This window comes from Panthera pardus, unplaced genomic scaffold (assembly GCF_024362965.1).
Source record: "Panthera pardus isolate Hobbes unplaced genomic scaffold, ASM2436296v1 HiC_scaffold_8, whole genome shotgun sequence".
NCBI classification, from domain to species: Eukaryota; Metazoa; Chordata; class Mammalia; order Carnivora; family Felidae; genus Panthera; species Panthera pardus.
Genome location: NW_026527013.1, coordinates 104084681 through 104156769, shown reverse-complemented (window position 1 = coordinate 104156769; position 72089 = coordinate 104084681). Strand labels below are relative to the sequence as shown.

At 38.3% G+C, this 72089-nt stretch overlaps 1 pseudogene; it reads right to left on the bottom strand.

Moving 5' to 3' along the window:
* Positions 1 to 13053: 13053 nt before the first annotated feature.
* LOC109263592 (centromere protein V-like) lies at positions 13054 to 60501 on the bottom strand (annotated as a pseudogene).
* Between the last annotated feature and the right edge of the window lie 11588 nt (positions 60502 to 72089).

Here is a 72089-nt window from a genome sequence, read left to right as displayed (position 1 = left end):
TTGCACTCCCAAAATTCCTAGATCTGTACTGTTAGGGAGACAAGGTATATATCTCTGATCTCCAGTTATCTGTAATTTCTAACACCCCAAGTTCTGCTTCCCCTCCCCCCCAACACAAATTAACATTTGAATGCAGTAACAGAGACCTGTAGCAGGAAGAGTATAAAATTATCATCCCTTAGATTATCTCTGAAGTAATGAAGCTCCACTTAGATATGTAGAGTACTTTATTTAAAGGAGATCAAATCTGTAACCTACCGATAACATTCTAGAGCCCTTAACATGTGTCAGGCTTTCTTCTAAATATGTTAGATGCATAATCTCAGTCAATCCTCACAACCACTCAGTGAAGTAGGTACGGTTATAACCAGTCATGAGAAAAGGGAGGCAACAGCACGAATTTACACACTTGCCCACGGGTAGCAGTAGTGGTGGGTCAGGCACTCAAACCTAGGGGTCTGACCAAGGCTTTTTTTTCCAACCAGCAAATTTCTCCCTTTTATGTATTTGTTTTTAATTGAAGTATAGTTGACATATAATGTTATATTAGTTTCTGATGTATAACATAGCAATTCCACAATTATATGCATTATCAAACGTTCACCACAGTAAGCATAGTTACCATCTGTCACCATACAAAGTTATTACAATCCTCTTGACTATATTCCCTGTGCTGTATTTGTCACCCCCAAGGCTTACTTTATAACTGAAAGTTTGTACCTCTTAATCCCTTTCACCTAATTTACCCATCCCCCCCTAGCAAATACTAGTTTGTTCTATTTATGAGTCTGTTTCTGTTTCATTTGCTTATCCATTTGTTTTTCAGATTCCACATGTAAGTAAAATATAGATGTATTTGTCTTTCTCTGACTTATTTCACTTAGCCTAATACCTTCTTGGTCGGACGATGTTGTCACGAATGGTAAGACTTCATTGTTGTTTATGACTCAGTAATATTACATTGTATATATATATGCCACACCTTCTTTTATCCATCCATCCATCCATCGGAGGATACTTGGATTGCTTCCACATCTTGGCTGCTATAAATAATGTTACAATAAGCATCGGTGCATATATCTTTTTAAATTAGTGTTTCCGGGGTTTTGGGGGTAAATGTCCATTAGTGGAATTTTAAGTTTATATGGTATTTCTATTTTTAATTTTCTGCGGAAACTCCATACTGTTTTCCACAGTGGCTGTGCCAATTTACATTCTTACTAAGGCACTTGTTACTTTTGATACTAGTCATTTTGACTTGTGTGAGGTGATACCTCATGGCGGTTTTGATCTGCATTTCCCTGATAATTAGCAATGTTGAACACCTTTTCATGTCTCTGTTGGCCATCTGTAGGTCTTCTTTGGAAGAATGCCTCTTCAGGTCATCTGCCAATTTTTTAATTTTTTATTTGGTTTTTTGATGTATGAGCTCTATGCACATTTTGGATATTAGCCCCTTATTGGAGGTATCGTTTGCAAATATCTTCTTCCATTCACTAGGTTACTTTTTCATTTTGTTGACAGTTTGCTTTGCTGTGCAGAAGCTTTATAGGTTGGTGTCGTCCCAATGGTTTCTTTCTCCTTTTGTTTTCCTTACCCGAGAAAAATCCAGAAAAATGTTGTTAAGGCTGATATTTAAGAGTTTATTGCCTCTGTTTTCTTTTAGGAGTTTTATGGTTTCAGGTCTCACATTTAGGTCTTGAATCCATTTTGAGTTTATTTTTGTGTATGGTGTAAGAAAAATGATCCAGTTTCATTCTTTTGCAGGTAGCTGTCCAGTTTTCCCAACACCATTTATTTAGATGCTTATAAACTTTAGATTGTGGTGTTATGAGAGAAGCTGGAGGAGGGAAGAAGAAAAGAAAAGAAAAGAAAAGAAAAGAAAAGAAAAGAAAAGAAAAGAAAAGAGAGAAGAGAGAAGAGAAGAGAAGAGAAGAGAAGAAAAGAAAAGAAAAGAAAAGAAAAGAAAAGAAAAGAAAAGAAAAGAAAAGAAAAGAGAAGGAACAAAAAATAACTGATGGGCACTACCTTCATTTGCCTTCATTTTGAATGAGGATATAAAACCACAAAGTGTGCCGTGCCGTAATGCTATTCAAGGTGACTTCCTACCACAAAAGGGCAAAAAAATCAGGTTATCAGATAGACAACAGAGGAAGGGCACACTGTGGCTCAAAATGTCATACTGCTCAGTTTCATTTACTTGTCTCTTTAGTAAGCGGGGGTTGGAGAAAAATGAGATACCCCTGTTCCATAATTGCTGAGCAGAGTGTAGGTGGGAGAAATATTTTAGGATAAAAATACCAGTCATTCATACTGTCTAAATTTCCTCAGAACTCCATATTTTTGATTAAAGGAATTAACCTGACCCACAATCCCAGAAGGGAGGCAAGCATATCTCTGTCATCAGCATCAGACATGAATTTGTCAGTGTCATTTAGGATTACCTTAATTTTCCACGACTCCCAGCCTTCACTCATCTTTCCTTGCCACCTGATCCTTACTCAATAAAAGATATAAAATAGATGTATGATTTATGATGGTAAGGAATTCATGTCCCAGAGTCTCCCAGTGTCCTATTAAAATTTTAATTAAAAAAAAGAAAAAAAATCCTCCTATCAGTACTGAAAATTTAATAATAAAAACTTTTCTATAATTAGGGAGAAATTTTCACTAATTATGACCTATAGAAGGTGGTGCTTCATTAATCCCAAAGACTAAAGGGAAAAAACTATATTGGGAAATGAAAAAAAAAAAAGAGAAAATGATTTTCATTTCTAAAAGATATCTTCAAAAAGATGTAAACAGGCATGGCCTCTATGAAGTGAAAATGGGAAAGCATAAGCAAAAGATAGAAATGAAGGTGGAAAATGAAAGGTACATTTCTGAACATAAAAGCTGAAAATGGAGTGTGAAGGAAAAGACCAGTGAATTTTACTACACGCAAAAAAAGTTAAAACTTCACAAATCAAAAAAGCCACATACAACAAGCTGGGGGAGTGATTGGCAGCATATATGATGAAAAATGATTAATAGCCTAAATTTATAAACAGCTCTAGCAAATCAACAAGAAAAAATGCCACAGGAGGAAAAAAGCACAAATAATTGCGAAAGACATGTGATTTCTGGTAAACATAAAAGAATCCAGTGTGTTTAATAATCAAAGAAATGCAAATTATTCTTCAACGAGATATTCTTTATATCTCTATTTAGTCAAATAAAAATAATGTTGTCAAGGGTGACATGAAATGATCCTCTGATACAGCGTTAGCCTAAACAAAATTATTCAAACTGTGAAAGGTAACTTTGTGATCTAAATCAAAAGCCTTAAAATGTTTTATAATCTTGAACACTTAAACTTCAAGAGAATTTGTCCTCAGGAAATAAATTTTCACTAATATATACACGTTAGATCAAGGTGGCAGTATTTCTAAGAGCAAAATATTTTGAAAAAAAAAAACCTATAATTTTAATAATTAGAATTGGTTAAATAACTTTCACATATAAATATAAAAAATACTTTACAGACATTAGAAGTTGTATTCTTGAATTGCATGAATGAAGATGTTCACCTTGTAATGTTAGTTAAGATAATTGGAACCATATTGATTAAAGTTTCATCAAAGAAAAATTATAAATACATTATAGTATGAAATTACAAAGGCTGAAAGGAAATACATCAAAATTATAAAGGTTATGTCTGGGGGCTCCTGGGTGGCTCAGTTGGTTGAGCAATCACCTCTTGATTCTCATGGTCCGTGGGATCAAGTCCCACGTCAGGATCTGTGCTGACAGCACAGAGCCTGCTTGGGATTCTCTTTCTGCCCCTCCCCTGCTTGTGCTCTCTCTCTCTTTTTCTCAAAATTAAATAAGTAACCATAGTTTTAAAAAGTAGTTATGCCTGGGCCACCTGGGAGGCTCAGTTGGTTGAGCGACCAACTTCGGCTCAGGTCATGATCTCACAGTTTGTGAGTTTGAGTCCCGCGTCAGGCTCTGTGCTGACAGCTCAGAGCCTGAAGCCTGCTTCGGATTTTGTCTCCTTCTCTCTCGCCCCTCCCCCACTTGGGCTCTGTCTGTCTCTCAAAAATAAATAAATGTAAAAAACAAATTTTTTTTAAGTGGTTATGCCTGAAAAGCAAAGTTACAGGTGTCTTTTTTATTCTTTATTTCTTTTATTAATATTTCTGAATTTTAAAAATTAGCTATAATGAAACTGCAGTTTTATAAGGAAAATATTTTTAAAATTACAAATTGATAAAAATAAATACATCTTCACTCATCTATGAAGAAAAATATGAGTGAATGAGGTAAGTAAAGTCATTTGACATGGTATGGTTCCACAGAACAGCTATAAGCTCCCTTTGTCCTTTGAAGTGCATCGGGTACAGCCTAAAATTTCCCATGGCATACAGTTACTATAAGGAGGTTAATGACATATTTTTATAATTTTCTTTCCCTAGGACAAAATGGCTGTGATATTTGATGGTCCCCAGATGCTCTTAAATTTCAGCCTTTCTTCTATAATCGTTTCTGTCATTAGTGTCACCATCCCACTTTTCCCAACAAATACAATGGATCTACCTCTGGTTACTCAACTCTTCAGAGGCTCTGCAAAATTTAATAAAAAATAAACCTAGTAAAATATCCAGCAACCATTTTAGACAATTAAATGCAACTTTCAGTTTCACTACAGAAATTTTATAAATTGGAGTCTAGGCATTGCTTTGAAGTCTGATGAAAGGAGTAATTTCTATTCCAAGCAACACCACCACAGATTCAGACTTTTTCAAGGATCATGATTAAAAGTTGTGTTGACCATTCTATTCCACTAGATGGCAGACGTGGGATGCTACAAGTAACAAATTGAGTCATTTCTGAACAATAACTGAAAGACTAAGAAGAAAAAAGACCATGAGAAGGTAAAATAAGGTTGAAAATGCTAAAATGAAGGAATACAAACAAGCAAGGGGGAAATATTGAATAACCACAGCTGAGACGAATACTGGGAAATAAAAGTGATAAATCTCTATTTTTGTTAAGTGTACAATTTCAGTATATAGTACACTCCCATTCATACTTTGCTTTCTTTGATTATAAAATGTTTTTAAGAAAAACGTATATTCCACAAAGAAAGAGAGGTAACTAAGCAACCTTGAAAAATAATGTTGGAATGTCTTCAAGTATGAATCACAGACATGCTGATGAAAAAATAATTCTTTGCTATCAGTGGTTATCTTAATAACATTATCTTTGTCCCTACTAATAATGATCCATTTACTTTTCTTCCATTCAGCAAACACTGGTGACTGTCTCTGTGCAGGCACTGTGCAATCCAGATTTTCAGTGACAGTAAAATGTATGCATTCCACAATCCTGTTCTACCAGTGATTAACTGTGCCTGCATCCAGCCCCAAAGAGAGCATTACTCATTAGGTCACCCAGTGAGTCAGTAACTGAGTGAAGACTCCACTCCCAAGCTCCTTGTGATCTATACTCACCACCCTGCCGCAGTTTCTCTGTGTGATGTAACAAAGAACACACTACTCCCAGGCTGACATTTTCTAATATCCACCATCACTACACTATAGCTCACCAAGCAGCTATTTAGGGGGTAAACATACTCGTTTGTTAAAAGTTAAGATCTCACAATTACTACTTCATTTCTTTTACAAATATTTCTTGAATCTCTACTATACCCTAGTATAGTAGAGGGTTAAACGCTCAATTGGGTTAAAAGGAAAAAGTCCCAGTAATGCCCTCTAGAACTATTACCTGGTAAAAGGGGAGAGGTGGTGTGAGAAGGGGAAGTGCTGACACGGAGTAATGGAGGGAGGGCTGGGACACCACATACCATGATTTCACAAGTGGAACCCAGGGCCCATAACAAAGGGGTGTGACATACACAAAACCATTTATCACATGTGAAATGGAACAAATACCTAATCCACGGTCGTCTGACTGCAAAGCCTGTGGCTTTAAGCTCTGGTCTACTTTACATATACTATATGCAAAGCAGTATATTCAGTTTCTGATATCACAACATTCTAATAAGGTATATGGGTATATGTCTTCCCAGGTGCTTGGGTGGTTCCGTTGGTTAAGCATCTGACTCTTGATTTCGACTTAGGTCATGGTCTCATGGTCCACGGTTTCAAGCCCCACGTAAAGCCTGCTTGGGATTCTCTCTCCTTCTCTCTCTGCCCTCTCTTTCTCTCTCAAAAATAAATAAACATTAAAAAAAAGAAATATATCTTCCCTTTAAACCACTTATAGTCTAATAATAGGGATAAATAAGTATGTATACCATTTAGAAGGTGCTACTTTCATAAAAGTTCTAGAAGGCCAGACAGGTGGCATTATTTGTAACTGGGAAGAATCAATAGACATTCTATGAATGAGGTGACACTGAGCAAACCTTGAAGGGTGGGTACGACTTGGACTGTGATACTGGGCACAAGTGATGGCTCATAAATCATGAACTGGGCAGAGGGAGCAGGGAGTAGTCTGGGCTGATTAGTGTGTCTACTTCCTAATTCAAAATAAACAATATGGTTTAAAAACCCCTGTTTCTGTGGCATATTATAAATGAGTCAAATATACATATATCAGATGATGGTAAATGAACAAAGAATGTCTAACCAGAGATAGAGCTGTGCTGGAGGGGACCACAGCCATCAAGGAAGAGAAAATGAAGGACAAGTGTTCCAGGAGAGGGAACAGGATGTGCCAAAGTCCTGAGACAGGAGCACACAAAAAGGATAAAAAGAAATAAAATTAGAAAGATAAATTGGAGCATAATAAAGAAAGGCCATCGTATTGGCATAGATCATGATTCTGAGGACAGCTAAGACAGTTCCCAGATTTAACTGTGGCTGGAATCCAGAGATCACTTCTCCTAAAGGCTTTTGGACTCCAAAGCTAAAAAGTAGACTGTATTGTGCGCATTCCATTTGGTGACCCAAAAAGGGCAATTCTCCTCTTAAGGGTTATCTGTTCTGACATCCCACAACCTAGGTGGAAAGCAGTTCAATTCTTGAACACGTTCACTGGAAGGAGAGATATAGCTAATAAAATGTGAATGTAAGGTGGTTTATAGTGCAGCAAAGATGACCCTGGCCTTCCATGCAGACTGTGTGGAGAAGTTCCAGAAGGCTGCCATCACTGTGCTTAGCAACAGGGTATCTGGTCAGAAATAACAAGGATTATCCCTTGGTCAGTTTCCACATCTCAATAGTCTGCACTTGCGCTGTGAAGGTGCCAATGTTTGACCATGCTCGTGTCATGGGTCTGAATTGTGCCAGCAATGTCCCTTCACAGTGTTTATCATTCCATAATCATGTCCTCACTGGACCAGTCCCATCAATGGGTGGACCAGATTCAGTGTGGCCTTCCAGGGACCATCTTTCTCTGGCTTTGGAATCATCCTCACTTGGTGATGGCTCCCACACATGGCAAGTAAAATTAGGGGCACACAAGGACATGAACAAAACACACAAAGACACAAATCTGCAACTCAGAATGGCAGCCTTATCATATACCTTCATCTCTCCTCTCTTCCCAAGATATCACCTTAACTTGTGCTAATTAAATGATTCACCTCTATTCCAAAGATAATTACTTTGAATTTAAATTAGGCCATTTCTGAACCCCCAACAGTTGGAACAATTTCACTGATTCCTTTTGGCTGCAGTCAAAACTAGAAGCAAAGTTTGGCCCTACCAGGCCTTCAAATTGAGTAACTCTTCTTTCTGAGAATAGAGAGGATGTGCAACAGTGCCCCACACTGTCGTCAGCCTTCAGATTGCAGGTCACTTTTACGTGGCTTTCTATGCTTTTCCTCTGGATCCTTACTTTTTTCTCATTTAGGGAATGGGATTAAGTCTCCGGTTATTTCAAGAATGTCACAGATGAACTTACCAACAACACTAAACTACCTGGACAAAGAAATATTTCTGAGGCTCTGATAATTGGTCCTTATCCTTCCACTAAAATCATCATTAATTGAGACCAAATTGCTAGTGCAAAACCTCTGTAGAAATCACCTAATGGCATTCATTTGCTGGGTCAAGAAGGATAGTGACTCTATTTCACTCTTCTACAAAACACTAATCCTTTAGTCTGCCCCTTCCAGAATTTAGCAGCACAATATTTGTCTGCAATTCTTAACACTAAAACAGGGAGATTTCATGAATACATAAAAAAAAAAAAAAAAGAATGTCAGGCAACTGCCAGTTACATCTTCAAGAATGTTGGACTGAATTTCAGGACATGAATTTTAAATTCTAACATAGTCAACCAGAACAATCAAAACTTAGATAAACTTCAACTGCCAAAATTAAAAATAATGCTATCAAGCAATGCAACATTATCAATAACGTGGAATACAATAACATAAGCATAAGTACCTAGCCTATTTCAAAAATGTGGTGACTAGATATCTTTCTATCTAACCAAATATTCTTCATTTGAAAGAAAAATAAAGATGTCCTTTCTCATCCAAATCTTCCTCTATATGTACCCAAGTGTGCACCTGAAAGTCTTCTTTTCAAGCCGTTTTAAAAATTATTTTATTTTTAAGTAACCTCTATACCCAACATGGGGCTGGAACTTACAACCCCGAGATCAAGAGTTATAGACTCCATTGACTGAGCCAGCCAGGTGCCCCTCAACACTTTCCATGCATTATGTTTTAAAATTCACTACAGGGGTGCCTGGGTGGCTCAGTCAGTTAAGCATCCTACTCTTGATTTCAGTTCAGGTCATGATCTCACAGTTTGTGAGTTCAAGCCCCACATCAGGCTCCATGATGACAATGTGAAGCCTGCTTGGAATTCTCCCTCCCTCTCCCTACCTCTCTCTCCCTCTCCCTCTCTCTCCCTCCCTCTCCCTCCTCTCTCTCTCTCTCCCTTGCTTGCATGCAGTCTCTCTCAAAAACAAATTAATACGCTTAAAGAAATTGCTTTAAATAAAATTCACTGTAAAATAAATCTATAGAAACACATGTATTTACTTGAACAAATGTGCCCAGACAAGTTCATACTGAGATAATATCAATAGACTGAATGAAAATGTTGAATTAAGAAGTTTGATATAGAAAACATAAGACAATACATTTTTTTCCTTAGGGACAGGGAAGTCTTTTTAAAACATAGGAAAGGAAATACTAATAATTTTGACAATGTCAAAACTTAAAACTTTGCAAAGGGCATTTTTTTAAGTTGCAAAAGGCACCATAAAAATTAAAACATAAGTAACAAATTGAGTAAAAAAAAAAATGTTCCCGTTATACATAAAAGGCAAAAGACAAGAATCCAGAATATATATAAAGAATAAAAATCATCCCCCCAAAATCAAATCATATATACAGCAACTCACAGATAAGGGGAAAACACATAAATGTACCTCTACTTCATTAAAAACCGGATAATTAGATATTAAAGCTCAATATTTCCTTTTTTGCCCATCAAATTAAAAAAAACTGATAACACCACGGTCTGAGCACGGGGTGAGCAAACAGATCACTGCATATCATGGGCACTACAAGCTGGCATGGCGGCCATTGGAGGGCAGTCTCTCTGACTGTATCTAAGACTCCTTGCATTCCTCCTCTGAATGCCACCTAGAAGAAGACTCGCACACCTCCACAAGAAGAATATTCAAGGATACATCAAGAATTGTTTGTATGATAAAAAATCTGTGCAGAGAAACACTATCTCTCCAGATGCTTAACTGGTATTAAGCAAAAAAAAAAAAAAAAAAAAAAAAAAAAAAGGATTTCTCAGTCAGGTAGGTTGAGGAAACTCAAGTTAAATTAAACTGACCCGACTTTGTTGCCATGGGATTTCTCAGAGCATCAGATGTGCTTCCTGCACTGAGTCTATGAAGACCAATAGCAGGCAGCACTTAAAAAATTACTGAATTACCAAAATCTTTCACGGATACAAGGAACTAGTGGCTTAGAGAAAGAACTTGGAAAGTATGCTGAGCTACTTGGTGGTGAGAAAATGGCTGAGACCTCTTTCCACAGAAGAGCCAATAGCATGGTGGTCTCTGAGAAGGTAGTGGGCAGGCAGATTGAGCAATGAGTGGACAATAAAGAAGTAAGACAGTGTAGCCTCTTCTTTTAGCAAAATTCAAAGAAGTAGGATCAGAGAGAGAGGACAGTATAGGATTGGGGGCAGGTGTGTTTTGTACTGCTTTGTTTGTGGGTGCTCTTTCTGTTTCTGTTTGTAATGTGGAAGACACATGTATATGTTTGTAAGTAGTAACTGGTAATGGGTGAGTAGAGGGGCAGAATTTCAAAATGCAAACACACCTTAGAAGTGTATATTACAAAAGAGGAAAAGATTAGCCATGCCTTGGAACAAAGCTTGCAATGTCCAGATTTCTCTAGTTTACTTCACATAGAAAGCTGCAAAGTTTATTCATGATATGATTGGTGAGGACAGTGAAGATGAGAAAGAGAAGGTGGTTAAAGGAAAAGGATGGATATTCTCTTTCAGGGGAAGGAACATCAATGATTTTATTTATGTATGTATGTATGTATGTATGTATGTATGTATGTATGTATGTATTTATAACAACTGTTAAGCCTAGCCTTTGGGTCTAGATTTGAACTTCTGCATCAGAAGGGTAGGTGAAAGAATAAATATAGTATATGGATGCCACTAGAAATGTTCAAGTATTGTTTTGGGTGATGAATTAAGTGCCACCTTAAAACAATTTCTTCAGGAAAATAAAAAGCACTCAATTCAGGCTGCACATGTTAGCATGACAGTTTTCCACAAGAGGGCAGCATGTCCTCATTTTTGCATAGGGCTTGGCTTACGGTTGGTTTCCATTCTCTTCTCCAGTCAAAATTCTTTTTTTTCCCCCTAGCAGACCACTGCTAAACATAAACGTGTTTGGTTTCATCTGGGAACACTGATGTGAACATAATACATTCCTTCCCGATGCAGACACAGGTGAGATTTTATTGGACACATGTTCGCCATTTTCAGGAACACAGACCTGACATGGCATAAAAAGCATGTTAAATGACAACGGTTGACAGTGGAGAAGCTGTTTGAGATCCTGTAATTTCATTCTACACAAGTTGGCAGAAATTTTCTTTTTCATAAGCATTGTTGACTTTCAGAAAAATCTACCCTTCTCTCTTGGGTGAGTATATATTCACCAAAATCTTATAGCAACATATACTCCTTAGTGTAAAAATATGACGGATAAGGGTACTGTTTCTCAAGCTTCAAAAATATCTATACAATTTCGCCAGGACCTTGGCTCCAATATAAATATTATATTACAATGTTTTAATCTTCTAAGTACCCAAAAGGCACTAGGTACTATAGTTCACATAGTTATAGAAAATAAAGTTAAATGGAGGGTATTAATAATGTAAGAGTCCAGATTTTATTAATTTTTTAATTTTAATTTGTAGGAAGACAATGCTGTAGTAGATGTATTTTCCAAAATGGTAGAAATTATTTTAATCCCACACCATTAATGTGAAAGTCAAGTTAACCACATAAACTACTTGGGCGTTTTGCCATTTAAATAACTGTAACTCAATGAAACATAACAGAATTTAAAATAAAATTCTGGTTTATTTTACCCTCATTAACTATGAAACAGGTTTGTTTGATTGGGTTTTGTTTTTGTTTTAAAGTCTCTGAAGCTTGAGTTGCTTTCCCAGAGTGAATTCTTTACTAATACATATCACCCTTCAAATAGAAGATTTCCCATCAAACTATTGGCATCCACTAAACACTAATAACCTAAGAATTCAGCCGGGCAGAAAAGCAATCTGAAGTGTCCAGGAATGAATTATTTGTTCCGCAGATAATCCTGCCTTTGCACAAAAGAAACAGGGGGAAGAGGAGTGCATTGTTCTTTTGATAACAAATAACAGAGACCCTCCCTGAATTTCACCTTTGCCTACTCCAGGAATGAAGATGGAAATGTTACCCAAAGCATCCCGGTCCTTGCTCATTATGATTCTGCAAAGTCCTGCCATTTAGGAATCGTGTCTCAATTTCTGTACAGATGAAGCAGGAAGGTCAGACCGAGCTTTAATCAAAGGTATCTCCCTGCTGGGCCGAGAGGCTTCCCTCTCTCATATATGTGGCTTTAATTTGGTTGCTCTTTTTCTTTTTTTTAAGGTGCCTAAAGCCATGTCGGGGCCTGGCCAGGCTGTTGTTCACTTAATCCCTGAAGCCGAGTGAGGACTCTGATATTGTCATTGACAATTTACTCTTGCACCGTTTCTCTGCTTAACTGAGAGGGGTTGTGTCACCGCTGTACCATCAAAAATACACGAAGGACTCGCCCCTTATTAAGAGATGTCATGTCAGTCGCGCTAACATTTGTAACACAACCCTAGCAATGAGCAGTCCTCATCCCTCACAGGAAGCAAGTGGGCACACTGATTTGAGAGGGATTATCTCCTCCAGGAGAGAGTGTACTATGCTGTTATTCCATTTCCTTCAGAGGCTTTTCACTTTTTTCTGAACTCACCATAGTATCTTCCCTCACCTATGCCTCAACAGGATCCAGCATCCCCACTGCCACGTGTACGTACCCCAGGTCCCTGACTCTCTCTCTTTCCCCCTACCCACCTCTATTGCTGGAAAGACCTTGATCATCTCCAACCCTTTTGTTTCAGAGGAGAGAGAATCCTTTTTATTTTCCCAATGTCCTAGATGCCATTTTTCATTCATTCTGCATTAGGTGGGAATTGTTGATTTCCTCTTGGGAAACCTGGCTAGTTAGAATTGATAAATCAAGTCATTTGGGGGCTTATAATGGTGTCATAGCACTACATGGCAGGGCATCTCTCCTCCCAGGCTCTACATTGTATATCCCACTTGAGTTTTCCTCTTCAATTCACAAGTTTCTCAACCTTCACTAAAATGCGAGACTATATGTGTTATAGTGACTATAGGACTATAATGTAGTATATATTAGTATATATAATAGCCATATAATACAGCGTATAATAAAGAAAACTTGATTTCCAGTCATCAAGCTCAAAAAAGCATGGGTTTCCATCCCTGTACTTTAGACATAGGAGATGACTGGGAGGTGGCACAGCCCACCTGGGGCAAAACTGCCTCCACCTTTATCAGCCCACTTTTCCCAGGCACCTCTTCCCCATTTTTCCTTCTGGCTGGCCGTCTGCTGCCAGCTAAAAGATCATTAAAACCAGCTTAATTTGGGGCCATTTCCAGGGAGGGAGAAGCAAGGAAGGCCTGCTGTACGACCTTGGAAGGCTGCTTTTCCGTGATCTAAATAAAGTCTTTGAAGTGACTCCAAGGATGTTATCCAGGATTAGAGACTTTGAAGAGAGCAAGGACCTTCACCGTGTCCTCCCCTTCCTTCATCTTAATAGCCTTTCTCTAATAAAATGCCTGTCCTTTGGCTTGAACACCTTGAACTATAGAATCTTCAAGAGATTAAGTAATAGTGCTTCAGGGAATCAAAAGAACTATTCTGTTAAGGCCACAAATACCTCCCTCCCTACTCTTTGGTTGCACATATTATCTGCTTTCACTACACAGTGCCTAGACTGTGTAGTTTGGCTTTGAAACTTTGAAAGCTAGTTATCACAGCCAGAATATTACACTGACAGAGCATCCTGGTAGCTCTGCCTCCAGTCCCAGTCATTACCCTCCTGCTGCCCAATATCAAGGGAATCAAAGTCAGGTTCTTACCTACAGGTCTTGTGTTCTCTACCCCATGAACAGCGACATTCTCTCTCTGTCTTTCTAATCTTGCAATTGTTAAGACTCTTGGTTGAGAGTGGCAAAAGTGGACTCACAGGAAAGAAAAGAATTTGTGGTTCAGAGAAGAAGGCATCTCACAGAAACCAAGAAAGGGTTGATCAGCAGACCACAGCAAGGGCAGAGACTCAGATGGGGTTCATGGATGGAAGCAGGACCATGGCAAGGCTCCGCACCCCATCTCTGCAGAGTGTTCTTCAGTCTTTCTCACTTTGCTCTCGCCAATGCTGGTATCATTTTCTCTGTTCCTAAGGCAGAAACACACAACAGAATTATCTTCCCCAGAAAAATTTTTAAATGCAGGCTAAAACTTTGATTTTCCTATGAAGGCACCTTAATCTTGGGATGTACACTGTGTTCAGGTGTATGTAGATGTCAGTACCCAATACAACCAAATGGCCAGATAAAGGTCAAAAAGAGAGAGGATGGTTGTGGTAAGATGAATAATGGTTCCCAAAGACATCCAGGCTCTAATCTCTGGAAACTCAGTATTACCTATGTGGCCAAAGTGACTTTGAAAATGTGATTAAGTTAAGGGTCCTGAGATAGGAAGGTTACCCATGATGATCAAGTGAACCCTAATGGAAGCAAGTGTTCTTAAAAGAGACAGGCGGAGGGAAATTCCACTGAAAGGAGATGGAAGCTGAGAGTGGAGTGATATGCTTTGAAAATGAAAGGAGGGGCCACAGACCAAGGAAGACAAGCAGGCATTAGACACCAGAGAAGGCAAAGACAAGATTCTCTCTTGGAGTCTCAGAAGAGTGCACATTCCTGCCGGCACCTTGATTTCAACCCAGTGAAAACCATTTCAGATTTCTGGCATCCAGAACTGTAAGAGAATAAGTTTGTGCTGTTTTAAGCCAACATTGTGGCATTTTATTACAGCAGCCATAGGGAACTAATGTAGAAGTTCTTAAAATACAAGAAGGAGTGGAAATGCCTAGGATGAGAATTCTTGGTAAAGCTCTGAGCTGTCACTACAAAAGAAGCCTCCACAATCCCGCCTCAGGAGGGGAGTGTCCCAGTGTTAGCCAGTGTCTGACTTCTACGTAGCAACTTCAGACACATGCAAAGAAAGTACCTTATGACTGAACAACTAGATACAAATGCTTTCTGCTTTAAGGGGGAAAGGTTCAAAAGAAGTAGGAATAGCAATGAATGGTGACTTGGGAGGAAGTTCAAAGAGAAACCAAGTATGAGGTTTCTCAACCTGAACAGAGAAGGAAAGAGAGGTGTAAGGCCCTAGAAAGAACTCTACATCAGAAATTAGGGTTCCGTTGTTCCTGATTCTACTTACAGAGTAGGGTAGGTCCTCTCGCCTTCTTAGCTTTTGTCTAGGCATCTTTGACATCGGGACTTAAGTGACATGATCCTGAAGACCTCCTCCAGCTCTAGGATACTGTGATACTCAAATTTCTGTCTAGATTTTGGCCTAGATATTTCAGTGTTCAACCCTGGGGCTCTTGAAGTTTACCTTCCTGTGCTCTGGCATGGTAGATACAGTGACATAAAATCCTGCATTTTATGCAGAAAGCCCACAGATGGTCATGTATAAAACCTCAAAGATTATTTAGTAAGAAAGAGAACCAGAGAAGCTAAAGACAAGGCCCTTAAATTAGCCATGCAAAAAATCTTCACAATGGACTGCTTATTGAGGCAAATGTGAATATTTCTCAAGGAAATCTGGAGAGAGTTCTGCAGAGCTGAAGGTAAAACACAAAGCCATCAGCACCACTAAAGGGAAGAGCACATTCCCTGGTGATGGTAGAATTCAATGGTAACAGGGAAAAAACAGCACCTTTTAACAAATAAGGTAATTTCTGTGTTTGGGAAATAAATTGAAGACAAGCAGATGTGCCTGAAATTGGCACATCAAAACCTATTCCTCTCCTAAATTCCTCATCTATGTTCCTTTTGTCAGCTAAAATCATAGCAATCTTAACAAAAGTTATTAGTTATTTCAATCTCTAAAAAAGAAAAAAAATGGCCATAAATTGTTCTTTCAACAGCCTCAAATAATCTGTGCAGCTCTGTCATCTATATGGAAATAAAAAGGTTTTTGTTCTGTCCTGAAACTCTAATAAAAAGGGAAGTTATGTGTGCCAATTCAATGTTGCCTTCATTTAAATGTAACAGAACCCAAAATACAGTGATTTAATCAAAAAGGTCTCAGCTCTTCTCTCATTAGAGTAAGTTCAGAGGTTGGCAATCCGTGGTTAGTCCAAGGACTTCACAATGACATCAGTGTCTCAGCTCCTATCTTCTGCCCTGTCATCCTCAGCAGGTGGCTTTGAGTTACATTGTTAATCCATGGGATACAAGATAGATGCTCCAACTTCAACTCACTCTGAATTCTAGGCAAGAGAAAAGAAGGAAATGCTGAGGGCAAAAGGTAAAAGACTTACTTGTTCCCTTTCAAATGCTTTTCCGAAAGCAGCATCTACTTAGAGCTATGTCTCTCTTTAGTCATCCCCAGCAGCAGAAGAGGCTGGGCAATTCATGTTTTAAAAGTGGGCACCTTTCTTTCTTAAAGAATATCAGGATTTCTTTTAGGAATAAAGTAAAGAAGAATGGATACTGGGTGTACAACTAAAATGTCCACCATATTTTTGAAAAATTGTCAACTATTTTATTTGCTTCAATGAAAATGATCATTATGGCTTCTCTTATAGCTATTTAAAAGAAGAAGAAGAAACATACTTTAGTAGTAGGGTGTATTCATTAAGAATCCTTGGGTGCATTTGCAACAACATGGATGGAACATGAGGGTATTATGCTAAGTGAAATAAGTCAGAGAAAGACAGATATTGTATGATTTCACTCATATGTGGAATCTGAGAAACGTAACAGAAGACCACCAGAGAAGGGAAGGGGAAAAATAATTTCAAACAGAGAGGGAAGCAAACCATAAGAGACTCTTAAATACAGAGAACAAACAGAGGGTTGATGGGAAGGTGAGGGGGAGAGGGGAAAGTGGGTGATGGGCACTGAGGAGGGCACTTGTTGAGATGAGCACTGGGTGTTGTATGTAAGCAATGAATCATGGGAATCTACTCCCAAGGCCAACAGCACACTGTATACATTGTATGTTAGCTAACTTGACAATAAATTATATTAAAAAAAAAAGAATCCTTGGTTGCAAGCAACTGAAACCAACTGACAAACTAAGGCAAAAAAGGGGAAGGTGGCTTGTTGGACAGGTACCAAGTTATTTCATAAAAGTGAAGAAAAGTTTGAATAACTTACTCTCATAAAGAAAAAAAAATAAGGATGTTCCAAGGATGTCTTGGAGTTTTCCTCTACAAATCTGCCAATAACAGATATAGACCAAATAGTGCATCTTACAAAATAGCACCCTAAAATTACAAGGTGATAACCGCCAGCTCATGTCACAGCTGGGTTTTTATTAGGTCATTGAATCATCCTATAAGGCCAGTATTTTCTGAATGACAGGGCATATGATAGGGTCCAGTAATCCCTTGGGTATCATCCCATTGTTTACTACTTTTGCTGTGAATTTAGGGGTCACATGTTTACTCTGACAGAGTATATGACCTTCAATAAACTCAAAAAAGACGAGTATAGGAAGAAAAAGAAATATAAGTCCAGAACATGCATATCTATTCTTATAGGAAAAGAAAGAAAGAAAGAAAGAAAGAAAGAAAGAAAGAAAGAAAGAAAGAAAAAAGAAAGAAAAGAAAGAATCTGATTTATTCACTGATGACAGGTGCCCAATTTAGTTGATCTAATTACTGGGTATCCAGGAAGCACCCCTGAGGTTTGGTGCCAGATTGTGGTTCAGGATTTGAAGCCATTGCTTGAAAAATTGGTCACTCAGCAATGATACTAACTAGGCAAGTCATATCTAGTGAGGTGAAATTCACAAAGTTAAGCCTATAGCAAGTATAGCATCTATCTCTGCCACCATGCCTGCTTTATTCATAAGCCGGCTGATTAAAACCTGTACTGCCTAATAAAGGAAAAAGACTGGTAGCTATGGGCCATCCTGTCTACCTGACAACTAAGAGTCTCTTCCACAGTGAAAGTCTTCTGAAAGGTATAAATGAGACACAACTGTTTTCATGCTCCAAGCTCATTCTGTGAGATCCAGTCAAACCATTCCTTTACTATCTTGTCAACACTATCCTAATCTTGCTCTTTCCCAACAAGGGTCAGACAAAAAAAATCGCCTAAAAATCAATACAAATCCTGATTTTAAGCCAAATTTCCTTCTAGGCAAAGTAAATAGCAAATTGTTATGTTTGGTTTTCTGGCCAGAGAGAGGTTTAATTTTCTCCACCATCTTTCAGGGCCACTCCTATCTGGAGCTGTAATACAACAGGCTACTTCCAATTCATATCAGTATTTTACAGAGAGCCAAGGAGAATGTCTTATCTTTAGCCACATGGTTATGGGAAACTACCCATGAAACTATCTATAGGTATAAACTGAGGAACTCATGGCAATGTGAACGATGGGAACATGTGCAACCTGATTGTACAAACTATTCGTGCCTTTGGTATCTGATCTGATGATGGAATATTACTAGCTATACCCAGCTTTCAAGCTAAGTATATCAAATAGCATTAGTTGCTTATAAATAGTTCAAAGCCTGTAGTTGTCCAAGAGCAGGGATTCTGTCTTCACCAGAGTCCCTTTAAAAAGGAGGAGTTACCTAGAAAGAAGAGCATGGCTCTGCTCTCAAATTCTAGAGATCATGACTGGATTGTCCCATGAGGGCTTATCACAGACTCCATTGTGCATCCTGGTCTCCAAACAGTACCTTTGGAACTGCTGGGTAATTAGGGTTGAGTAAAAAACAACATGAACTTTACTATGAAAGAGCCAAATCTCTTGGTCTGGGAGACTTTCAGATAAATTTATAATTCTTTCTCCGTCTTATCTTGCCATGTTTTACTCTGTGTTTCCTTCTCTCACAGACTGTGGGTTTCGCCACCATATGACTTGCTTTGATCAATGGAATATGGGTGAATATGACAGTATTCCAGTTCCTAAAAGAGACTTTAAGATGTGACGTGTATGAATTGTTCTCTTGTGCCCCCACCCTGCACCAGGAGAACATCCCAAGTAGGTGGCACTCTTTCAGCTTTGGGCCTACAATGAAAAGACATAGAGCACCCTGAGCCCTCCCTGCTACCTGTAGGACAGCTGCCATGGCAATGTGTGATTCAAAGAAAGGAAAAGTAAATGCTTATTTTTGCAAGCCATTCAGATTCTCAAGGCTTTTGTTACACAGTAAAACCTACGAAAGCTGACTCAAATTAACAAATAAATAGGTCACAGACAATACACAACATGTTCTTTCAAATAATCATAAACTATCTTCAGAATATGTAGAAGACCACCGTGCCCCGTGTTGTGCCTCCTTCTCCATGGTAGGAGACACCAGGTACATACACTTGCCCTTTACTTTAGAAATAATATCCCAGGAGTGCCCTCAGTGGCTCAGTCAGTTAAGCCTCTGACTTTGGCTCAGGTCATGATCCCATAGTTCATGAGTTCGAGCCCCACATCAGGCTCTGTGCTGACAGCTCAGAGCCTGGGGCCTGCTTCAGATTCTGTGTCTCCCTCTCTCTCTCTGCCCCTCTCCCCTGCTCACGCTCTCTCTGTCTCTCTCTCAAAAAAAAAATTAGAACGAAATAAAAAAAATAAAATAGAAATAATATCCCAGAATACTCTAAATCTTTAATGCCATAGAAATGTCAAAGTATCAAACCCCAGAGATTTTGTAGGCATTATCTCCTAGCCCTTGGACCCAAACATCTGAGGTATCCCCCATTTCCTGTTCTCCGAGGCCCATCACTTTAACATCATCAGTGTAATGAACCCATATAGAAGCTATTGTTGATGGCTTACCCAAACCTCCATGACCAAGCCAGTGCACCAATCCCTCAGCTCCTTTGAGTATTACAAGCTAATGACTTCTAGCTGCAACCTTTTGCCCAATGGCTACAGGCAGGAAGATACTTTTTGAACAGTGTCCCTCATGGCTGACTGTGTATCACAGACTTCTAGTTTTCTATCCCAGAATATACTGGGGTGCTTCCCCCTCACACACACAATCCAATGACCATTTCCAAATACCTGACTTTATAGATTTCCTGAGAGTCTACCTCAATGTCTCCCCTATATGATGGCTATTTGGGTTGAGGTTATTAAGGTTGTAAGCAACAGAAATGGGTTCTGGCTAGCTTAGTTGAAAACGTATTGGAAGAGTATAGAAGTGGCCCCCAAATTAAAATAGGGGTTGAGCAATGAAGATTTGAGATGTGAAGAAACCATGGAAACTCCAGACATTTTCAGTTGAGTTTGAAGACCCTCTGTCTTTGGTGGTGGTTTTCGAGTTTTCCTGCACATGATAATTACAAGAGAATTATAAAATTCTGGTGTTGATACTCAGTCCATACCCTAAATGAGTTAAAATCAGAATCTTTTGGAATAAGACCCAAGTATCAATATTCTTTAAAATCCCAAAGGTGATTCCAATCCGCAGCCATTGTTGAAGGTATCTGTATCAAAATCACCTAGAAGTCTTATTAAAACAGATTGTTGGGCTCCAATCTGAGTTTCTGATATACATAAAAATCAATTAGACATAATTTGCATTTACAGCAAGTTCCTAGGTGATGCTGAACCTGGGTCTGAGGTGGGTTTAAGATTCTGTATTCCTAACAAACTCTCATATGATCTGAGGCTGTGGACACTCCAGTCACACCTGGGATAACAAAGTATGGAGCAGTGGTTCTCAAAATTTAGTAAGCATAAAAGTCATTGCAAACCTTGTGAAATGTATCGTCTGGTACTCTACCACTGAATTCTGATTCATTGGTTCTGATGTGAGAGACAATATTTTCTATGCATAAGTAGCTCCCAGATGATGCTGACGCTGTCAGCCCTTAGGCCACACTTTTCTAGCACTGCTCTAGAGTGATGGTTCCGAGCCAGAAGTGCTTTTCCCTCCCAAAGGGACATTTGGCAAGATCTGGATACATTTTTTATTGTCACACTGATGGGGAGAGAGGGGTACGGAGAGTGTGCTACCAACATCTAGTGGGTAGAAGCCAGGGATACAGCTAAACATTCCATAATGCTCAGATAGGACAGCCCCCACAACAAATTTTCCAGCTTAAGATGTCAAAGTGCCAGAGTTGAGAAACCCTGCTCTGGAGGGTGGCTGTTAACAACACTCAGCTGCTCCTCCCTACCTATCCATCCTGAGTTTGTAATTCCTGTGAGAAAGAATAATATTGTCTCAGCTTAGGCGTCCATCCTTGGATCACTCAACTATGCCAAGGAGGCAAGTTCTTGGAGTACATACAAGACAACTGGAGACTCGGTCCTCAGAGAGAAGCAATAGAAGGCAGACAACGAGTTGTTCTGAAAGTCAAGAGAAGGAGGGTAAGGTACAACTTTAGCCAAGACAATTGTGCTCACTAGAGCACGGGGGCAGTGGGTAATGGGCATCTGTCTGAGGAATGATGAATGATTGAGTCTTCACACACAGCAGTCACTGGAGCTGCTGCTGTAGCCTAAAAAGCTGGGAACCTCATTCCAGGCTCTTGACGCCCAAGGTAGCTGCAAAGAGCTCCCAGTATTTCTTTACTTCCTATGTGTCCTTGAGACAGATCTCCATCCCTCAGGTACAGAGCCTATTTCTTTTCCTTGCAAACTGAAGCATGTACACACAGAAACAGGCACATGCATGTGTACATGCACCCCCCCCCACACACACACATACACACAGAGTGTTCAATATTAATTCGGTCTGAACAATCTATCCCCATAAGAACTGATGAAACACATAAGGAATTGAGGGATAAAGGAAATGATCTTGCCCTAGTCTTTATTTTCACTTTGGTTGTTCAATTCTGTCTCAGACACTAACTTTACTCTATCAGAGTTTGTCCTGGAATTATCACTTTCTTGAATGGGAGTAATAATAGCTACCCACTATTGAGTACTCATTTGGCTATACATATATGCATGTTTTAATCCTCATAACATTCTTATGAGGTAGCATTATTATTATCAATGAAGAAAATTAGCCATAGAGAGGTTATATAACTTGTCCAACATCATGTATTTCCTAAGCAGTAGAACTGGAATGCAAACCCAAGTCTGTAAAACACCAAAATCTTTTGCTTATCTACTCTGGACTTTTCCCTACTTCCCAGTCCCAAGCATGAGACATAAGATAGCCCAACATCCTCAGTAGCTAAAACAGGTCAATAAAATCTCACAGGACCATCATGAAAAACAAATTTAAACCAAAAATGATCATCAAGGTTGGTTAACACTCATAGTACTTACTGCTTATTGAAGACCATCTGAATACTTACCAGAGACACATAACACCACTTAATAACAATAGAATTTTCATGTCAATCAAGATAGGTATACACCACATTAGTGACTTCAGGCCAGATGGTGAAGTAAACTTAGGATGAGAGAACCCCCACTGGAACCGTTTCCTCCACAAAGATACTACTTATGAGCCTGTTACTGCAAGTTGTTCCCTACAGATCACCCAGAAACATGCTGTCAGATCAGCCCAGCTGGAATGAACCCTGGGTGTTAAAGTAGGAATTTCCCAATGCTTTGTGGATTTCAGACCCAGTCCTTCACTAGCTGTTACAACAGAGGGTAAATAAGTGGAGCATGCATGTGCCATGCCAGCTCCTCAGAAGGTTGTGTCTCACTTAGATCATCAGAGCCATCGGCCAGCTGTCCTGCCATCCCTTATGCTTTGCACAATGCCAAGTATTCTGCAGATGGCTCCCCAAGTGCTAAATAATAACGGTGTCTAGATTTCAAGGGCTGTTTGCAGTACAGTCATTCTTTATACTCATTCTATTAACTGCCGTTGTCTTCACTCTTGGTGCGAAACAGTATTACAAGTGACAAGATGGACACCTGGTTAAAAGACATCTTCAGAAATACAACTCATCGCTCCCAATCATTTCAAACTCTTACAACATTTGACTGGAGCAAAGCATAAAAAATGTTAGTGGCTTGTCCTTTATGCTAGTTGCAAAATTTACAACCACTCCTCCACCTGCATCTTCTCTGAGATCCTATCTGCCTTTGAGGGCTAACATGACATAATTCTGCTCCACTATATCATGTAATTGTGAAGAGGAATTTTCTGCTTGGAAGAGACTGTCTCATTTCAATATGCTGTGACATCTTTTGGAAACCAATATCCTCTATAATGGGGAATGGCTGCAGATCAAGGGCAATCATTTCTGTGATTTATGAGCAGTGCAAGCAGATGGTTTTTTGAATATTTGGCTTTTTCCCAAAAACCTCATGCAAGCTAAGCTGTTGTATCTTATTGCATGAAAAGCCTCTGATTCCAGGTACAGGGATGGGCTGACTCAGAATCTGACTTTGTACTTGAAAACTGGGACATGCTGCTAACCTGCAGAAAGCCAAGGAACTTTTTTTTTTTTAATTTCTCCTACAGCTAGCAGCACTCATAACCACAGACCACATTGTAAGCCAAAAAAGAGAAAGCCAGATACCTGGTCTGGAAGGTGAAGATGTCTCACTTTGCTATGGTTATTAGATTATCAATTTTCTCCCCTTAAGACCTGTGTGAATCACAGGGAACACTATTAGCCTGGAAAGAATTAATTATAGCCCTGATAAAGGTGACCTTCCAAACAAAAGCAAAACGGCAAACCAGTCTTTTGTGTGAAGCACCTGAGAAGTTAGAGGGGTTGAGTAGGAGTCTAAACAGGATCTTGAAAAATACTATCTAATTCAAAAGGAGTATGTTGGGCTCTTTTAAGTGGGAGACCAGGCTATGATAGGAAATTTTAATTATGTATATTATTCAATATTTTGAAATTTGAAGACTTTCATTTCAATTTGGCTGATTTTTTTCACAGGTAAAAGGAATGGGAATTTTTTGAGAGCTAAGGATTGATAATGGATAAAAATATATCATTTCCCCTCAACAGCAGAAGACTTGGGGATGTTGCACATAGAAGTGAAGGCAGCCGGTCAGAGTGACTTGAAACAGGAAACTGTGAAAAGTGACTTTCTCTACAGTTAATATATCTCACAATGTGTCATTAGCTTGGGATACTATTTGTTGCTCTTTCTTTTCTGGAAGGAAGTGAGTAATCAAAATGAGTCTTTAATGATTCTACATTCTTTCCTGTAACAATGAAAACCCTCCCTCTCCTTCTGTTTCTCAGGCCCAGCAGTATAACAACCTTCTCCTATTTAAAACTGTGTGTTCAGGAGAGGTTCTAAGACAAACCTTCCACTGTGACAGATTTCCCCCTAGAAGGTGCCGAACATTCCAGAAATGAACCATGAGGCCTCTAGCACCCCCACCCGTACATCTGAGACCACACTTGGCTCAGCTCACCTGTTTGCCCTAGAAACAGGTACTTGCACCTTTCTGTCCATTATCATAGCTTCCCAGGGCAAAGGGTGGAGTCCTCTTCAAGAATGCAGCCTGATGGAGCACTTGGGTGGCTCAGTTGGTTGAGCATCCAGCCCTTGGTTTTGCCTCAGGTCATGATCTTAGGTTCGTGGGTTCAAGACCCACGTTGGGCCCTGTGCTGACAGCTTGGAGTCTGGTTGGGATTCTCTCTGTCCCTCTCTCTCTCTGCCCCTCTCTCTCTCTGCCTCTCTCTCTCTCTCAGGAAAAATAAACTTTTTTTTTTTTTTTAAGAAGAATGCAGACTGAGCCCCTTTAGGAAGTCATAGATTTTCAGTTCTATTAATATTCTTTTTATTCCACAAATTCTATTTTTATTCGCTTAATCACTCATTCACATATCAACTTAACAAATGTTTACAGAGCACATGTCCTAGCTTCAGGACACAGGCCTGCGCCCCCAGCTCTGAACAGAACACACAAGGTCCTGCTTAACTTCCTGTTATTTGGTTTTACCTTTAAGAATTTACTGAGTTAATTGCTTTATTTTTTTCTTGTTAATAATGAAAAAATATAAAACTATGAATTTGCTTCTGATTGCAGGCTTGATAAGATGCCATTAATGTTTTTACTTAACGACTTCCTTGCCATTGTTTTTTCTAATAACTGATTTGAACTTCTCTTTGAGTTTGCAGAACACCAGTTTGTATTAATGTTTGTTTAATCTTAACAAACAAAAAATTGGAGATATTTTGCTTCCTTATTATTAATTTCTGGTTTATTTTCATTAGAGCCAAAAATGTACCCATTATATTCTGCTTTCTAGAACTTATGGTTTCTTTGTGCACTAATAAGTTCTCAATTTTTTTGTAAATGTTTGATTGTGGGTTGACAAAAATGTATACTCTGTTAGTAATAAATAGAGTTTGAATGAAATATATTATAAATTATTTAATTCAGACACTATTATTTTATTTTGTATACCATATTATTATACTATAATACTACATAGGATATTTATTATATATTATAAATATAAATGTTATAAATTATACTATTAAATGCTACGATTAATTGATTAAAATGTTCTTTTCCTTATGTGTGACTGATCTGTTCAAAACTCAGAGGTATGGGGGCACCTGGGTGGCTCAGTTGGTTGGGCAGCTGACTTCAGCTCAGGTCATGATCTCACAGCTCTAAGGCTCATGGGTCGAGCCCCACATCGGTCTCTGTGCTGACAGCTCAGAGCCTGGAGCCTGCTTCGGATTCTGTGTCTCCCTCTCTCTCTGCCCCTCCCCTACTCACTCTCTCTCTCTCTCTCAACAATAAATAAACATTAAAAAAACTGAGAGGTGTGTTCAAAATCTCATATTTTTAGTGTTTTCTTATATATTTTGATTTTATTCAGTACATTCAAATTAATAACTATTACATTTATACAAAAAAAAAAAAATCTTCCTGGTCCCCTTTAATGGTTTTTGCCATGAATTCTATTTTCTTTGATGTTAATATTACTATCTGTGCTTTATATCTGTTTGTGTTTGCCTAATGTATCTTCTTACTAGCTTTTACTTTGAAATACTCCTTCTTCATATATCTCTTCTTTAGCATTTACCTTTTTAGAATTTTTTTTGCCACTTTATTTGATATGTGTTTGTTAACTATACTTGAACATCTTTGTTTTCTTATTAGAAAGGTCAACCCACTTAAATGTATTATCATAATTTATATATTGGGTCTTACTCTATTCCTTTTACATATATAACATGTTTTATGCCCCCTACTTGCTAGACTTATTCTTTTATGTCTACTCTTTTTTCTCCCATGTTTTGCTATATTGGTCATACTTTTTGTTTCACTTCTATTTATAACTAGTAGATTACTTTTGGTTTTCCAAAGGTTTATATATCTGGTTTTCTATCGATGTCCACTTTACTCCAGCACCATTTGTTGAAAAGACTAGTTTCCCTCCATTGGACTGCTTTTGTACCTTTGTAAACAATCAAGTAGGCATATTTGTGTGGGTCTATTTCTCAATTCTGTATTCTGTTCATTGATCTATGTATCTATCCTGCCAATAACATACAGTCAGGATGCTGTAGAAATTGGGTACACTGATTCCTCCTAATTTATTGTTTTTCAAGTTGTTCTAGCTATTCCGGTTCTTTGACTTAACCATTTAAAAGGCAGAGTAAGCTTGGAGTGCCTGGGTGGCTCAGCTGGTTGACCATTCGACTCGATTTTGGCTTAGGTCATGATCTCATGGTTCGTGTAATCGAGTCCTGTGTAAGACTCTGCCTTGGGTGTAAAATCTGCTTGAGATTCTCTCTGCCCCTCCCCCACTTGTGTACATGCAAGCACACTCACACACACACACACACACACACACACACACACAGACTCTGCCTCTCTCTCTCTTTTTTATGTTTATTTATTCTTGAGAGAGAGACAGCGAGTGGGGGAGGGCCAGAGAGAGAGGGGGAGACACAGAATCTGAAGCAAGCTCCAGGCTCTGAGCTGTCAGCACAGAGCCCATCTTGGATCTCCAACATACAAACCATGAGATCATAACATGAGCCAAATTCAGAGGCTTAACAGACTGAGCCACACAGGCATCTCTCTCTCTCTCTCTCTCTCTCTCTCTTAAAAATAAAATTCGGGGCACCTGAGTGGCTCAGTCAGTTGCGTGTCCAATTCTTGGCTTTGGCTCAGGTCGTGATCTGTGGTTTAGGTGTTTGATCCCCACATCAGGCTCTACACTGACAGTGTGGAGCCTGCTTGGGATTCTCTCTCTCCTTCTCTCTCCCTTCCCCCACTCATGCTGTCTCTCTCTCAAAATAAATAACTAATTAAAAATAATAATATAAATAAAAAGTCTAATAACCTTGCGCGTATCTACAAAATATATGTCTGGGATTATGAAAGGAATTGATTAAACCTGTATATCAAGGGACACCTGGGTGGCTCAGTTGGTTGAGCATCCAATTTTGGCTCAGGTCATGATCTTTGGTTCATAAGTTCAAGCCCCACATCCGTTCGCGGCTGTCAGTGCAGAGCTTGCTTTGGATCCTCTGTCCTCCTCTCTCTGCCCCTCTTGCCACTTGCACTCTCTCAAAAATAAATTAAAGATATTAAAGAAAACCTTGTATATCAATCTGTGGAGAACTGACATTTTTACTATGTTGAGTCTTCCAATTCATGAACACAGTACATCTCTTCAGTTATTTAGGTAATCTTTGATTTCTTTCATCAGCATTCTTATGAAAGCATTGAATGTTTGGATTTAGAATGTAGTTTTTAGTATTCAAGTCTTGTTCACATTTTGATAGATTTGAAAGTTTTACACCTAAGTATTTTTCTCTGGGGTTTTTTGAGAAAATTTAAATGGTATTTTATTTTTAAGTTTGATTTCTACATGGTCATTGCTAATATATAGAAATAAAATAGATTTTTCTATGCCTCTCTAGTGACTCTACTAAACTCACTTATTAGTTCTATGAGTTTTTTTAATGCTTATTTTATTTATTTATTTATTTTTGAGAGAGAGAGAGAGACAGAGTGCAAGTAGTAGAGGGGAACACAGAATCTGAAGCAGGCTCCAGGCTCTGAGCTGTCAGCACACAGCCCGACATGGGGCTGGAACCCACGAGCTGCAAAATCATGACCTGAGCTGAAGTCAGACGCTTAACTGACTGAGCCACCCAGGTGCCCCACTAATTCCATGAGTTTTTATGTAGATTCTCTGAGATTTCTTTGTAGATGATTATGTCTTCTGAAAACAGAAACAGGCTTTTTCCTCCATTCTAATTCCATTTCCATTTCTTCCATCCTAATCTAATACTTTTTAGTTCCTTTTCTTGCCTTCTTGCTTTAGGTAGAACTTCTAGCACTATATTGAATAAAATTGTTGAGAGTAGATATCTCTTTACCTTCTTCCCAATATTAGAGGAGTGTATTCAGTCTTTCACAAGTAAAATATTACCTGTAGGATTTTTGTACATGATTTTTATCAAATTTAAGAAGCTCCATTCTATTCCTATTTATTCTGAAAGTCTTTGTGGTAAATATGTACTGAATTATGTAAAGTGCTTTTTGACATAATAGGTACTAAATTATGACAAATGCTTTTTCAGCATTGCTTGCTATAGGCATATAATTTCTTCTGTCTATTCTGTTAATATGGTGGATTACACTGGTTAATTTTCAAATATTAAACCAGCCTTGCACTGTTGGAATAAATCCCACTTATTCATGATGCATATTTTTTTATATTTAGCTGAATTCTACTTGCTAATATTTTGTTAAGAATTTTGCCTCTAAATTCATGAAGAAGATTGGTCTATAATTCTTTTTTTGTACTGTCTTTGACTAATTTTTTAAGCTTATTTATTTATTTTTGAGAGTGGGAGTTAGGGACAAAGAGAGGAGAGAATCCCAAGCAGGCTCCACACTGTCAGCACAGAGCCTGACTCAGGACTCAATTTCATGAACTGTGAGATCATGTCCTGAGCCAAAACCAAGAGTCAGATGCTTAACTGACTGAGCCACCCAGGCACCCCTTGACTAATTTTTTTTTATCAGAGTAAAACTAGTGTCATAAAATGAGTTGGGAAATACTTTCCTCTTGTCTCATTTCTGGAAGAGATTGTATACAACTGATGTGAATTCTTCCTTGAATGTTTGGTAGAATTCTCCAGGATAACCATCTAGGCTTGGAGATTTCTGTTTAGGATGTTTTAAAATAATTAATTCAATGTTTTAATAGTTACAGAGCTATTCAAATTATCTATTTTGTACTGGGTGAATTATGGTAATTTGCTTTTTTGAGGAATTGGTCCATTCATATAAACTATCAAATTTATGTGTATAAAATTCTTCATTGTGGTCTCAACTGACGTCATGGGAAATATGAGTGGCCTTCTTAACCTGGGAAGTGATGAGACCCTTGACTCCATTCTAGATGTCCTCTGACACTACTCCAGAAGGAGGAGTAGAAGTGCTTCATTACTGCACTGGGTTGGAAGTCCAAGATTTCTATGTGGTTTCCACTGGCACAGTAGAGTGTGTGAGGCCTCCTTACTACTGCCCAACAGATATGGAAGTTTGGGCCCTTATTCAGCCTTCTCTGACACCACCCTGACCTAAAGAATGAAAACCTTGCCCCATTCTGGCAAGGACAGAAGTCTAGGATCCCCACTCAAACTTTGTTGTCATGGGTGAGAGAGAGGTCAGAGAATTTCTGAGGTTTTTTGTTATAATAGAGTGCTTATTGTCTAAAAGTTTTCAGTATTTTTAGGCTTCCCCTTACCTGGTCCTTTGACTAGAAGGAGGAAGCTTTTGGTGGGATTTTTAAATCTGTATCCATTGGTTTTTCTGGGTTGCTGGCTTCTTTAGCTCCAAATCTGGGATGTATGAGGCAAAGAGGAAATCCAAGGGAATTTAGCACTGTGTTATTTCTTGGGTCCCAAGATCGTCAGTTAGTGACTTCTCTCCACCTTTCAAAGTCTTCTTATAGTTGTTTTATATGTAATGTGCAGGAAGTTTGTACTTAGCAGGAAGAATAAAGAGAAACATGTCTATTTCATCCTTTCAGGAGCAGAAAGGATGAGAAACATTTATTTTCTTTAAAAATAAAATTATTTTTAAAATCTTGTCTGGTTTAAATGTATCTTAATGTAATCTTTTTTCATCAGGAGTAATATGTGGGGTATATTTTCTAAAGTTCATAATAAGTACATCAATATATACTAAATAAAAAGTCTCTCTTTATACATGATAGTTACCATGACTAAACAGGAAATTCAGGGTTAGATCTCAAATTATTTTTACTTACTTTAAAATTCTGTAGACATTACTCCACTGACATCTAATGTTCATTATTATGCTGGATTAAGATCAGCCAGTCAGTTCTCACTACATTTTCCTTCTTCATTGAAGATTCTTTATTTCCTGTTAAAATTCAAAAATTTCACTAGAATATGTCTACATGTTGTTTTTCTTTTGCCCAATTTTTATGTGCTGCTGCAGGATGTTCTTCACCTCAAGAAGGTTTTATGCCATTATTTCCTGATGTTGCTCTGTTCAATTTTTTTCTCTTCTCTTGGAAGAACAATTTTCTGTAGGTTGAACTTCTCTTCTTTGCCTTATACACCTGTCCTCTTCTTTCTTGTTAATATCTTCTCCTTTTTTCTTATACTTATCTTATGAATTCCGGGAAATTGTTGAAAGAAGTCTTTCAAGTCACCATTATTTCTCTTAAGAAATGATTTTTATCTGTACTCTAACATATGCTTTAATTTCCTCATTACATTTTAAATTTCTTTCCAATTTAAACTTTTCTTGTCAGTTCCCTTTTTACTTACAACTGTGTAGAAACCCCTTTCTACTTTTTTTATATCCTCTTTCTTCTCTCATTTTCAGAGATTCTGTGCCTTCTGAAAGTTAATTGAGTGCACAATTAAAATGTGATTTTGTTCCCTCAAGTAATCTCCTCCAGTTGAATAAGTAATATGTGAACAGAAAAAGCAATCAAACATGACAAAAATATATATAATTAAAAGCAAATCTCTCATCCCAAATATTTACCCCTTTCCTAAAATCAAAAATTGTTAATAATTTTTCATTTCCTTCCAGAAATATTTTATGTATACAAGAGCATGTAAATGCATATTTATGTTTTCTGTGCTTTTTTTTAAGTTTATTTATTTAGAGAGAGAGATCAAGGAAGGGGCAGAGAGACAGGGAAAGAGAGAATTACAAACAGGCTCTGCGTTGTCAGCACAGAGTCCGACACAGGACTAAAACTCGTGAACCATGAAATCATGACCTGAGCCAAAATCTAGAGTTGGATGTTTGACCAACTGAGCCACCCAGGTGCCCCTATGTTTTCTGGTTTTAATACAAATGGGATCATTTTATGTTAGCCTTGATTTTTTCACTTAATACATCCTGAAGATCATTTCATATTATCATATAGTAGTCTACCTCATTCTATTAACGTATGACATATAACACTGTTCTCAAAGTAGTGCACAAATAGCATTTGAACAAATATCTTTTTAACATGCTTATAAACACTTCATATGCATCACAGAATGGCTATCACGTCCATTCATTGAAATAACATTGTTCTCAAAAATTTAACACTGTTCTCAAAGTAATGAGCAAGTACAACTGAATTAACCCACCATAATTCATTTATCCATATCCCCATGATGGCATTTAAGTTGCCACAAGTATTTAACCATAGAAAATGTTCTTGAAAAGCATGGTCTTCCTTTGATTGTTGACTTATGTTTTGGGGGGGAAATTATAAATATTTACTGCTTTTTTTTCTTTTTTTTTCCTTCTATATTCTTTTTTCTTGTTTGTGCATCTTTGAATAATAAGAGATATTTAAACTTGGTGCTTGCCCAGCAACAAAGTGACTTAATTCTCCTTTACTCTCCCCCCCATCTACATATTTTCTGTGTCCTCCTTCCACACATAAAATGGAAGTGCTGACTTATTTTATAGTTCCATTCAAGAATGTTTGAAAGAAAACATACCAATATATTAATATTTCTCTGTGGGAGGTTGAATTAAAGGAGATTTTCAGTTTCATCTTTAAACCTTTTTGCATTATTTTAATCCTTTACACTGAAAAAAAAAACAGTAATGTTATAAGAAGAAAAAATAATGCAATGAAAATTTAAAATACAGCATTTAAAATATAGCATTTGCCTCAGTTCAATAATCCAAAATGTGGAAATAGGGGCCATTGAAGATGAAAACTGTCCCAGAATAGGAATTTAATCTCTATGCTATTTTTCAAAGTGTACTGAAGTCATTACATTGGTGGCAAGCTTTCTGTTGATCTTGGCCCTTATAACAGGAATAATGGACGCTCTTTAATGCCAACCCCAAAAACACTTCCCCCTTCTTTACTGCTAACAGAATCTCAATTTTATTTAGATTGAAAACAAAGCACAAAGGATTAAACAGATGAAAGTTTAATGAAAAGACTGTTTAGAGTGGTTGGGCAGGGTCCAAGGATCAGCAGCAGCAGAAAACTAAAAACCTACTCTAGGCCTGAAGAAAAAAAAGGACAAGAGGTTATTGTATCCAAGGGAGAGCAACAGCTGTGGGAGAAGGCCTCCTGGAAGTATCTGTGGCTTTTGGTATAAAGAGAATGGCAATAACAAAACCGAAAGAGAGCTGGAGCCTCAGAAGCAGCACTACCCAGTTGGATTTGCATCCAGTGGCAGTACAGGGAGGGAAGAAGCAGGGGAAATAAATACCCCAACCATTCTATTCTCCTGCCTTCAGATCTCTGGTCATGTCTCCTAGTACCAAGACTCAATGAGAAGTCAAATTGGCAAGGGAGCTCAGATGATCTAGGCCACAGAGATCAGCCCTCTGAGGCATGGAGCAGGTTAAGAAGGGAAGTGAGACATACATCTTTTATGTTCTGTCTCACATTCCCCTGGCCCACTATTCTTTTCTGGCCATTTCTATGTCAACCAGCTGCAGCAATAGCCCCTGGACTTAGCTATCTCTTATTCCTCGCAATCTTTTGCCTTCACTGGGTGAGACCCCTACATGAAACTAGACTGCCTATCCATGCTGCAGCATACTCAAAAGTGTACATGCAAGGTAGTTAGTGGCTGCTGGGGAAACCCTTAACCAATCAGGATTGGAAGCCAGTCAATAAATATATCCTCTTCCATGTCTTGAGCAAACCATTCTGGGAGTGGAACTACATAGTTCTTCAGAGAATTTTTAGCTAGACTGAGCCCCAGTCGTTCATAACAGTAACTAACACTCAACTTCAATAATTCCATTCTTGGATTAGCTTCACCTCCTTCTCGGTGTTACTAATCTCAGTCCCCAGTTAGTGTTCCCTAACATCACATCCCAAAATAACTACCTTCATGTATTCCTTTTCTCAAGTTCTGCTTTTGGAAGAATTCGAGATAAAATAGATGAAGAATGGGTAGTTCTGGAGGGGCCAAAGGAGAATAAGCATTCTCAGTGTCCCTCCAACTCCCAAGTGATGCAGGGGTAAGTAAGCCTATTCCAAAATGCAGGTATCAATTCTAATCAAGTCTATAGTAATGTTTTAGAAAAGGACGTGTGACCAGCTTGGGCCAACGATAAAAGAGAAGTATGTTTTTCTACTTTATAATGTAACAAATTGTAGCACAAGGGTAGTTCTAAACAGGCCACCTAAAATGTGAAGCTGCTGCAAAACACATAATGTTTTCATTGGGTTCAAAACATAACTCCAATGATTTGGGTAAAAATACACACCATCAGTCCAACAATAGTTTATCAACTCCAAACTACTGGTGCCACAATTACAAATGAAAGCTAGGGTCCAGTACCTTGAGAAAGAGGAAAGACAAAGGGAAGCTTGCAGTTGCCATCAATGTCTAACCAGAGTCCAAGGGAAGGGAAAGTCCTAGGTTATACTGTTTGTCAAATATGTGGTTTGATTCTCCCATAGTTTGGAGGATGTGCACACTCAATTCTGATTCAACAAGATAAAGTTAATGGTATAACCAGGGGTTGGCAAACTTTTTTTTTTAATATTTATTTACTTTTGAAAAAGAGAGAGGCAGAGTGGGAGGGGGGAGGAGCAGTGTGAAGATGATGCAGAATCTGAAGCAGGCTTCAGGCTCTCAGCTGTAAGCACAGAGCCTGATACAGGGTTCGAACTCACAGACCATGAGATCATGACCTGAGCTGAAGTTGGACGCTCAACCGACTGACCCACCCAGGCACCTTGGCAAACTTTTTCTAGAAACAGCCAGCTATAAATATTTTAGGCCATACAGTCTCTATAAAAGCAGACATAGGAAATACATAAATAAATGGGTGTGGCCATACTCCATTGAAACTTTGATTACAAAAAGAGTTGGTGGGCTTGATTTTGCCTGTGGGCTGTAGTTTGCTGATCCTGGTGTTAACCAAGCAGCCCTTTGTTGCCCCCTCACAAAGAATCCAACTGCACCTCAATTAATACTTTCTGCAAAATGTGACTTCATCAGTAGGTAAAACATTAGACTATCCAGCAGCTACCCTCCAAAAATTTTATTTTCTCTTAAGAATACCAGTTTTCTAATATTTGTATTTCCAGAAAAAAATCAGATCAGCAAAATATTGTCTAATTGATATTTTAATTTATTCATCTCACAAAACACTTAGTATCTCACTCTGAAACTTCTACCCCCTAAAAATGATATTGAAAGCACAAGATCTGAAAACCTATCATGAAAGTCCATCGATTTAAAAAACACTGAGTAGAAGTGAAGAAAAATACATTTGTTCAAATATAATCACATAACTAAACCAAAAAGTAGTCTCCTGGAGATAACCTTATGTTAAAAGATTTTCATGTTTTCTTGAGAGCCTTTCATGCTGAAATCTTCAAAAGCCCACTGGCTACACACAGTGTCAGAATGCAACAGTGATTTACCAACCCCAGGCAAAATTATATAACAAAGCTAGGCTATGACGGAGTGTATTTCTTATCCAGTGGTAAGTAATCTGCAATTGCACACATTAGAATTTGGTCAGGCCGCAGAAGCTAATTGCAATACCAGGCAGAGTGTACTCAAGGCTTAATTTACATCAAATAGAGAGGAGGCTTCCAGAACCAGGCATTGAATCTCATGTTGGAATGCTATAGCTTTTCCTAAAGCAAAACAACACACTACCAACATCATTGTTCAGCAGCACCATGGGTATCTCTGTGGGACTTTTCTAACAAATTACTGACAAGAGTTGGCCCTATTTAATCCATAATCATGAATGCCATCAGTGCCTATGGTTAGAGGACTATAAAGCCAAAGAATAGCACACACTCGGGTCTTGTTCAGACTAAATTAGTACAGAACAAGGGCCAGCTACCAAAGTAACTGCGACTGCATCTTTAGACAGTCCTCTCAAAATAGTTATTTTTTTATCCTGAGGATTTAATGAAAAAATAAGCAATTCCTTTGAACATAGGAATTTCTTTTTTTTTTCTGATAAGCAAATGTTTAATTTACTCATCAAACAATGATTTTTTTTTTATCAACACCCACATTTTCTATCAAAGATTACACACTTTTCCTTGGCATCTTCTTTAGATGTTCTTTAAACTGGATCATTGATCATAATAGATAATGATATCCAACAGCGTATGGCTACATAGTGTACTTTGGACAGATTCCAGCAGATGCATGAAGAACATAAAAACCACTAACAAAACACCAAAACACTGACAAGCAAATAGCGACATGTGTGTTCAGGTGGGAGCGTATGGGGCAAGATTCTTTCTGACTTACATTGTCTTACAAGGCCCTCCTGCGAGATGGATTATGTAGACACGAAGGAAGCCCAAGTCCAACACTTGGTAAGCTGGGAGATAGATAAAGCATGGCAGATGAAATAGGAAAAAAAAAAACTATTTAAAACATGCATGTGCTGCTGAAATTAATGGGAACTGGAATAAATTTGCATAAACAAAGAATAGGAGAAGTGATCTGATTATGAAAAGCTACAATAGTCCTACTTAGGGTCACATTAAGGCTGTGTTTAAGTCATGCATGCAACATTAGAGGTCAAAAGAAAGGCATCTTACTGAAGGCATACACTGATTTCATCCTGATAACAACCATATGAAGTAGATATATTATAACCAATTTCTTGATAAAGAAGTAAAAGAAATATGAGTGACTCATACAAGCTCATTTAGCTGATAAAAGGTAGAATAAAAAATAAAAGCAAAAAACAAAACAAAACAAAAACTCAGATCTTTTAGCTGTCTATCAATGCCACTTCTGCTCTCCCAGAGCATTCAGATAATGAAGGACAGAGAAGCACTCCAGTACTGAAGGGTATAGTAATTTTAAAGTCAGTCTGAAATGTTTTACTGCAGTAATCAGTATTTCCTCAGGCCTTGCCAGTTATTGGCAATCTGTAGGATGCTTTTAATGGTAATAACTCAGATTTCACTGGTCTTGCCTCCTACCATTGTTAGACATACTCTCAGCCCTTTGCAAACCCCTCCACATGCATCCAGGAGTTTCGAGGGTGTCTCGCAAGATATCACAAGCTGTTCTCTCACTGTCTTCAAGCTCTGTCTTTTCAGTGATGCCCACTCTCTTGAAACCACCTGAAGGCAGTGTCTCTCAGGACCACTCCTATAGCTGTTTCCCATGACAATGTGGATGTCTGACCAAATTGGCCTTACCAGCCCCTCAGCTTGAGTAAACTTCAGACAGGCTTCTTCTTGACTCTAGCCCCCCACCCTCTCTTTCCCTTTTCTTAGAGCATTCACTTTAGAAGACTTGTAATTATAAATTCTTTCCTGCCCCTTTGAGATGTAAATCTTCTCCCAGCCTCTTGCCAGTTTTACAACCCAGGAAAGTCTTTCTATAGGACTTGGGAGCCATCTCTTTGAAATATAATCATCCCAAAAGATAGGGCACCTGTTTCCCTGTCTGTGGGAATGTAGGAACCTGACCTTGATAAATGCCAATTAACAAAAACAGATGGACTCACCACTATTATAGACTAACCTCCCCACTAACATCCTCTAGCTACTTTCCACAAGTTCACCCCAGTGTTTAAAAACTCTCCCGTCTTTTGTCTCAGTGCAGTTGAGTTTCAGTCTTGCTCCCCTATTACGATGGTCTTGAATCACTCACTTTGCCTGTTTAACTCCATCAGTGCAATTTTTCCAGAGCAAAAGTGCCACTGCCAAAAACTCTCAGACCAGTAAACCCCCAGGGACTCAAAGGGATACAGTGATAACATCTCTCTCCCTGACTCACACTTTGTAACTCATGGTGAAGCCAAAGGCACTATCAGGTTTCCTATTTTCATGGAGTCCTTTATGCAAAGAGTTCCTCTACCTCTGGTTGCAGCTCCATAGACTCATGTAGGAACAGACTGACAGGCAAATGCCATTCTTGCTCTCTATGTCTCAATTCCTAAATCAACTGCACAAGCAAAGCAAACCACTTTTTTCATAAACGCCCCCCCTTCACACCGCCTCACTTTTTGAAATACAAATGACCTTCTCATAGACTCACCTACCAGAAGGCAATCATGCCCATTCATGTTTGAATTCCACTTTAGTCAAAACTGAGATCTCTATTTCACACAGATGAGTAAAACAATGTGTTGGGAGTGCTTAAAAACACAACAAATGAGGGGCGGGGGGAATGAAATATTTTCACTTTTTTCCTTACCCTCTTTGCATTGTTTGAAAGACCCAGTTCAAATGATCATTCACATAGCACATTTAAGCACTCATATGCCTTACACCACACACTGATTTCTCAATTAAACTTTAAATGCCAGACCAGTTAAGTTTAGAGCCATTCTACAAGGAAGGAAGGAAGGAAGGAAGGAAGGAAGGAAGGAAGGAAGGAAGGAAGGAAGGAAGGAAGAAAGGAAGGAAAACAGGAAGGAAGGAAGGAAGGAAGGAAGGAAGGAAGGAAGGAAGGAAGGAAGGGAGAGGAATGGGGAAGAAAGAAAAGGAAACAGGAAAAAAAAAAGTCTAGCGGGGTGGAAATCAAAGGAAGTTGATTTTAGTTCAGTATTAGAAAGGGCTAAAACAATTATAGCAATCCAACACTCAAATCAACTGTTGTAAGAAAATAATTTTGTCCATGTTGGGAGCTAGGTAGAGGCTGTAGATAGTGCACTCAGCATGCTGTGGAGGAAATTCATGCATAAGGTAGGACTCTCAACTTATCCAAGGACACTTCTAACTCTGAGATGATGCTACGTGATGGGATTACTATTTATAAAATATTAATCTTTTGGATTCTTTAATGAGATTTTAATTTTTTTATATATTAGCACCTCATTAATAAAATGGAAAATATCCCCCAAATATAAAGCATTTCCTTCTGAAATGAACACCTAATAACAGAAAGTTATTTTAATCAACATATCAACTTCACATAATGGAAGTAAAAGCATTGAATGGTGCATTTAACTGGATATTATATAGGTGCTGTTATCTTTGTTCCTTAGCATCATGTGTGAATTGATTTAGTTATTCCTCATGACAATCTCCATGCAATTAGGCATTGCTTACTCACAGAAGAATGATCTAAGAACTACAGAGAGAGGCAAATAGTTCTTTCTCTTTTTCTACAGGTATTTCATAAGAATACTTTCCAGAACTCTATGCCAGACATAAAACTACCATAGAAGACAGAATCCATACTTTTAATGGCCAATGTTAAGATGGGGGGGGGGGGGGTGGTCAGGGGGAGGGCTCCAGAAAGGAATCTGATATTTGTCTTTCAGTTGATCTCCCTCACTCTCAGGTTGGGGAGTGAGCAGCTGGGCTCCACCAATGCTGGAAATCAAGCCAATTGGCCTGACATCTTGGGCACTGGCTCAGATGAATTTCTGGAGGTCACCCAATCTTACTGTTGTGGAAAACCATAGAATATTAACATCAAGAAGAAACTATAGACTCTAGGACACCCTAGTCTTAGCTCTAGGATGTTCCAAGCTTGTGGGTAAGTCACCTAACCTTTTCAAACCTTAAGATCTCATACATATCTGCAAAAGGGAATATCCATATTCTGATTATCATAGGTATTGTTGTAAAACAAAAGATAAAAATTCCACATATATGTATGTATTATTTAAGTGGTTATTATTTGGGGGAAAAAAATGAAGAGCCACTCCCATGCTCATTTGGAAGGACCTAGACTGTATGATTTCTATACACCTGGTGCTGGAGTCACAGAGAGAAAAGGTAACAGGCTGCAGCAGCATTTTCAGACAGACTCTAGCAAAGCAGAATAGAATTGGAGATTCTACTTTCTTATCCTTCACCAATAATGTCAACTACTAACCAAGACTCTAAATATAGAATCCAAAGAATTCAGCTTGTGCTGAACACAAAACGTTTCCTCCCTATTCACAGCTTCCTATGTATTTAAAGCTTATGAATATAAGGTTACTATGAAAGTTATCCCCCAAATGGTGCCCTTTTTTGTTAGTAGAAAAATTTTTAATGATTTGTAAAAAGCATTTATTACAAAGCTCTTCAGCGCTAGAGGGATAGAGTCCTAAGAGTAATAGTGGGTTCTCCCCTTGACTACATTGTTTCATTCTGCTCTAACTGCTATTATTTACTTCTCTGATTTTGTTACCGAAGAGAGTAAAAGCCCGTTACACAAAACCATTTAAAGAATTTATCGGTATTGTGTGAAATGCTCTGCTCATCAAAACAAATGGAGAGCAGACTTGTCTGTGATGGTTGGAATTCAGCACCCTTGGAATTGTGTCAAGAAGAATATCAACAGGCAAACTCCCCATCCACTAAAAGCCCTTATGTACTCCTGGCTCAGACGAGGTTCTCAGATTTTAAAACTTGCAGTAACTAATCAGAATCACAGTATTCAGTCTCCAGTTAAAAATAAAGCATCTAACCACCGTTTCCTGAAAATATAATGCTATTTTTTTCTGAAGGTTGGAGAAAATAATTTAATACAACAAATGAAAATATTAACCATACTCTTTTCAAAATACATCTCCAAAAGGGAACAAGTCTGTTTCTTTTTCCCTTCCCTAATCACTGTCTTCCTTTTACTTTTACCAAAATATTTTAGGTAGGCTTCTCTTTATCAAATTTTACTTTGAAGAAACTGAGTTTAAATTCTGTTGGCATTCTGGACTGCTCTAGTCAGAGCACAGAAAAATACAGCCAAAGCATTACCTTTAAAGTCAATACATTGGCTTAGACACTAACCAGCATTCTTACAAAGATGCTTTATGAATCATGGATCAAGTGAATAGCATAATAAAAGCACACACTTCTGGAAGTATCCATCTGATGCATTTTAGGGAGACCAAAAGCATATCATTTCTGAAACTATGGAAGTAAAATTTTAAAAAGGCTTATATTTATCCAAATCTACACTTTCTTTGGTCCCTTCTTCTTTTAGGGTGCATTACTTATTTACAATGCATTCTCCCTATGAGAGTCTGTGAAAGACATCATCCTGTTTGCCCAACACTCTTTTAAAAAATGATAAGCACATGAACATCCATTACAGAAAGTCCCCATAATAGAAGTAAAACAACTTTGGCAGCAAAGGTAATGGGAAGTGCACATACAGACACAAAGGCTAAAAACAATGATGAAGGTCATTCCCTAAGTGCATTTATAGTTAGAACAGTTGGTGCAGGTCTCTTGAATTTATTGTAGTATTAAGCTCAGGTACAGTTTTATTTGAAATTTCCTCTTGGGTTTTTCCTATTTCTTTTCCAAATTTGTTCATGACTGATATTTTCTTAAAATTGAAATTGGAGCTACAAGGAATTTAACAAAACACGTTAGGGGTTCCTGTGTGGCTCATTAGTTTAAGCATCTGACTCTTGCTTTCAGCTCAGGTCATAATCTCCTGGGCATCAGATCAAGCCCCATGTTGGGCTCAGCACTAAGCATGGAGCCTGCTTGGGATCCTCTCTCTCCCTCTCTCTGTGCCCCTCTCCCCAACCTGCATGCTTTCTCTCTCTCTCAAAATAAGTAAATACACTTAAGAAAAAAGAAGAACACAGGTTAAATCACAGAAGAGATATTGTATATAAATTATTAGCAGAGCAGTGAACAGGAGGAGATTTTGTTCCTACCCAGTCCAGTTTGCGAGTAAGAGCTAGCATTTTTCCCTTTTATCCTGGCTTGCATCTTTAAGCGTCATGAAACCCACCCTTTATTTCTGAGGCTCTGAGTTTGTAACCATTAAAAAGGTTGGTTTCAAAGGAGGGAATTCAAGAACATCTTATAAAAGCTTTGGGCAAGTGTCAATGGAAAACCCTCCCTATTCCTCCACCCCAAAAATTAATGGTTTTTTTGTTTGTTTGTTTTGGTTCTTTTTTTTTTTTTTTTTTGCACAAACTGCATGAAGCACAAGGCATTGGCACAATGACATTCATTCAGCTTGTCTCCACATGGTATCCCCAAGGAGGGCCTTTGTCTCAGGTCTCACCAAATCCCCTAATGTATTTCCCATCCAACTCTTCATTTTTCCACCCCTAACCCAATGTAATTCTTTCCCCGGGGAAATTCTATTTTAAAAATGTATATTTTCCAGACTCCTTTGCAACTAAGTATAGCAGAACCAACTTTGGCATTTAATACTTTAATTTTTTTTCTTAATGTTTATTTATTTTTGAGAGAGACAGGCAGACAGAGTGTGAGCAGGGGGGCAGAGAGGGAGGGAGACACAGAATCCAAAGCAGGCTCCAGCCTCTGAGTTGTCAGCACAGAGTGCAACACAGGGCTTGAACTCATGAACCAAGAGATCATGACCTGCACCAAAGTCAGATGCTTAACCAACTGAGACACCCAGGCGCCCCTAGCCTATAATACTTCAGCATACTTCTGGGAGTGTTTTCCTTTTCCTCTCCCCTCATTGCTTCCCTCCTCTTCTTTCTGCCTACCTAGGTAGGACACAGATGTGGGGCTGAAAGAGCACTACTGTGACCATGAAATCACCATGTAAATGAGAATCAGAGATAACTGGATAACAGAGCAAAAAGCCAGAGCCTTGATATCATGGAACTGCCTTGCCAGGCTTTTCTGGATTTCTTTTACTGTTACAGTCTTTTTTTTATTAATTTATTTTATTTTATTTTTTAGAGAAAGAGAGTGAGCATGTGCATGAGTGGGGAGAAGGAGAGAGAAGGAGAGAGAGAATTGGCGCTGAAAGTGTGGAGCCTGACTTGGGGGTCAGTCTCACTACCCTGAAATCATGACCTGAGCTGAAATCAAGGGTTGGACACTTAATCGACTGAGCCACCCAGGCGCCCCTATTATTATAGTCCTAATGCCTGTGTGTCTGCCTCTTTCAAAGTCTTTCCTTTTGATTCTCAAGAGACTGTTTTGCTTCCAATTCAATTCAGCTTTTTATAAAACAAAATCTTCAGCTTTTGAAAATATTGATTTTGATGTGGATTTCAAGAGCCTATTTTGGAAGTCAAAAACTGAACAGCCATCGATTCTCTCTCTTTGCTTTCCAATTGTAACAATATTGACTCTCTTCAAGACAATGTGGAAATCTTTGACTACTGAAGGAATGATCATACTTAGAACTATGAACAGGAAAATACAAATTGATTTAAGATATTATATGAAGTAATATTTTAAAAAAGAAAATAGGCTTATGAATTTTTTCTGAGCCCTTTTAAATGCCCAAGATTTTCTTGTTATAATCAATAAGCTAGGTTTCCCTTTGATCCTGTAATTCAGATTTGTAGGTTTGTCCTTGAGAGCAATAGGAAGCTGAAGCTTAGTCCTTACTCTCAATACACACATATTCCTCTAGTGCATGAAAACTATCCTGTAGTGGATGCCAAACCAATCGAATACCAAACCCAGAAGACTTCTGGAAAATAAGAATAGGTTATCCCCCGTAAACCCTAGAAAGACCATGGAAAGTTTGTGGTCCAGAGTTCTGAAAAAAAAGAAAAACATATAGAACATAATGAAACATACAGAACTTTATTTCCCTGGAGAATCCAAGAGAGCTCATTAAGTCTTATCAAACCAGAGCCATAGAGAGTGATTAATTCTAGTGAGACTACAGTGATAGCCCTCTAGAGACAAAAGAATAAAAAGGAAGTAGATGTCAAGAGTGTGTATCAGCATTTCAGAGATGACAGACCTAGATCATCAAGCTTTCTAGCATGTCAGACCAAAGCCACTGATTTGCAAATCATAAGAAGCGTGAAGAATCAGTAGGGGCCATGTTAGGCTAAAAACTAAGGAACCCTTCCTAACACATGGCTTTCAGGATTAACAAAATCTCAATATCTGTCTCTTCAAATGAGAAGGAAACATACCAACTCTTAATGCCTTTATTTCTCTTGAGGAGCAATTTTCCATGACATACTTGGTGGAGAGTGAGATAATAACCTAACAGATCATCTAATATCATAGGAGTTTCAGATACTTTGAGTAAGAGTTCAAACTTCTAGCACCAACCCCGCTGATCCTTAGGAAGAAGTAAGCATAAAAATTTATGGGAAATAGGGAGGCCTGGGTGGCTCATTTGGTTGAGTGACAAACTCTAGATTTCAGCTTGGGTCATGACCCCAGGATAGTGGGATCAACCCCTGCTAGGGCTCTGCATTGAGGGTGGAGCCTGCTTAAGATTCTCTTCCTCTCTCTCTCTCTGCCCTTCACCCACTCAAAAGTGCATGCACGTGTACTTTCTCTCCCTCTCCCTCTCTCTACAATAAAAAAATTAAGGGGCACCTAGGTGGCTCAGCCAGTTAAGTCCCCACTCTTGACTTCAGCTCAGGTCATGATATCACGGTTGGTGAGGACGAGCCCTGTGTTGGGCTCTGTGCTGGCGGTGTGGAGTCTATTTGGGATTCTCTGTCTCTTTTCCTCTCTCTCGGCCCCTCTGCATCTTGTGCTCTCTCTCTCTCTCTCTCTCTCTCTCTCTCTCTCTCTCTCAAAATAAATTTAAAAACATTAAAAAAAAGAATGCTTTAAAAAATTAATCAAAAAATGAAATTTAATTTTTTTTAAATTTAAAAATAAACAAGATCATGTATTTGCTAAGTAATATTTTAAAACACAGTTTAACTCATATGTCTATGTTTTTAGAACAATGGAACATTTATAAACACTGGGTGTCACAATATCTTTATTACTACAATGAGTTTTAGGACCTTTTCTTTCTATTAAACATCATTTAAACATGCTAGCAAACTTTAATATAGGATTATTCATTATTCAGTCTCAAGGATTTGGCAAAATAATAAAGAAATATACTATATTAAATTTTTACCTGGATAATTGGCCTATAATACATTTTTATTAACTTATTTAATAAATGTTTTTATGAAGGTATAACATATACAGTACACAAATGTTAAATTCAATCACTGCCAAGATCAAGATCTAGAATATAACTGACAAGATTAAAATGAGAAATAGATAAATTCACAATCACGATTAATTTTGTCCATTTTTATATGTATTCTAAAGCTATGTCATTAAATACATACAGGTTTAAGATTATTTGGACTTCTTTTTTAATTGACCTTTTTTCATTATTAATTATCTTTTTATATCTTTCAATATTTCTTATAGAAAAGTCTTCTGTGCCTTACATTATTATAGCCACCTTAAATTTCTTTGTCCATATGATCTGTCTTCTTACATCCCTTTGTTTTGTTTTAATGCTAAAAATATTTTGTAAAAAATCATACAAAAGTTGGGAAGAGAAAGTAGGATGTCAACCAGCCAACATCAAAGTTTGGGCAGCACAAAGTTCTGCCTAGAGAGACTGGTAGTTAGAGCAGTCTGCAGAGATCAAGACCACCAGCCAACAGAACCAGCAACCTGGGTCAGCCATATTCATGAGCACCATGGACAGCAAAGCTATTTTTCCCAATCATTCCTCCTTTTCAGGAAGGAAGAAGCAGGAGCTTACCCTTTAGACATGTTCTTGATGGTCTTATGCTCTATTATGGCTTTCTCCCAATAGATGTCATTGGATTTCTCAACGATCACATCCCTGGCAGTGCCCTCAATCCAGGCAGTGTGGGGGCAATTCTGGAGCCTCCGGGATTTGAACAGGGAGTGTAAAAGCTCTGAATACCACTTCTCTTACAGAAGGCATGTTGTGCTTTGTGCCTGTTGAATGTGCATTTGGTTAGGGCCCTTCTTAAGCCTGAAGCAAGAAGCCAGAACAAAGAAGTGTTTATTCTTCTTCTTGCAAATGCTGCCATTGCAGTCAAAGATGTGCAAGTTGCTGAGGCCCAAACTTCAAAGCTCCACAGTAGCAGTCCCCTGTGTGCTTCACCAGGCTCTGGTATTGGAAGGTATCCAGCAGCAGCTTAGTTGTGCCCTGGAAGATGAGCCACTTCTGGGACATCTCCCAGTGCTCCTGCTGGCTGCCCAGGTCCAGCATGGCCACTGAAGCCATTGGAGTTGCTGGGGCTGGCTATGGCTGTGACAATGGAGGGGACAGCATCATGACCAGTGCCAGCTCTGGCTACATCTGCCCATGGCCTGGCCACCTCCTGGGCTTATAGCATCAACTACCGCTGGGCTCCTCTCCCCTTGCATGGCATGTGAGGTGCCTTGGGGTGAACTGTGGGGCCTCTGGAAGACCCAGGCTGCTTCTCTTATCCTTTTCTTTTCTTTTGACTCTTATCCTTTTCTTTTCAATCTAAATCTATATTTAAAATGGATCTCTTTACAGAGCACATACTCAGATTTGGTTTTTAATCCATTTGCTTTCTAGTGCCTAATCCATTTATATGTAATAACTTATGTAGTTGCATTTAACAACATCTCAACAGTCATTTCTCTTTGCTCCATATGGTCTTTGTTCCTTTTTTCATTTTTTCCTGCCTCCTTTAGAATTAATCAATTTTTTAAATTTCCTTTTATTTCTTCTTTTAGCTAGTTTGTTTACATTTTTATTACTTTTCAGAAGTTTCCCTAGAAATTACAATATTCATCTTTGCCTCCACACAATCATCCTAACATTAGTACTTTCATCACTTTCAAACAATAAAATCACCTGGCAACAACTTAACTCCATTTACATGCATCTTGACATTTATGCCTTTATAGGCATATACTTTATATTTCCATTTTTATAAACCACAAAGATATTATTTCTCTTGTTTTAAACACCAGTATCTTTTCATATTTACCCCTACATTTACACTTTCCATTGCCCTTTATTTCTTCCTGCCATTTTATGCATCCATCTGGAATCACTAACTTTTACTGTGAAGAATTTCCTTTAGCATATCATAGAGTCTGCTTCACCTCGTGACAAATATTCTCAGATTTTATCTGAGAACTTCTTTATTTTATCTTAACTTCTTTTTACAATTTATTTTGAATGATTTTATATTTACATAAAAATTGCAGAGGTAGTACTGTTTATAGCCTTCACCCAGATCCCCCTTAATGTTACCATGTGACATAACCATGGCACACTTCAAAAGTAAAATACTAACACTACTATTAAACTACATACTTTATTCATATTTCACCATATGCTCCACTAATGTTCTTCTGTCCTAGAATACAATCTGAGATAACGTATAACACCTAGCATCTTTATTTTCAAGAATATTTTTACTGTGTATGAAATTCTGTATTGGTCATTATTTTCCTTTTGGCTCTTTAAAGATGTCATTCGACTATTTTATTACACAGTTTCTACAAAAAAAGTTAGTCATTACCCTTATTGCTGTTACTTTAAAGATAAGGTGTGTTTATTTTGCCTCTGGCTGATTTTAAGCTTTTTATTATATATTGACTTTCACCTATTTAATATCATGTGCCTAGATATAGACTTCTTTGTACATGATTAGAGTCCACTGAAGTCTCTTGTACCTTTGTACAAAGTTGATACTTTCTTTTAATTTTGGAAAATTCCCAGATGTTATCTCTACAAATATTGCTTATTCCCAATTTTCTGATTCTCTCTCAATTTTCCTTCTGAAATTCCAATATATGTATGCTAGAATTTCTTTGTGCCTTGTGTCCCCTGTACTTTGATTTATTATCTTCATTATTTTTGCTCTCTTTGGTTTAAATAGTTTCTATTAATGTGTCTTCAAGTTCCTAACACTATCTTCCACTATATTCAGTTTGGTGTTAAGCCACCAAACTAATCTGATTTTCAGATATTATATTTTTACTCCTAAATGTCAATTTTATTCTTTTTATAATTTCTAATCTTATATTAAAATCCTCAGTCTTGAGGAAAGCAGAGTGGGGCAGGAGGTGGACTATAAGGAGTTGAGGGAATGTGGAGGGGTAATGAAAATGTTTTAAAACTTGACTGTAGTGATAGTTGTATAATGCTATAAAATTACTAAAAACTAATTTAATTGTACACTCACAATTATACCTCAATAAAGATGTCAAAAATGAAAAATATTTCATTTTTTCATTCATTTTTGTCCATCTTTTCCTCTATTTCTTAATGTATTTAAAATAATTATTTTAAAGTCTTTGTTAGCAATATTTGATATGTTAATAGCTGGGAGAATCTGCTTTTATTGTGTATTTTTGCTCTTGCTTATTGGTCATACTATCCTACTTTGTTATAGTCTCATAATTTTTATTGTATGCTTGACATTGTGTGTGTGTGTGTGTGTGTGTGTGTGTGTGTGTGTGTGTGTCGGGGTGGGGGGAGGGGCGGGTAACTTGCAGCACTTGCTGATGATATTACTTCCCCCAAAGGATAGTTATTCTTTTCCCCTCTTTGGCAGATAAGTTGAAAAGTTGGCTACCTAAATCCAAAAAGGGATTTAACTTAGTCAGGCTTAGGTTTCAGTGTTAGTAAAATGCAGTATACCATTACTTCAAAAGTGTTTTTTGGGCCTGGATGTTCTGTACTATTTCTGTAGACTCTGGCAGGTCTTTGTTTAGCCCTGAAAAACTATAGGAGATTCTATTCTATCCTTTCTAGATTTTGAGCTTAACTTTATAGTTTCCTGTTTCACACTATTTCAAATACATATCAAATATAGTGATGTGTTAAATATTTTGATGTGGATACTGGCCATGCCAAGCCCCCTTGCTCCAGCTGGGCTGTGTCTGTACACATGAGGAAACTGAAAGAAATTTTACCTGTGTTTTAGAAGTCTTGACCTTGTCCTTAATCTATGTTTCATGGGAAAAAGGAAGTATACTTTTGAGTCCAATCTGAATTCAATCAATCATACTATCTTATACAATTGCCAAAAGAATCAAACTTAAAAAAAATAAAAAGAAGAACCAAAATGAAAAAGCAGTGGAATGGTAGTTACCAGGGGCTGGAAATGGAAAAATAGGAGTGATGTTGTTTAAGAGTATATACTAGTATCCAATACACATTAAAGTGATTATAGGTAACAATACTGTAGTATAAACATTAAGCTTGCTAAAAGACTAAATCTTAACTGTTCCTACCACTAGAAGAAATGATAATTATATGGCACAACAGAGATGTTTAACTAATACTACAATGGCAATCTTACTGCAATATAAATGTATCAAATCAATACATCATACACCTTAAACTTAGCATAATGTTATATGTCAATTATATCTCAATTTTTTAAATATCCTCAGTTTTCCCCTCAGCATGATTACCCTCTGTTTAGACTAAGGCCCATATACCTGTACCAAGTAAGCAAATGCCCCCAAAGAAGAAAATGACTGGCAATTGTGAACTCATCTAGGAAAAGACTCTTCCCTCTCTGGAATTTCAGTTCATGTATTCTCCTTACTGATATACAGTCTAATATTTTGTAAACATAATTTTGCAATTTATCTTCTTTTTAAAATTTGTTATAGTGGAATTGTTGTCTTCCCATACTCCATTATATCATACGTGTAACCATAATCTCAACCTTATTACACTTAAACGAACAAACATGTTCAATTATTTGAGATCCACGTTAAGAAATAGAATCGCATATGGTCTCAAAAACAAGTCTTTTGCCTATAATGTTGAACAGTATCTGGAAATAGTAATGATACTCTAGATAATATAAAATAATTGTGTTTGCCCCACCTAACCAGGTCTAAAGTGGCAAAGATGTGACCACTTTCCAAAACATGCCAATTAGAAAGCAGTAGATTCTTTTATCATGGCACTAATTGTGTACACCTGGGAGAGATGGATAGATAGATAGATAGATATGGATAGATATAGATAGATAGATAGATAGATAGATAGATAGATAGATAGAAAGATATATAGATAGATATGGATGGATAGATAGATAGATAGATAGATAGACAGACAGACCAATTTTCCCTGGACAGTCCCAGTTTATGTTTGCAATGATTAAGTAACTACAAGCAGTTTCCCTTTTACTCAAAAACATATCACAGGTTAATGATAAATTATGTGGTCCCACTTTAGTTCATATATAGATATAAGGCATGAAAAAAGACAATATTCCAATTTTCACTGTACCTCCTACCTCCCATGTTTATATATGTCATTAGATCTTACTATCAACATACCACTATGTTGGGTTTTTGAACCATGGTCCTGTTACAGTACCATGTGTCAAAACCAGAGCAAAATAAATGACTTACATTCTTATATTCTAAGTATTCCTCAATAATTTATATCTGTAGCTTCAGAACTTTTTTCTGTTATGTTCATATATCTACAGCTTTAAGAAAAGCACTAACGAAAGGGTCACTAGTAACATAACCTTACACATAGGTAAAATGTAGTTCAGTTCTATTAAAATATTTTTTATATTTGAGTATAAATTGTTTATAGTTTTAAGACACTTATATATGTACTTTTTTCTTTTAGCATAATATAATGGATACTTCAAAAACACAGCCAGAAAACAACTTTAGAATTTTCATCATTTTTATAGTTAGCATATAAAACAGGTTGCATTCAATTCTCCATGGAGTGAAGTTTGGAAATGAGGCTGAATTATTTGCAGATGACAAATTTTAGACCCTAAAACATGCTTGGTACATTGAAGAAAATCCTGTTGGTTAAATCACTTGAGCCATCAAGTTTTTCTTAAAGTGTCTCGATATGCTTTTGACTGATACCATCTGTTATCTACTGAAAAAATTATTTTCCTTTGGAAGATATTCATCAAATTATAGGTGACATATTTGTTTGAGAATATACTAGACCATCTGGTTCTATAAAAACGTGTTTCTAAAAAATACTGCCATCCTATCTCAGCTACACCATCCGTATTTTTCAGAAGCTCTTTTTGTTACACTCCCAAAACAGAAACACATGATATTTTTGGCTCCTGGCTAAAGAAAGCAAGAAAAACATTTACAAAGAGATTTTTCTAAGCACCATGATATTTTACAGCTATTCACTAAAAGAATAAGTAGGTGACCAGCAGAATGGAGTGTGGAGAAGAATGGGAGAAGGCATGGTGGGCTCAATATTTCATATCCTGAATAGAAAGCCACTAAAACAAAGACTTGACAAAACCCTCCCTGCATATATGAGCTTTGTAGAACACCCAGTATATTATCCTATTTATAATCAAGAAAACTAAATTTTCTGTTTATAGATATACTCCCATTCCTATTAGCATTTTGCAGTCGCTACTTGGCAATGTAAAAAGTTATTTTCTTTTCCTAAGGGTGCTTTTTTTGTTTATTAAAGTAATAGATGAAAAACCTAAGAATATAATCTCTCTTCTGATTTTCTATTTGATTTCAGTAAACTTGTTAAAGGCCAAATTTTCTCTAACTACAAAATGGTCCAATTTCTCATCAGAGTTTATCTAAATCCGACCAAAATTTCTTTTTTAACACAGTGAACTAAAGCAATTGCTCTCATACATTCATACTGTACCTCTTACTGGTCTTCACAAGTGACGGTGAACCACTGTGAAAGATAAAATTTCAATATTCCTATTAAGGATATTCATATATATGACCTCATTTAAATGGTATAATATTCATTTATTCATTTAAATCTATGTACTAAGCCTTTCCTATGTGGACAGCACTACTGAGCACTGAAGAAATAATAATAAACAAGAATAGTCATAGCCCCTGCCCATTGGGAGTTTAAAGTCCAGTAAGTGAAAGAGGCATTGTTTACATAATGGATGGCACAAATGTAAAATTGCCTGTGTAAGGAGAGTTTTGGAGGCATGAAGTACATTATGGGTGCAAAGAGGGATCTAGGAATTAGAAAGGTCATTACAGGTGTCTGTGAGGAAGTAATACATGATATGACCTAAGAAATGTGAATAGAAGTTAATTCAGTCAAGAGGGAAGTAAAGAGCATTGCAGAAGAAAAAACAGTCCCACACTTGACTTGGACAGCACCTTCAGTGCAATATAATCCAGTTTATATCTGGAATATGTATATTCCAGTTGACTGTCATTTGACCTTTAACCAGATACTTGCTTCCCTTTCTGTCTGTTACATCCATGATTATTGAACCATCCTTTGTTTTTTTTTTTTATTTCTATAAATATCACTACTGAAGTAAATCTCTGAGCTGCTTGCTAGAGATCTTTTCAGTTGTTGCAAAATTGTAATAAAATGTTGACATGAGCTCGTGACTATCATCAAAAGTATTTATAACAGTCTTGGAGAACCCATTAAGATCACTTTTCTCAAAAGGACCCACCAGAGTTAAAGGGATTAAGGAACAGTACAAGCATGCTGGTGAGATCCTTTCTATTGTCCTAACCTTCTAGATTCTGAGCTTCAACTGGAAGGTGCTGCTGAGCTGTGAAAAACTGGGCTCATTTTCAGAATGCTCATATGTCAAAGTCCAATGGGTACTATATCCATTTTCTATTGCCACAATAACAAATGACTACAAATTAGCATCTTAAAACAACACCAATCTATTAACTTATGATTCTTTAGGTCAGAAGTCCAGGTACTGGGTGGCTTGGTTCCTCTGTTTAAGAGTCTCATAGGCTGAAATCAAGGTGTCAGCTAGCTGTGTTCCATTCTAGAGGCTCTGAGGCTGAATCTTATGAATTCATTCAGGTTGCTAAACAAAGTCAGTTTGTGTGGTTATAGGACTGAAATAACCTTTTTCAGGTTATTAGTTAACCCCAATTAATTAAAAAAAATTCTGCCTCCTTCCCTTGTCATGTGTGCCCCCTCCATCTTCAGACTAGCAACAGTGCATCAGGTCCTTCTCATACTTCAAATTGTTCTGACTTTTCTTTCAGCCCCATCTCTTCCATCTGCAGCCAGAGGAAGTCTCTACTTTTACAGGCTCATAGATTCTATCACCCAGATAATCCAGGATAATGTCTCTCTTAATGTCTTAATTATATCTGCAAAGTCTCCTTTGCCATAACATATTCATAGATTTCAGGGATTAGAGCACTGGCATATTTGGAGGCCTATTACTCAGCCATTTTAAAAGATGATTACTTTTGAGACATCTTGCCATCTGAGGTAAGAGCTGATAAAGGTAATTTGGGACTGTAGTGTGGGTCCTATCAGTGACTTCCTCCAGAGCAAGAGCACATGATTTGGCATATAGGGAATATCAGGTTCCCTCAGACAGGGGAACTAGATAGATGTTTACCAAAATCTTAAGGTTTTGGTTCAGGAATTCTAGAGATATGTGAGGAATTCATGATCATATATTGTCTTTTTCCTGCCAAGATTGAGATTGTTCTTGGACACATTTGTGTCTGTCTTTTGGCTAGAATATTATATTTCACTCAGGAGTCTCTATATGTTTGCCTACATATCTAGTAAGTTACTTGTAAGCCCTTGTGTTTATGGTCAGCGAAATTTTCTGAAAACCTTTTAGATATATAACTCCCCATTTGCTGAGAGCAGCTATTCTCAAACTTTTGGTCTTAGGATTCCTTTATACTTTTAAAAAGAATTGAGGATTCCAAACAGCTTTTTTTATAGGAGTTTTATCCACTGATTTTTTAATATATTATAAATAAAAACTAAGAAAAATTGTAAATATTTATTATTTTACAAACTAATAAAACAATTTCATATTAGCCTAAATAGCATATTTTATGAAAAAGAACTAACATTTTCCAGAATGTATATACATATACAAATATATATGCATATATATATGCATATATATGAAATGTTTATTTCTTTTTGAGAGAGAGAGAGAGAGAGACCATGAATCAGGGAAGGCCAGAGAGAAAGGGAGAGAATCCCAAGCTGGCTCTGGTCTGTCAGTGCAGCACTGGCTGTGGGGCTTGAACTCATAAACTATGAGATCATGACCTGAGCCAAAATCAAGAGGTGGTTGGTTCCTCAACCAACTGAGCCACGGGGCACCCTAGAACAAAAATATACTGAAGGAGAAGACTAGCATTGTTTTATTTTCTTGGAAAACTCTTTATTGTTGGATTTAATAGAAGATAAGCCATATTCTCATACCTGCTTCTATGTTCAGCCTATTGTAATATGTTATTTTGGTTTAAGTAACGAAGAAAATCCAGACTTATATGGATAAATAGTTGGAAAGGAGAGAATTCTTTAATAACTTTTCAGACAATTGTGAATATTCTTTGACACTAAAACTCTGTAACTGGAAGTTTTTAAAATGTTAGTTGGTATGTGGAACGTGATACCATATGAATGAACTTCTTATATGTCATTACATTAAAATCTATTGTTCTACTTTGCTTAAGTGGATCTTTTTGACACATAATGATTTTATAATATCATGCATTTGTCATTTGGACAATGTGTATTCACTGAATTATGCAGACCTTCCAAATGCTGACAAATTTTATTATAAAATAAAACAAAAGAATCATTTTAATTGATATCATCACCAAACTTTAAAAAGATTATTAAGTTATGAAGCTCTTAGTAACAGATACAAGTTTTCTAAAATTCAAAAATTTTACTTGAAATTTCATCATTGGCAACAAATACTATCAGATATTTTTTTCTGTTTTCTTTTTTTTTTTTAAGATTTTATTTTTAAGTAATCCCTACACCCAACATGGGGCTCAAACTCACAATCCCAAGATTAAGAGTCGCTCTACTGAATGATCCAGCCAGGCATTCCTCAGATGTTTTTCTTGAAGTGATACTTAATTCATTTTCAGAGAAATGTCTGCCAATTGCCCAAGTCTGAATAACCTGTGTTTTTCTTTTAAGTAAAAATAATACTCCATGAAAAATGTCATTAGTTGCAGGGTTCATCATTTGTGTTACCATGGGGTTATCTAACTCAAAACAAATAGATCTCCAGTCAAGTCCCCCCCAAGGGGACTCAAGAGGACTTTTTATCTATGTATGCATATAGAGAAAAGGTCTAAGATAATTAAGAACATGTAATTATTAGAGATCATTTGAATTTACAATGGTATATTAACTATTGCTATGTAACAAGCAATCCCAATATTTGAAAGATTTTTTTAAAGTTTATTATTCTTTACAATACTGTGGTTTGGCCAAATGTTTCTGCTGGTTTTGCCTGAGTTCACTCATGCAGCCAATACAGTTGGAGGGTCATGTGTGCTAGAACATACATGATGGCCTCACTTGCATGTCAGACGTTGGTCCTTGTTCTCACTGGGAGCTTTGGTTTTCCTTTGGGTAGCCTTTCATCCTCCAATAGGCTAGACTAACTTTATTGCATGGTGATCTCAGAGCAAAATTTCAAGAAGGTGAAAGTAGAAATTGCCACATATTATTAGTCAAAGCAAGTCACAAAGCTTGATGGAAGGGCCTGCAAAGACTCTATGGCCATTTTTAATCTATCAATATGACCACTGAAGGTTGCTTTTAATATGACTATAACAAAGCTGAGAAGCTTCAAATCAAATAGTGACAAAATTTCTTGAAGTCAGGGTCTGCCCTAGAACATGGAGGCAATGTATTCTCAAAAAGACAACACAAGTCTCAAGTGTGAAGTCCTCTTAAATACTGTTTGATTGCTTTGTAGAGCAGTGCTCAGAGAATGATGGGGAAATGGCAAAAGGGCACAAAGGTTCACACTGGCAAGAGGAAGAACAATTTCAGTATAAAAATAAATAATAACAATAATAATAATGGATTATATCCCATTAAATGAGTCCATGAGTCCATTAATTTATACTAATAAATAGAGGGAAAGAAGACTGTTCTTCCTTACAGTAGTTGGCCAAGTAATAAATGAAGAAGGAATACTGGAATTAGACAAATCACCATCTAACAACCACTTAATAATTCCTCTAGGCAAATATCATCAATAGATACTAAAACTAGTGGATGTAAGTTTGATGAGAAAAGGGGTATTGACAAGGTCTTAAAGTAAATCCCCATGAAGGCATTTTAGCTACAGCAAAGAGAAACCTGGCAAACATGACCTTAACCAAGTGATCCAAGTTAAGTTCACCAGTAATAGGAAAAACAAATGTCATGTGCCTCATGATAGTATGTACTGAGAAGAACAAAACATCACTTCTGTGATATTCTTGTCAAAACTATAGAGTTCGAATTTAATCAAGATGAAAAACCTCAGATAATACTAAGGTGAAGAAGATTTTACCAAAATAAATGAACCTCACTACTCAAAAATATCAAGGGAATAAAAGAAAAAGAATGATTTAGAAACTGTTGCAGACTCAGGGAAACTAAAAAGACATGAAAGTTAAATGCAACATATGTTCCTTGATTGGATCCTGTAATCTCGTGTGTGCCCTAAAGGATATTAGTGAGACAATGAAATCTGAATGAGATTTTTTGGATTAGACAATAGTATTGTGTTGGTGTTAACTTCCTGATTTTGATAATTGTGCAATGGTGATATAAGAAAATGTATCCCTTAATAAGGAATATACACTGAAGTGTTGATGGTGCTTTAAAGTATTATAGATCTGCAACTTATTCTTAAATGTTTCAAAAATTTTAATACTTATATGCATATTTACATAGAAAATAACAAAGCAAGTGTGATTAAAATGTTAACATTTGCAGCATCTATAGGAAGGGTAATTCATATGGAAGTTTTTGTAGAATCTTTATAACTTAAAAGATTAAATAAATTAAAAGATTAAAAGATTACTCTTTTAATTAAATAATTCTTTAAATAATTAAAAGATTAAATAATTAAACAAATTAAAAGATTAAATAAATAAACAAAATCAATTTTAAAACTACTCTTCCAAATAAAGAACCTAAATTATCTCTGTATGAACCAAAATATAAAAATGTATACAAAACTCTGGAAAGCCAATATCAAATTACTAAGTCTGCTACTATTAGTTATTTTTAGAACATTCTGATATCTCATATCCTAAAATAAGATAGGAACATTTTGACTGATACTTTTTAAGGCTAAGTTCTAAAATTCAAAGCTTAGTGAAGAGCAAAAGTTCAATTGCTAAAAAGCCACTGTGGATGAGATTGAAAGTGCATCAGAACATTGCCAACAACAAAAACAAAAAGAACATTGCCAATATAACATCTTAGAAGGCAATAAGAAATCTACAAAAAATAAGTGTTAGTTTGAGAAATGTAACAATTAAGAAAATCCATGCAAGTACAGAGATTTCAGAGATGCCTGAATTAGTCCAAATCCATTTCAAAATCCCCAGTAAATGTCAAGCCCTTTTGATTCACCTCTATATTGGCAAAGAAATAGATGATTGAAAAAACGAAACCTAAGTAGAAATAATAACCTACATATTGATTGTGTTGCAATAAAGTTTTCCATGGTTGGTTCTAAAAATAATTATGTTCCAGCGCCCGGATGGCTCAGTCGGTTAAGGGTCAGACACTTAATTTAGGCTCAGGTCATGACTGATTTTGGCTCAGGTCATTATTTCACGGTCCATTTGTGAGTTCAAGCCCCGCCCTGGACTCCATGCTGACTGTGCAGAGCCTGCTTGTGGTTCTCTTTCTCTCCCTCTTTCTCTGCCCCTTCCCCCTAGAAATAAATAAATAAAAATTTTTAAAAGCATAAAAATAATTATGTTCCCCTTACCAGAAAGGGACAAAAATCCCTGAAAAGGAAACCCCTGAATTATATTTAATGGTAAGGATCCTGGTAGGGCGCCTTTTGGACTTGGGCTGGGGTTATGATCTCCCAGTTTGTGAGTTCAAGCCCTGCTTTAGGCTCTGTGCTGACAGCTCAGAGCCTGGAGCCTGCTTCAGATTCTGTGCCTCCCTCTCTCTTTACCCCTCCCCTGATTATGCTCTCTCTCTCTCTCTCAAAAATAAATAAACACTAAAGAAAATAAATTTTAATTAAAAAAAAGATCCTGGTGACTAAGACCAAAAAAAAAAATGAAAGATAAACACTCATCAGGTCATCCTTAATAAACATTTTTTTAAGTTTATTTATTTACTTTGAGAGAGAGAGAGAGAGAGAGCACATGTGTGTGCAAGCAAAGACAGAACAGAGAGAAAGGGAGAGAGAATCCCAAGCAGGCTCTGCACTATCAGCCTAGAGCCCAATGCAGGGCTGGTGCTCAGTCTCACCAACCATCATGACTTGAGATGAAATCAAGAGTCATAGGCTTAACTGACTAAGCCATCCAAGCGCCCGACGAAACATTTCTGTATTGAGTTTTTATCATTACTCAAAGAAAATTTTTAAAAATATTAGTACAGAAATGTTTTAATTATTGATAAATATTTTATAAATACTTTATATAAAATTACATTATTTAATACTCCTAATTATGGTAATACATGTACAAATGAAATATTATTACAGTGCAGGATAAAATGCAAACAACATTTTAGTTCATCTATGATTCTAATTTATTTTCTGACAGGAGCCTAATTTATTGGCAACAACTTGCGTTTGTCATATAGATCAGATAAGTAATCACTAATTACAATGAGATTTTAAGATTGCAAAGATGCAAATATGTATATAAAACCATGTTGAGTTAAAATAATGAACATCTTAAACATTGTTTTTATAGAGTTCAAGCAATGTTAAAAATTACCTGACTCCACAATTACCTTATTTGTATTATCTGAGTAAAATTTTAGGGATAAGCATTTAAGAGCAAGTAGATTTACTGTTCTTTAATGTCAGCTTAAATTGTAATTCTAAAACCCTTAATTAACTCCAAGACTTCAGACTTAATTAACTTTAAGACCTAAGGCTTAGAAATGTTTAAGTAATTAAAATAAATAGAAACTTCTTACAACAGAGGATGTGATACTTGGGAAGTAGGGACACTAGCAACAGTATAGTCACCACACAATAATTTTTACCTATATACTCTTATTTGTTATTCTTAATATTTTTAGGAGGATAAAACTAGTGGAGTGAAAATACTGTCTTAAATTATGCTTATAGGAATAATTATATTTTAAAGCTAATGATTTAAACTTAAGTAGTATCATCTTATTATTGTGTCATATATGTATGTATATTTAAAATAAAAACATTTGGAGGGAGTAAGATTAAATTTTAAAAGAAGCTATGTATAACAGAGCAGCTGAGCACTGGTGGCTCACAAAGAAAATTGGTCTGTCAGTGTACAACCTGTTTTAAATATAAGGCTGCAAAAATATTTTTGTTTTCTTCATATTCTACCCAGATGTCAGGATTTTTGCTTAAACAGTGCATATGTGTACTATTAAAAAGGTTTATTGAATTTGACCTGCTTTGCCATATTTCATAACTATAAACAATTATAAGCAAACAAATAGGAAAATAAGGGATTTCTTGCTTCTATAAAGCAAACATTCCTTTGGTAGTTATAATGTATTGCTATTCTGGTTAGTAACACAGCCAACATTGTGGCTCTTTCTTGTTCTTTGGAACTGTGATTTTATCCAACAACAATTTCACTGTTGATCCAGGATAAGGCCCTAAATTACAAATAATAAAACTGACTAGGAGTTTCTTATGTCGAAATCATCTCTGGTACTCTCTTGAAGAAAAGACTCCCTCTCCTTTTAAGAAAGGATTGGTCTTGGAAAGGAGGGATACTACCAATAGTGAGTTAATATAGACTTCTTCATATTTTCTTAGTTAAATGAGGACAAGAAGCCCAATCCAATTAATCTCATTTAGGGAAAGTGTTATTAATACGAATATAATTTAGTAAGCACATAACTCCTCAGAATAGATGGAAGTGGACTCAAGTTCATGAATGTGGGCTGGCACAGTGACTCCCAACAAACTGACTTCTAAGAAACTTTTTATTCTATTTAAAATTTTAATTTTAAAATAGTTGGGCCCCTTCCTCTGTCTCTGATCAAAATGGAGAAACAAGAACTGAATTTTCTCTCCTTCCTGAAAAAACAAAAGACATACAAAATACATGAAGTTTTTAAGACATTGGATATTAGGCAATAAAAGAAAATGATCCTTGAGAGATGGAAAATAAATGAGATAAATCCCTTGATTGTTCCAAACAACTACTTTGATAGAGTTTCCACAGAATTGAGAACCAATAAATTGAATAAATTTAACAAGTCAGAATTTCTTGAAAGCCACAAACTACCAAAGCTCACTCAAAAAGAAATAGATAACTTGGATATTCCCCTACATATTAAAGAAACTAAATTTTTAGTTAAAAAATGTTCTGATAAAGAACACTCCAAGCCCAGGTGGCTTCACTGGTGAATTCTTCCAAATATCTAGAAGGAAACATCAGTTACTCAGAAACTCTTCTAGAAAACAGAAAAAGAGAGAACAGTTTGTATTTTATTCTAAAAGAAAGAACATTACTGTGATACTAAAACTAGACAAAGATATTACAAATAAAGACCACAAATCACTATTTCTCAGGAACATAGATGCAAATATTCAAATTTTTAAAAATATTTTATTTTTGAGAGAGCAGGGGAGGGACAGAGAGAGAGGTGAACAGAAGATCAGAAGTGGGCTCCATGCTGACAGCAGCAAGCCCTATGCGGAGCTCTATCTCAGAAACCGCGAGATCATGACCTGAGGTGAAGCTGGACGCTCCACCAACTAAGCCACCCAGGCGCCCCTTAAAACAAAATTTTAGCAAACCAAATCCAGGATATATAAAATTAATAATAGATCATGAATAAGTAATGTTTATTCTAGGAATGTGAGATTGGTTTATCATTTGAAAGTCAATCAATGTAAGTTACCATGTGGTAAGTTCCTCTCCCTAAGGAGAAAAAAACAAAACAAAACCTCAAGGCAACCTGGCTGTACACAGAGTGACAACATCCCTCACGACCTTGTAACTTGAGACCACTTAATCAGACTGCATGTCTGTGTTACCGTATATTGGAGACAAAGAAATAGAGAATGTATGAAAAAACTATGCCACATGGCATTTGGGACTCAGTTCTTCAGGTACGAACCCAACTGAGCACCACAAATAAACTTGCTTCCTGGAAAGTAAGCCTCAGTGTCAAAGAGAATCCTGCTACGTTATTTGGGAACTTGCCATGGTGTGTTTCCACCTCCTTTGCCCCCAGGGTATGAACCTCTGAGCGCTAGGAGAAGCAACCTCACCTGGTGCCAGTGGACCATTTGTTGCTTAAGAGATTAGCCTATACCAGTGCACAGGGGCAAATACCCTGTGTGTGCCCAAAGGAACCCATGAGGCCCAGGAACCAGCTTACGGAATGCTGCCCATCAGACTGGTAAGAACCCAGGTTGGTTTTGGCAGACCTGCCGCTAAGAGGCAGAAGGGGAACCTGATTATCCCCCCAGGTTGCCCTAGTAGTTCCACAAGGGAAGAGGAACAAAGCCACAACTCTAAGGCGCTGAATGTAGGGCAATGGGTTGGAGTCCTTCTGTGAATGTGTTTGAATGAGACCGACAACAGAAAGGTTCCCACCTGACCAAAGGCTGAAGCGAGAGTTGAGTCCTGACAAGTCCTGATCCGAGGTTCCGTGGCAACCTCATACGGCTTAAGGCAGCGTCAGACTTCCCTAAGAGTCTGATCCAGATCAGGGATTGAAACTGAACCCACCAATGCTAAGAGGTGCCTGAAATATCTCTGAGATGAGAGTGGCCGGAAACAGACAAAGCAACTGTGTGTCCTCTCCAAAATAGTCCCCCCTCCTTCCTCTTTTTTTCCCCTCATGTGTATCAAAGTTGTCTGTTAGGGGAAGGAAATGGGTGAAAAACAGAGTAAACTGACTCCCCTAGAGTGTATGATGAGGAATTTCAAAAAGGGATATTCAGGAAATTATGGTGTGAAATTAACTTCCAGAAAGCCCAGGACATTCTGTGAAATTGATTGGCCATCATTTGGGGTGGGCTGGCCCTCTGAGGGCTCACTTGATAAGGAACTAGTTGGCCCAGTGATCAGGGTCATTGCAGGGGACCCAGGACACTCTGACCAGTTTCCTTACATTGACTGTTGGCAAGACCTGATCCTATCTCGGCCACCTTGGCTAAAAGTCTCTATTGAAGAAAGCTGTAAAGTTATGATGTCTCGCGTCACGGCTTCTTCCAAATACTGGCCAGAAATTAAAAAGCCCATACTGTCAGGAGAACCTAAAGAAATCCCACCACCATATGCCCCACTGTACCCCTCACTGCCACCTGTGCCTTCCAGCAGCCCTCACTGCTGAAACCCTGTCAGAGTCTGCCCTTAGTCCCGAGGCCTCACCACCTCTAGCACCACCAGCCTCCCTGACCATGACTGAACCACCCGGACCACCAGTCTTAACCCCGCATATGCCTTCTGGACTGCACTAGAGAATCAGGCCAGCGGAGGCAGCCACTCCCTGCAGCAGCACCGGGAAGCTCTACAGATGTCACTGAGGGAAACCAGGGGACCCATCTATTATGATCAGGAAGGCCAGACCCAAGGAGGCCAGCGTGTTTTTGTGTCTGTCACTACAGAACTCTTAAATTGGAAGCAACATACCCCCTCCTATACGGAGAAACTCCAGGCTATGATCAACCTAATTCAGTCCATAATTCACACCCAAAAACCTACCTGGATGGACCGCCGACAACGTCTTCTAACCCTCTTCGATACAGAGGAGCATCACCGCATTACCTATGCAGCCCTAAAATGGTTAGAGAATGCCCCAGGTGGAACACTAGGCCCCCAGGCCTACAGTTGGGCTCACTTCCCTGGGGAGGACCCCAAATGGGATACAAATGACGCCAGTATAGATGGAGGGTTTGCAAGGACTGAAAGGTACTAATAAGCCCTTCTAAATGGCATGAGGATGGGGGGGGAGGGCATAAATATAAGTAAAACATCAGAAGTGCTCCAAGGACTTGAGAAAAACCTGAGCCAGTTTTATGAGACACTATGTGAGGCATTTCGTCTCCACACCCCCTTTGATTCCGAAGCGCCTGCTAACCAGGAGATAGTGCAGCTTTTGTAGGTGAGGCCCAGGGGGACGTTCGGCACAAACCGCAAAAACCAGAGGGTTTCACCAGCATGCCAGTCAGTTGCTAGAAGTAGCAACCTAGGTGTTTGTTAACTGTGACCAGGTAGCACCGAAGGAAGAACGCCGAAAGATGCAAAAACAGGCAGACTTGTTAGCTGCTGCCTTGGTGGAGTGGTAGGAATGCTCCTGGAAAGGTGCCCCATGGGGAAAGGGCCAGAAGGTGGAACGACAGGGAGGGTCTCACCCTGAACCAAAATTAGGACAGAATCAGTGTGCTTTCTGCCGTCAGGAGGGCCCTGGAAAAGTGAATGCCCCCAGCGACTGGACAGTTCTCAGCAAGACCCAAGCAGAAAGAGGCCATGTGGTCCAGGGCCTGTACCAACTGGCCCCAAGCCTCATAGGGTCCCCAAAGATGATTCTGTGGGGATAACCACCATGGAGGACTATGAGGAGGACTAGGAAAGGCCGGGCTCTATTTTGCTAGGCCCTCAGGGGCCCATGGTCTGAATGAATGTGGCAGGTGGGGGTGGGGGGGGAGGGCAACCCATTGACTTTATGGTGGATGCTGGAGCAGAACACTCAGTAGTGACCCAACCCATGGGCCCCCTCTCACAGAGACAAGTGGGGCCACAGGCAGTCAGATGTGCTATCCTTTCTTGCTGACGGGGATACAATTTAGGTGGCTGTGAAGTCATCCATGAATTCCTGTACCTCCCCAACTGCCCCACAGCTTTAATAAGCCATGACCTGTTGGACAAGCACAGGCTTGGATAACTTTCAGCTCTTGGGGGCAGGCTGCTCTGACCCTATGGAAACCAGAAGCAAAGATTATGACTCTCACGATTCCCCAAGGAAAAGAGTGGCGTCTCTATAGTCTCAAGGAAGAAGCCCGGGCAGAGCCCACCCTCCAGAGACAATACTTTATCCCTCACAAGGCACAGAAAGAAATCCAAAAGCACCTGGAGAAACTTTTAAAGTATGGGATCCTCCTGCCGTGCCAGTCACCTTGGAACACACCCATCTTGCCTGTCCAAAAACCGGGCACAGATGACTATTGGCCAATTCAGGACCTGTGAGCAGTAATCCAGGTAACTGTCACCACACACCCAGTGGTCCCGCACCCCTATACACTTTTGGGTCTCATTCTTGCTGAAGCTACCTTCTTCACCTGTTTGGACCTTAAGGATGCCTTTCTCTGCACCCACCTGGCCCCCCAGAACCAATTGATCTTTGCCTTCCAATGGGAGGATTCTAAAAATGGTAACAAGAGCCAGTTAACTTGGACCAGGTTGCCTCAGGGGTTCAAAAACTCCCCAACCATTTTCGGCACTGCATTAGCCCCTGACTTAAAAGGCTTCCCAGTGGATCAATATTGCTGTGTCCTGCTTCAGTATGTAGATGATTTACTGCTGGCTGGAAGGTCCCAGGAGGGCTGCATGGAAGGGACTCAGCAGCTCCTTACCCTCCTGTGGAAAACTGGTTACAATTCTCTAGGAAAAAGGCTCAAATCTGTCAGGAAAAGGTTAAATATCTCGGCTTCCACCTGTCCCAGGGGCAGCACTAACTCTGCCCAGAGAGAAAACAGGCTATTTGCTTGATCCCGGCCCCAACAACCCAATGCCAGGCTTGGAGTTTCTCAGGGCTGCAGGTTTCTATAGAATCTGGATACCTAACTTTTCAGTCCTGGCAAAACCCCTCAATGAGGCTACAAAGGCAGGGAGAGAGGGAACCCTGATATGGGAATCAGTACAGCAAAAGGCCTTCGAGGAAATAAAAGGAGCCCTTACTAATGCGCCTGGTTTAGGACTGCCAGACACAACCAAGCCTTTTTTTCTGCATGTCCAGGAGCACACTAGTATTGCAGTGGGAGTCCTAACTCAGATGTTGGGGTCGTGGCATCACCTAGTGGCATATCCCTCCAAGCAACTTGACTCCGCAGCCCTCTTAGTGTCTGAAGCTGATGAGTTAACCATGGGACAAGGATTGACAGTCCCAGTGCCACATTCAGTATTGACATTAATGGAATACAAAGGACAATAGTGGCTAACCCATGCCAGGATGGTCAGATATCATGGAATGCTTTGTCAGAACTCACACATTCACCTAGAAGTAGTGAGGACCCTGAACCCTGCAACCCTACTTCCTGTTGGGCCGGGCCAGCCAGACCATGACTTCATTGAAGTCATGGATGAGGTGTTCTCCAGCCGACCAGACTTAAGGGACCAGCCCCTCAAGGACCTCGAGGCTGAATATTTCACTGGTACTAGCAGTTTCCTAAAGAAGGGAGAGTACCTTGCAGGTTATTCCATAGTGACCCTGAATTCTGTCACTGAAACCGGGCCCCTGACAAAGGGGACTTCAGCACAAAACCAGAGCTCATTGTACTAACCCGAGCCCTCCAACTGGCGGCAGGGATATGTGTTAATATATACACAGACTCTAAGTATGCCTTCACCATCCTCCATGTGCATGGGGCCTTATACAAAGAGAAGGGTCTAATAAACTCAGGAGGGAAGGACATAAAATATGCTAAGGAAATCCTTGAACTCTTAGACACTGTACGGGCCCCTAAAAGAGTGGCAGTCATGCATTGCCAGGGACATCAAAGGGGAGACACCACGGCTCCATGGGGAAACCATAAGGCAGACCAAGAGGCAAAGCTCGTGGCCTCCAAAGAAACAGTGAATCAGTGGCTTTAACCACTGCACTGTCCCCTAGTCCATTGGGCAGAAGGGGACCCTAATTACTCACAACATGAAAGTACTTGGTTTAAGACTGAAAATGGAAGCTACCTCCCATGTGAATGGTGGAATTTGAAGATGGCTGAGTAGCAATTCCTGAGGCTCTGATCCAACCTTTGTCAAGCAGTTCCATCAGGAAACTGACACTTGGCCAGACAGCCCTTGAGCCGATTTTAAGCCAATATTTCTACATCCCTCAACCCTCTAGCATAGCCTGGGCGGTATGTGAGTAATGTGAAAACTGCACCCGAAATAACCCACGTCAGGGACCCCAGGCCGCTCCTGGGTGCAGTGTTGGTGGAGCCCCATTTGAAAATGTGATGATGGACAGGGCACCTGAGTGGCTCAGTTGGTTAAATGTCTGACTTCGGCTCAGGTCATGATCTCGTGGTCCGTGAGTTGGAGCCCCACGTCTGGCTCTGTGCTGACAGCCCAGAACCTGGAGCCTGCTTCTGATTCTGTGTCTCTCATTCTCTCTGCCCCTCCCCCACTCATGCTCTGTCTCTCTCACTCTCACAAACGAATAAATATTTTAAAAAATTTAAAAAAAAAGAAAGAAAGAAAATGTGATGGTGGACTTCACTGAGCTCCCCTGGGCTCAGGGCTGTAAATATCTGTTGGTCTTTGCGTGTACTTTCTCAGGATGAGTGGAAGCTTCCCCAGCTCAAACAGAAAAGGGGCATGAAGTAGCCTGACTTCTTCTAAGAGAAATTATTCCATGATCTGGGATCCCTATCACTATGGATTCAGATAATAGGCCAGCATTCATGGCTAAGGTGGTGCAGCTGGTGGCAGAAGGGCTAAAGATAACTGGGAAGTTACACATGGCATACCCACCCTAGAGCTCTGGGAAGGTGGAATGAATGAACCGAACCCTGAAGCTGCAATTAAGTAAACTATGCCAGGTGGGTACCTGCACTGGAACCAGATGTCACCTGGTCATACAAGAAAAGTGGGTACCTATCATGGAGGGCCCAAGGACTTTTGATATACCATACAGAGGCTTAGATTTGGAGTAAGAATACTGACTCAGTGACAAATACACATGTGAAAAAAACGGTTTATGTGCCTATACACCTGAGTTTTTATGCTCCAGTTGGAGCTGTGTTTCATGGGCTACTAGGAAAAAAGAAGGCACAATAGCACTCCTTCAGAAGGGGGTTGCTACATCAGGTTGTCAATCAAAGGCCTGTAACCCTGTTAATTTTACCATCATTAACCCAGGAGACTACAAGTGGCAATGGGGCACCCGAACTGGCATCCGGATCTATGGGCGGGGCAGAGACACAGAGACTGTACTGTATTTCAATAAGGTTACTACCACCCATCCAACCACATCCCATCAAGTCTTCTCATTCTATGAAGAAATAAAAAGTAGTCCCCCTCCCATTTCGGTCACAGCAAGGCATTTGTTTCTAAGCCCTGACACAGACTATAGCCCAGACCCTAAAGATCTCTTCATGCTAGGTATATGGGGCAACTGACATGGAGGATCAATGGCCATGGGAGGCCAGAGAATTAGATCCCCTCAAGCCTTCTAATGGAACAAAATACCCCAGTTCCACTACCGGGGTTTGGCTCCTCAAAACCTCAATCCTTGGGGAGAACTGCCTTTCCCAATGGGGGAGAAAGTTCACCGTCCCTGTTGGAAACTTAACATGCCTAGGCCAAAGGTTTTATAATTCAACCACTTGGGAAAGCCAATGGTGGGTGTCCCTGGGCCACCTTGAGCCAGATCCTCACCCCTTGTCTAACTTCTCCCATCTCCAGGAGGCTTAGGACAACATCAACGCAACCGTAGAATGGTGGGCCCCAGGTGGACTATACTGGATATGTGGAAAAACAGCCTATACATGTACTTCCTTCAGTCTGGTCAGGGTCATGTGTGCTGGGGACTATCCATCCATCTTTCTTCCTACTCCCACTTAACAGGGGGGAACATCTGGGAGTTCAAGCATATGGAGATAGGGAGACTCAAAGGAAGCAGTGTCACTTACAAATTGGCAATTGGAAAGATGATGAGTGGCCTCCAGAGCATATAATACAATATTATGACCCTGCCACCTGGGCAGAGGATGGGTCCGCACGCCCATTTACATGCTAAACTACATAACCAGAATACAAGCAGTTGTAGAAATTATAACCAATGAAACTGCCAGAGCTCTTAACTTACTAGCCAAGCAGCAAACCAAAATGAGCAATGCCATCTATCAAAATCGCTTGGTGTTAGATTACCTGCTTGCTTCTAAGAGAGGAGTTTGTGGAAAGTTTAACCTGAGCAACTGCTGTCTACAGATAGATGATGAGGGAAAAGTCATAGAGGAGATCACAGATCAAATGGGAAGGAATGCTCATGTCCCCATCCAGACCTGGAATGGTTGGAACCCCGGGGAGTTATTTGCAGGGTGGTTTTCAACTGTCAGGGGATTCAAAACCCCCATAGGCATTACCCTCCTAATTTTGGGAGGGTGCTTAATCTTACCTTGCTTAGCTCTCCTGGTTGTACAGTCTGTCTCCAGTCTCATTGAGGTATGGTTGAAAGAAAGACAGCCACTCATATAATGATGTTATGGAAATACAAACCTCTAAACCAAGATGATGCTCTTTGATCCAAAATAGAGGGGTCCAAGTCCAAAGGGGGTAATGTGGCAGGGTCTCCTCCCTAAGGAGAGAGGAAAAAAACAAAACAAAACAAAAACCTCAAGACAACCTGGCTATATGTGTATGTGACAACCTTCACAACCCTGTAACATGAGACCACTTAATCAGACTGCATGTTTGTGTGTTACCGTATATGGGAGACAAATCGAAAATGCATAAAAACTATGCCACGTGGCATTCAGGGTTCAGTTCTTCGGGTATGAACCCAACTAAGCAATGCTGGCAAGAATAAAGTTGCTTCCTGGAAAGAAAAGCCTTGGTGTCATGACTCTCTATGCGAGAATCCTGCTACAACCATATTAAACAACTAGAAAAGAAAAAGCATATAATATCTCAATGGATGTGAAGAAGGGCATTTGGCAAAATCCAACATCCTTTCCTGATAAAAACTCTCTCAACAAACTAAGAATAGAAGGAAACCTCTTCAACAGATAAAGGAAATTTATGAAAAACCTATAGGTAACATTATACTTAATGGTGAATGTTTCCCCCTTAATATCAAAAGACAGGGGTGTCTGCTCATACTCTTGTATCCAACATTGTACCAGAGGTTTTAGCCAGAACAATAAGCTGATAACAAAAAAATAAATCTATATTGGAAAGGAAGAAGTAAAATTGTCATTATTATAGATGATGCAATTGCCTATATAGAAATTCAATGGAATCTACAAAAACAAAAAAGCTATGAGTTTATACGAATTCTTAATATGAGAAATATACATATAACCACTGTATTTTCAAAAGTTTTTTAGTATAATGCCTCTAATGCTTAGATTTCAGAAGTGACTTTAAAATGGGTTGAGCTCAGAAAAAAAAAAAAGTATAATTGTTTTTGTTAAAAGATGTTGAGATAGGGACGCCTGGGTGGCTCAGGGGGTTAAGCCTCCAACTTTTGTTTTTGGCTCAGGTCATGATCTCACAGTTGGTGAGTTCAAGCCCCTCATTGGGCTCTGAACTGACAGCATGGAGCTTGTTTGGGATTCTCTCTCTTCTTTCTCTCTGCCCCTTCCTCTCTCTCTCTCTCTCTCTCTCCCCCCTCTCTCAAAATAAATAAACATTTTTTAAAAAGATGGTGAGATAAAGTTCACTTATTCTAGCTATAAAATATCAGTAAATAATCAAACCTCTGATGGTATTTATGATTCTTTAAAAACAGCATATACATGGATCAATCTAGCTGTAAAACTACTTGTAAAATAGGAAAAAGATTACATACAATGCCTTTAGGGATTCCCTGTACTGTTCATTGCAATGTAGTTATTTACACGGTTTCAAAATAATTAGGTAAACCTAATGTATAACCACAACTGCACCAGAAATGTCAGTTTGAAAGCAAAGCTTATTTAATTAAGTATGACAAGCCTACTCTGAAGGAATAAGGACTGCACTTCATATATGGAATTTGGTCTGGTGCCTACTCTAACAGAGTTCCAGACTTACAGGACATATCACCACTCCTGGCATGCCAGTTACAGTGAGGGATTTGGGGTCTTCATAGGTTAACAAAATAATGATAATAATCCTACATTTTTAGGAATAGTGGGTAATCCTAGAAGAAAATTTCCACTTGTTCTTTGGTCCTTTGGCCTTGGAGTAGACAAGGTGACAAAAGCAGCTGAAGGAAGGAAGGAGGGAAGGAAGGAAGGGAGGAAGGAAGGAAGGAAGGAAGGAAGGAAGGAAGGAAGGAAGGAGGAAAGGAAGGAAAGGATGAAGGAAGAAAAACTAAAGGAAGAAGAAGGGAAGTGGAAAGTAGAGGACTGAGGAGAGAAAAGAGAAGAAAAAGTTGAGGAAGGAAGAGATGAATGAGGAGGGGAATGAGAAGAGAAGAGAGGGCATGGTGGGAAAAAGAGAAAAGGAAATTCTGGAACAATAATGTAGCCTGGAATTTTTTTTTAAATCAAATCTCTGCACAGAATTTGGGGTGCCTGGCTGGCTCAGTCAGAAGAATATCATTTTAATCTTGGGGTCATGAGTTCAAGCCCCACGTTGGGTACAAAGATTACTAAAAAGATTATTAAAATTTTAAATAAACTTTAAAAAAAATATCTCTGGACAGAAGTTAATTCTCTGTCCTTAGTATGAAATAGCTCTAGTTTTTTTTTAATCAAACAGCAAGAGTTCTAATCAACATCTTTAACTGAACTTAGGTAAATAAAGTAGGCCATGTTGAAAACAAAATAGATAAAAACTTTACTCCACAGACTATGTAAAACATTTAATATTGATTCTGAGCTGCCATGGGATTTTGTTTGGAAATATTCCTATTATAGAGGAAAAAGAATATTAATATGTAATGAAACACTGTGGATGACCTGATTAGCATGAACTCCATATATATTGCATCAATTAAGCCTATGTCTAATTTTTGTCATTTATAAAAAATGCAAAAAAGATTGACTGGACAAAAAAAAAAAATCCAGTAAATGATCTTAGCACAAATATGCAATGAGAATTTGCTTTTTGACTGAGACAGACCTTAGAAGATTGAGCCAAAAGGAGAACTTTAAATTAAAAACTGTCCCAAATCTGCTCTGCAAATTGTTTTTGTAATGTAATACAAAATGTAATTCCTCATCCCAAGGAAAAAAAAAATGGTATTCCTGAGGAATTGTTTAAGCACTTTCTGATGGATGTTAACTGGATTAAAAACCCCTTTGGATAAAATGGTAACCCATCCACTGAGTTGACTGTCATTGTTCTGAAACTAAATTTATTTTTGAATCTTGCCCTCTCTTCCCTATAAATGTCTCTACCAAAACAGAAATCCTTGAAGTGGCATGCTATTTTACAAGTCTGTAAAATTCTTGGTGTGTGTACATAACTAATTAGTCAATATTATTTAATAACATTTTGTGCAAAAGGAAGGGCAAATTGTCAATTATTAACAGAGGTTTAAAAATGACAATGTTGAAGATAAATTACATTGCTACAGCTTAAGAAAAAACACATCAAAATAATCATTACAATAGCCACCAGTTTGAGGGGAAAATAATTCCAAGATTATCAGTACCAATATGTTATCTGTGACATGACAGCTACTCCTGGGGTGATATGGGGCATATATCTAAACAGGGGGGATAAGAAAAATGAATAATTTCTGGTGAGACTGAGGAAATTAGGAAAACAAGCCCATGTTTAAGGTTTTGAATAGGACTAAATATCAAGCATTAAATGTCACAAATGGGTTATGGGTATCAGAGAAAGTAGTCAGAAGATAGCATGTTACATAAACATAGTGATTGAGAGGAAAAAAACAATACATAGTGAGAGGGAAAGAAAGCAGTATATCCATTGCCATCCCCTCTTCTACAGCATAGAGATTATGGTTTGCTTCAAAGGACCAACATGTACAAAGATATTCATAAAGTATTCAGCAATCATGGCCCTACTTAGGGCACATAAAAATCTACTTAGACTGTCAGTAACTAAAATTACCCCAAATTTATTTTCAATTACTACAAAAAATTGACATAAACACCTAGATATTTACTCCTCAGGATGTTTTTAACCCTAGGCTCCCCAAGAACACACAAATCATATCATGTGAAAAAATTTGAGTGGGAGAGTTCATAATAGAATGTTTAACTCCAAGTTATAAAAAATAAGCTAAGTACTATTTAAGGGCACAGATAAGAGATACTAATACAATAGATGAAAACTTATATCCACGTCCAAGAAGGTTGAGGGGGTGGGTACAGCTTTTCCAACATGTGTACCATATCTTCATTCTCTTTGTCTCTTGCAAACCAGGGAGGGAAGAGTAGCAAAAACATCTTTATAGGTATCTGGAGAGCCAGGTAATAAAAAGGGAGAGTCAAAAGTAGGAGAATATGGTAAATCAGGTTTTCCCAATAATGTATATTTATCAGCTGTTTATAACTTGAGCAACAGGATAAGAAAATATATTACATTTTGTTGCCAGCCCCAAATCACATCATGTAATCCTTTAATTAGGATGGTTGTCTTTAGTGTGTTAATATTCTCAGTGACCATCCCAGAGTTCTGAGCTAATATAGGAAATAGTGACTTGGGTACTGTAGATATGAGGTCATTCAGGGACCCATCTTGTACCAGGTGTGATCAGGGAATTCAAATTTTCTTTAACACTAGGATATTAAAACTGTAAGAACTTCTTCAGATCCTAGTTCTTTGCATGAACTACAATTCTCAGCCTTAAGCACCTAGAGGTCCTGCTCTGAAAAGTATCCTACTTCCGCTAGCCCCTTTCCAGCTGCCCTCAGAAGAATAGGGTTCAGATAATAAGGCAGAGAATAATAAGAACCTATGGTGAAGTCAATACATCCCAGTGATGCTGCTCTATGGCTCGCTTCCCTATCCAGATTTCATTCTACATCTCATCCTTTTGAAATGCATGCCAGACCTTTCAGGCCCCTTTTGAAAACTTAGACCATTTTTCTCATCTTAGATTTTCCCTTTGGTCTAAATTTCTTGCAACTAACTCTACCAGCTTCTTTTGGAAACTTCTCCTTGCCTCTCACAGATTGAGCAATTATCTATTGTTTTCACTCTTATAAATTAATGGAGTGTTTCCTCTCATTTCCTTCTACTCTTTCCCTTTTCCCATCAACCAGGATAGGGAACTCTACAGACTCATGGTTATCATGGAAATAATACAGAATAGAATTGAGTCAAATTCCTGGGTTTTAAAATCTATAACAAATACAAACATCTAAAGGCCAGGACTCTTAATTATAAGAGTCACTGGAAACATGTC